The sequence below is a fragment of the Erinaceus europaeus genome, chromosome 2 (genome assembly GCF_950295315.1).
Source record: "Erinaceus europaeus chromosome 2, mEriEur2.1, whole genome shotgun sequence".
NCBI classification, from domain to species: Eukaryota; Metazoa; Chordata; class Mammalia; order Eulipotyphla; family Erinaceidae; genus Erinaceus; species Erinaceus europaeus.
Genome location: NC_080163.1, coordinates 29,383,513 through 29,455,601, shown reverse-complemented (window position 1 = coordinate 29,455,601; position 72,089 = coordinate 29,383,513).

Below are 72,089 nucleotides of genomic sequence, written 5' to 3'. Positions count from 1 at the left end.
TATGTATTCCCTTTTGTTGCCCTTGTTCTTTTATTGTTGTAGTTACTGATGTCTTTGTTGGATAGGACAGAGAGAAATGGAGAGAGGAGGGGAAGACAGAGAGGGGGAGAAAGAGAGACACCTGCAGACCTGCTTCACCGCCTGTGAAGTGACTCCCCTGCAGGTGGGGAGCTGGGGCTCAAACTAGGATCCATATTTCGGTCCTTGAGCTTTGCGTTACCTGCACTTAACCTGTTGAGCTACCGCCCGACTCCCATGGACTGACTTTTCTTTAGATCAAATGGGTAGCCTTCTACATTAATTCTTCTTGTTTCAACTCTTAAGTTTTCTTGTGCACATATGAAAGTGAAGCAACGGGCTGGACTCCATTAGTGGAAGAACTTTGCACATAGTTATTTTATACCACTGTTTTGTGTCATCAGATTCGCCAAACAGAAATAAGTAATTCTAAAAATGATTTTTTTTTGCTTTTAATCTACTAAAAGGGAATTAAAGTGAAGTTAGTAAGACTTAATTTTATTGAAAGTGAAACATTTTCCTCTGTTGTAGATGAGACTAAAAGATTCAATAACAAAGTTCAACATTGAAGAAAAGTTTGTTTTTGCTTTGATAATCTGAACATAAATGTTAGTGATGCAGAGTTAAAGTAACATATAATTACCAAATTAAGAAATTTATGGAACAGGAGTGAACTTGAAATTGGCTGTGGTAATAACATAATTCATAATGATATCCATAGAAGATATGCATTACTATGTATATGTATAACAGCTATGTGTAATTATGTGTGTCATCTGGGACTTCACTCTGAGATGACATTTTTTTTTAAGAGAGGGAAGAGATAGAGATAGAAAGAGAGAGAGAGAATACCAGCACCAATATTTCCTTTGATGCAGTGGGTTGGGGGAGGGATTGAACCTGTATTGAGCAAATGGCAGAGCAGTGCACTATCCAAGTTATAGGGAAATTGTGAGGACCTGGTTGAGCTTGGCAGGACTAGACCTGAGGGGCAAGTCCATCTTGTCAGTCTCTCTCTCTCCACTGAGAGGTCGAGAAAGGAGGGACATGAGACCCCCCCCCCCAAGGTTTGCCTCATCTTATCAGACTCCCTGCCTCACAAAGCACCCTGCATTCCTGATACTATGGCCTGCTCCCTTATTATCTACATAATCATTGTTTTGCCTGAAAGGTCTCCTCCCTAATTCCCCACAGGGTATGTACCAGTTAAAACCCTCGCAACAGTTGCTAAGGAAGTTCCTACCTTTCCCAGTCCCTTTTGCCTTTCACTGCCCCTTTCCTAACTATGTATGGTATTGTCAAGCCATTTCCATTTCCTACTTGCCACTTCCAGGTCCGACTTTTAAAAGCCTTGGCTCTCTGATCAATAAAGAATTGAATCTCCTTGCCACTACCAGCTCTGTTTCTGGGTCATCTCTCTAGCCTCACTGAGTGAGTAGTAGCCCAGGCTGGTTCCAGCTGCATTCTCTCCAACCCAGATAGTACGTGCCCGAGAAGAGGCACCCCCATGCTAGCTTGACACAAGTGAGCTATTTTGCCAGTCCTCAAGTACATTCTTACTCATAGCAGCACTCTTTGGAATAGTCAATGACTGAAAATATCCACATGTTGGTATAATGGCAAAATACATTTTTCTATGTCTACTTAATTGGAATATTATATAGCAACAAGAATAACCAAAAAATGACTACAGGTAGTAAGATGATGTCTCTTATATAAGCATAATGCTTATGTGTAGTATATTTAATATTAATATGTATTATATATAATGCTTATATAAGTATATATGTTCTGGAGACAGAGAAATAATTTATACAGTAGAGTGCACACTCTTCCATGTATCAGGACCAGAGTTGGCTACCACAAGGGGAGTATCATGCAAAGGGTAAGATTCATGAGTAGTGAAACAGTGCTGCAGTGTCTCTCCTCTCTAACTCTTTCTCACTCTATTCCATCCACAACCTGAAAATCAAAAGAAACTAGTCCACTGGGTGCAGTGGAATTGTGCATGTGTGAAGTCCCAGAGACAGCTGGGTGGAGATTATATATAGTTTAATTAGATTCCACTTCTAGGAAGTTTGAATACAGGTAAAGTTGACTTAAGTCATTATATGTTAGAATAGGGTTACGGTGGTAATAGAGACTGGGTAGAGGAGGAAGGAAAATAATTACTGGAACAGTATATGGAGTAGTATGGGATGCCAGCACTGCTCTAGTTCTAGCTCCAGATGATTGTTACAAATGTGTTTAGTTTGTGAAAATTTATTCAGGGGTGCTTTCACAATATGTGCACATTTACGTATGTATTTATGCCATATTTAATTTAAGAAAAAAGCAGTAATGATCACAAAATAGTGTCTGCAGACAAATATCACAAAGGGAAAAGGATTAAGTTGCTGTTATATGTAGAGCTTAACCTCCAGTTTTGAAAATATATCTTCTTCAAGATTGAAGCTATGGCTCTGATGGTACTAAGTACTTTAAATTAAGTACTACAATTAACTTAGCATTATTACTACTACTACTATTTTTTTTTCTGGTGGAGCTGGGGCATTGCCCATATCTGATTTCATGGCTCAATCTACTTTTACATTCGGAGAAAGACGTAGAGAAGAAGAGCTACCATAGTACTGGTTTCCTCCAATGCTGTAGGACCTACCATGTTGTCTGCATGTTTGTCAGTTCAAACTCTTTGCTAAACAAGTACAGTCTTCAAAAAATAGCTTCTTCAGTCAGTAGGATATTATTTACTCTTTGTAGTGATTACAGATAACATGTCAAGGTCATATATCTCCCCATTATATTGATTTTATAATTTTTAAAATTTATTTATAAAAGGAGACATTAAGAAAACCATAGGATAAGAGGGGTTCAACTCCACACAATTCCCACCACTAGAACGCTGTATCCCATCCCCTGCCCCGATAGATTTCCTGTTCTTTATCCCTCTGGGAGCATGGACCCAAGGTCATTGTGGGGTGCAGAAGGAGGAAGGTCTGGCTTCTGTAATTGCTTCCCTGCTGAACATGGGAGTTGACTGGTTGACCCATACTCCTAGCCTGCCTCGCTCTTTCCCTAGTGGGGTGGGGCTCTGGGGAAGCAGAGCTCCAGGACACATTGGTGGGATCATCTGCAGGGAAGTCTGGTAGGTTTATATTGCTTTTTAAAATAGGGCAGAATTTTTTTTTTCAGATAAAACAGAAATAAGAAATTCTCTTCTTTTGGCAACTGTGTTGACTTTCCTGACTCATAAATTAAACATCTGTGACATCTCTGCTCCTAGCTTTCTCGACTATTTTACCCCTTGATGATGGGTTATGCTTTATTTCTTTTTGTTATTATTTGGACTTCACTATTCTGGGCTGACTTATTTTTAGAGAAAGAGAGAGACACAGAGAGACAGAGATAGAGGGGGACATATAGTATAGAGCCAAAACTTCCTCTAATGAGGTGGGCGCCGGGCTGAACCAATGTCCTGTGCAAGGCAAAGTAAGTGCACTACTGACTCATTGTGTAAACACAGGATAGATGGAGGTAAATAATGTTTATTTTCTGGAAACAAAAACACACCTTCTCTCAGGCCCTTTATGTGTTGCGTTAGGACAATATAGTCTCTAGTGAACTGATTTTGGATTTTGTTGTTACTTTACTTATAATCAGTGCATCATAGGCTTCACAGTCCATTAGTGACCAATGCTGCAGTTTCCTACTCAGTGTGTTGCTTTAGAGTCTTCCAAGACTTTCAGTCCTTCCCTTAGAAGTTAAGAAGTCCGTTGTGCCTAGCCCTCAGTGCTGGCTAGGTTTGTCTTTGCAGTTCTGCTTTCTGCCAGTGCTCAACTGCCATGATCTGTCTTATACTCACACAGGATTCCAAGTGATGAAAAATTTCTTCTGTTTCTCTTCCAGACTTAAGCAAACCTTATATCTCTGTGTAACAGAGATCTTGCTCCTTCTTTACTTCCAATCTTTCTCATGTTCATTTAATTCAGGCTTGTGAAAAAACAGTTAAATAGGTGTGGGTTCTGGGTTTGGTGTTCCCAGATACCCTAAGTTGTTATATTAACTCATTTTCAAGAAATTGTTAAAATTTTAACTTTTTTTCCTTATAGAAATGGCAAGTTTCTCCTCTTGCTGCCCTGTTGGAGGAGTAATAATTTGTCACTGTGTCTCTTAGAGGTTCTTGTTACTTTTAGATGGTACTTTACCTGTGTACTAAGCAATCTTACCTCTCCAAATTGGTTCAGGTTATATTATTACTCTTCTTATTTTCACTGTTGAATGAGAGTAAGATTCACTTGTGACTTTTAAAAATTTTTATTTATAAAATGGAAATATTGACAAGACTACAGGATAAGAATGGTGCATTTCCACACAGTTTCCACCCCCAGAACTCCATATCCAATCCCCTCCTTTGATAGCTTCCCTATTATTTATCACTCTGGGAGTATGGACCCAGGATCATTGTGGGTTATAGAAGATGGAAGGTCTGGCTTCTGTAATTGCTTCCCTGCTGAACATGGGTGTCAGCAGGTTGCTCCATACACCCAGCCTCTCTCTCTTTTCCTAGTATGCCGGGCTAGCTTCACGGGTGGGAAACAGAGACTCACGGCTGAGCTATGCGCAGTATCTCTTTATTCATGTGGACGCAGCACAATCTAAGCCAAGCTATCTAAACTAAACTAAACTATAATCACAATCCTGTCCTTATATATATACTTGCCAAGTAGGGTGTAAACAGGATGTGATGTAGAGAGGGTGGAGCGAAAAGTGACTGCTGCAGGGTGTACTACGAAAGGGGGTGGAGCAAAAAGACATCATGAACCAGTGCGGATTAAACCAATGCCCTGCAGGCAGGGTAGTGCTTAGTTAATAGTGGTTATGGAAATAGAATACAGTGTTAAACAGGGGGGATTAAACCAATGAAACAGAAGGGGTCTTAGAAGCAGACCAACACTAGTGGGGCAGGGATGTGGGGAGTGGGGCAGGGATGTGGGGAGGTGGGGCCCAGGACACATGGTGGGGTTGTCTGCTCAGGGAAGTCAGGTTGGCATCGTGGCATCATCTGGAACCTGTGCCTTTTTACGTCAGGTGATATTAAACTTTGATCTGTAGGCGGAATCCTGCTCATCACCTGCTTCTGTAAACAGACTTATTGGAATACAGTGATGCCCATTTTGTTTATATTTTTTCTCCAGTTACAAATTGAGTTGTTGTGACAGAGGCCATATGGTTTGTGAACCAAAAATATTTACTTTGTTTTTTAACACGAAAAATTGGCTAACTCTTGTTCACATCTTGAGCAGAAGCAGAATTCCTCAAGATATTCTTAAATAAAGTTTGTTGTATACTGTACAAAATTCCTATTTGAATGAGATTTATTTTGCTTTTTTTTTTTTTTTGGTATTCTACTTTTCTGATTGTTTTAAATTACCTGTGCATGTATTGTGTTTCATTAACCAGATTTTTAGATTTGACTATCTGGAAAATGTTAGGACTTGTGTTACAAAAAATGGTATGCTTGCTTGTGAAAATGATAAAGTGGATTTAACTTGGAGTTGTTTTTCCAGTGACATTATTTGGTTTGCCCTTGGCCATTTCTCTTTAGTATCCTAGAGACTATGGTCTTATTTAAAAAGTAGAGACTAATATATAGGTTGTGAAGAAGGAAAAGCTAATATAAATTGCTTACAGTTCATAATCTACATGACTTTATTATTTCTGTAATTTCTTTAGCTGACTTATTGGCCTATCTGTGAATATGAATCTGTAACTATTTTAAGCATCATTACCAGGGAGATGAGAAACATAGTGATCGATATTTTCTTGAGCTTTAGTTTGCTAATTATAAACTCTTACAGAAATGAACAAATCTCTAGGGAAAAGTACAAGAGTAAGTTAATTTTGACTTTTTAAACACTTAGTTTAATATTATATATTCCCTTTAAAATGAATTATTCACGTAATTAAGGAAATAATATGTAATTTTGTATTTTATTTTAGCCACATAACAGTACACCATACATATTTTCCATGTAATCAAAATGTAATGTCTTCTTTATATTTCATTTTTTGATTTAAACAATTTGATTAAAGTCATACCCCTCTTATTTTTGACATTTTGGCTTTTCTAATTTTCAGTTACAAATAATGATTCCACAATAGAACATTTTGCATTATTTATTACAAAATGTTCAATAGTTCTTTTGGGATTTGAATCCCAAACCAAAAGATATTTTACTTGAATTCCTTTTAAAGTTGAGCTATAATTGATAAGTATTAGTTTTAAGTATCCAACATCATAACGGTACTAAAATATATTGCTACAAGATCACCACATGCAGTTAACACACACATAACAAAGTTTCAGATTTCTTTTCTGTGATGAGAACTTTGAAGATTACCCCCTTTCTACTTTCAAATATATAATACACTATTATTAATGGTACTCATAATGTTCTGTATCATATCTAAGACATATGCGTTGGAACTCTAAGTTTGTATCTTTAGGTCCCCTCCACTTTTTTCACCCTTCTCCTCAACAACTGTTGTGTTAATACAGTCTACACAAAGACTTAAAAAACTTTCTCTTTCTCACACTTTGTTACTAACACATAGAAATGGTGCCTAAGGCTGGGAGTATGGATTGACCTGTCAACACCCATGTTCAGCAGGAAATCAATTACAGAAGCCAGGCCTTCCACCTTCTGCATCCCACAATGACCTTGGGTCCATACTCCCAGAGGGATAAAGAATAGGAAAGCTGTGTGGAGTTGTACCCCTCTTATCATATGATTTTGTCAATGTTTCCTTTTTATAAATAAAAAAAAGAAAAGAAATGAGGCCTAGTAATTTGTATGTGGACTACTCTAGGTAGAAAAAATTAGGAGCCAAGCAGCTACTTGGCTGTCTTGGGGTTATAACCGACTTCTGTTCTTGTCTCAGCTTTAGCATGATAGCCTAACATTTACTGCCTGTCACCTTTGTCCCCCTCCTCCCAAGTCCAGAAGGTTTATGGCTGGCCCTATGGAAAATCATATATTTGTTCCAAGGCCATAAGGAAAAAGAAACTGTGATCTTGTTCTGTGGAATGTCCCTAACCCTTTTCAAATAAATGTATGATCATATTTTCCAGCAATTGGTTTTATATTCAACCTCAGAAACTTGTGCTGAATTCTCAGTGAAGTTCTACTGCCAGCAGTTTGCATGAGACCGAATGCTGATTTAGCTCACAGGATGCATTGAGCCACATTGCCATGGTAACCAGCAGACAAACCTGAGAGAAGCAGGGCTGCAGTGGAACTGTAGCCCTTACCAAACAACAAATCAAAGGGAAGTGTCTCAGGAGACATTACTAATTACCACACATGTGTCCTTGAAGCCAAACCACAGTGCAAGGGAAATGGCAGCATGTAGCACTGGCATGTTTAGGTCACAAAATCATGGAAGTTTTCCTCTGTTCCTTTAGGAATTCCCTGGAGTCTCCTGCTGCTTTAAGGTACATTGAAATAGATTCTTAGGTTGACCTTTTCCTCAGAGTTATCACCAAACCCTTAGTAGTGATAACTGTAATGCTCTATAGCTTAAGGTATTTTTATGGGCAGCAAGGCAATTTTAAAAAGTCTCACTTCTGTTGGGGCTGATAGCTAATAGCATCTGAGATGTTCTTCGACATCCTGAAGATTGACTCTATTTATTCCCTCTTTATTATTTTTTTGCACCCTCTTTAATATAAGCCAAATTATTTCAGTAATTCTTAATGCAAGTGGAGTATAGGCTGATATGTTTATATGCAAATATATGCAAATCGCCTTACAGTATCAGTAAGACAGTCAAGGTTTCTAGAGAAACAACTGGTAACATCTATATTTCTCCATGAAGAAAGTGCTCAAGGTTACAAAACTACCTCTAAAGATGTATAAATTTCTTGTGATATAGTTGTAGAAATCCTTTTCCTACTTTCAAATACGTTGAGCTCAAGGCTATCCAGCCCTTGAGATAGAGAGACGGAGGTGATAAATGAAGACACAGCATCACTTGAATAAAATTTAAGTTACCTTTGTTAAGAGAGAAGCTTCAACTTTCTCTTTGCAGTCAGCCCAATCTGCAGAGGTGTCTGCATTAGCAGTGGCCTTTTATGTATCCATTCTACATTAATTCGTATTTCTGAATGGCATATGCTGGAAGCTGGCCTGAATCACCTTTGTTTTATTAAAGGTGCATTTAAGGTCAACTACCACTAACTGCATTGTTAAATATTGATTTAGCCATTTGAATTAATGTAATTTTCAGAGCTTTCCCTACTTAATGTACACCAGCACCCCATGACCCAGTCAGACAGAAGATCAATATGTGAGTTCGCAGGTGTTGAAGCAGGTTGACCGCCTTCTGTGCTTGCTTGTTTTCCGGTGGAAGTCAAAAGTGTCTAGGATAATGGGTCATTGACGTATCTACTTAATTTCTGCAAAACTTCTAAGTGCTTTCATTTATGGCAGAATGCTTATGACCTCCTGAGTGATCAGTGTTTCTCTGCTTTCTGAATGATATGTTTGCCTTGTTGAGGAAGAAATGGTATCAGGAAAGTAAAAACAAAACAAAAACTTGCAATATTGTACTAGCAAGGACAGAACTACATAGATTCATAACATTTTGTAACTGGAAACAAGCCTTAGAATCAACTCACTCAGCCTTCTTCTTATTTTTTAATGCTAAAATGGTTAGTTTAAGTGAGTTTTCTAATCACTACTGTCAGAGCCAGAAGGCTGGGCTTCCAAATACGTCTTTCATCGTGATATTGATCTCTGATACATATGACTTATCTTTTTGTAAACTAAGGCTAAGTAAAGGAGTTTTGTCACTATGTTCATTTAAACTACCACTGCAGTGGGCCAAAGAGAGCATTAAATTAAAATGGAATAGCTTATGTTGGTAGAGATTAAAGGAGATGATCTCCCTAAAAGAGCCATAGAGAGGTTGTCTCGTTAGGAAAATTTCATCCTGACCTTCTAATCACAAGATAGCACCAACTGCCTTCACCTCTTATAGCTTAGTATATAGGTAGAAGACAGAATTTTGATTTTATTATTATGATCTGTAGTTGCGTGTTCTTTTCCTGCCTGTTCTCCAGTTAAACCTAGAGTTGCTAGGAGGCATCTTTAGTGTCATGTAAGCAAAGTCAGTCCAAGAATGCAACAAACATTAGAGGAAACAGGACCAAGAGATGGAGAAAGAGGGATGCACAACTCTGGTGACATGAAGTGTCTGGATATAGCCAAGTTTGAAGCTAGTGATGCTTCTGAGAATTTAGGTTATATAAACCAATACATTATCATATTTAAGGTTTTTAAATGTGACTAAGAACATCAGATTTCTGGCTCTTAAATTGAGCTGCTTATTTGTACAGTACCTAGACCTTAGCAGAAATAGTATCAAGATTCCAAGCCATAAAGACCAGTTTAGTACGAAATGCCTTAACAGCATTTACATTTTTGAAAAATTTATTTCTATGTTTTGATACAAAGAAGTAGTAGGTGGGTAGATAGATTAGATAGATAGATAGATAAGTAGGTTAGATAGATAGGTAGATAGATACATACATACATATAAGATAGATAGATAGATAGATAGATGATAGATAGAGATAGATAGATAGATAGATAGATAGATAGATAGATAGATAGATAGATAGTCAAGAGAACCTCTCTAGGACTTTGTGGTACCAGGAACTGAAGGGGGGAAGAGTGAGGGCTCATGCATACAAGTACTGTACTCTACCACTGAGCTTTTTTCCCTGTCTGCTTTCACAGCATTTTAACTGTCATAAAAGCCAAGTAATGGATATCCAGCGAAGGTCTGCTCCTCTCTCTCTCTGCCTCTCATCTTCTCTATCTCTCTCTCTTCATCTCTCTTTCTATTTTACCAGAGTACTGATGAGCTCATGCTTATGGTGGTGGTGTGGGGGTGGTGGGGGGAATTGAACCTGCGACTTCAGAGCCTGAGGCATGAGTCTCTTTGAATAACCATCTACCCTTGACCCAAATATCTGTTTCTAAAACTCTTCTTTCTTCAGTTTGTATCTAGTCAAACATATATCTACTGTATAAAAGTAAATTGAGGGGCTGGATGGTGGTGCACCTGGTTGAGCACACACATCACAGTGCACAAGGACCTGGGTTCAAGACCCTGGTCCCCACCTGCAGGAGGAAATCTTTGAGAGTGGTAAAGCAGGGCTGCAGGTGTCTCTCTCTCTCTCTCCCTCTTTATCTCCCCCTTCACTATTGATGTCTGACTGTCTCTATCAACTAAAAATAACAAAAAAACTTATAATCTCACAAAAATTAAAAAAAAGGCAAACACAAAAATAAAAGTAAATTGATATTTTCAATTTTAAAGTTCTTACACACTATATATGCTTTTTGGTGTTTAACAATACCTTCATGATTGTAGATTATCTTTTATACTTAAAAAAAGCTACTGTTAGCAATGTCGGTTTTTGGCCCAGCCTTTTCACTTTAGAAAAAACTACTCTACTCCCAAACTGAAATTGATTCCTCATTAACAAAGGGAAGCCTGGAGATTAAAATTATAGACTTTGCGTAGTGGAAGCGTAACCTCAGAGGCAGGTTCAAGTCTCTCAATTTCAGAAAGGTTCTGAACACCAAGGTTCAGAGTGTTCAGAAGACATGGTCCCACATCTATAGCTAATTTAGCTGTGAAGGTGACAGTACCATCCACATTTCCCACCATACATACATTTCCCTGATCTGTCTTTCCAGTCCAACAGGCTTACTAGTATTCCTTCTATTTGGCAGCATACTGAGAGCTACTTTCTGTTGCTGGGTTGTATAGGATCAAGACTTCATGATGTTTAGATGTTATAGAATAGGAACACTGTTTACAGACACCCATAGAAGTAATTTTGTTTATGGCCACATTTCCTAACTGTGAGCAAAGGTATAGTGGCTTTAAAGTCTCTGTAGAGTATAGGGATGTAATTAGAAAATAGAAGCTTAAACCAGGCAAGAGAATTAAATTAACTGGAACAAATACAATAAACAGAACCAAACCTTTTGTCTCAGCATCTGGTTACATAATGAAGCATAGGGATCAATGACAAAATCTGCCTAGCTTTCTGGTGACATTTCTGCTAAAGGTAGTATTGGTAGCAGATTTAAGCATTCACCATACCTTTGGGTGGTTTTTATTCACATCACATAGACTTTCTGACAAACACTCTGTAGTTATGTGCAATTAAGTGAACACACTCATTGGCTTAAAGAAAGTATCAGATATATAAAAAAACTAGATATTGATAATTTTGTCTCTTTTTATGTATTGGCTGCAGTGTACACAGAGGAAAAGTCTATAAGAACTAAAGCATCTGGATGTGAAGTTCATAATGCAGAAATTACTTTTTTCTTAAACAAAGGCAGATGCTTTGAGTAGATGGATATCTCTTTTTCTGTATTCTAGGCATTTACTTTCATTTTTGAAAACCTTTTAAGTGCTACATGAGGCACCTGGCTCCAGAGTGAAAGGAGATTAAAAACACCTTGGGGAATCTTAATTTCCTTTAAACCCACCATCACCTCCAAAGAGTTACTCTGCAATGAAAGATGGAACCTTATCTACCTTATGAATAATCTGCTTTCTTTTCTCCTCTTTTACTGCCCCAGAGTTCCAGGGCTTACTGATAGATAGCTGGTGATTAAAAATTCTCAACGTGCCCATGTGCCTTGTGCCCTCTCCTTTGTCATTCTGCAGTTGGATATCAGAGCTGTAGCATCTATGTTCTTTGAAGACTAAGCAGGTTGGACATGCAATTTAGATGAAAAACAATTACTCTGTGTTAGCTTGCTTTTGGCAAGAGTGTATTAAGGCTCATCTCACTGATGGGAAACAAAAGCTGCACTTCATCTTCATGAATTTCAAATGAGAGAGAGTAAAAAAGAAGGAATCAGTGAGTTTTCTGGCAGGAGCTTTTCTACATAACCTTTCTCTGACGAGTTGGTTCTTTTCCTGATAGAATACCCTGAGTATTGGCTGAGATAATAATGCATTTTTCTCCCATGCACAGATGGTGTGAATGATCATGTGGCTCTACTGGTGGGGAGGCTTTGAAACACAAAAGAGGACTAAACAGCTAACGTATGCTGTGGTATTTTCCTGAACTCTGAAAGGAAGCAAATTAATGGACACTAGCACTGATACCATTTGTTATGAATACAGTTGATTTTTTTAAATTTTCCCTTTTGTTGCCCTTGTTTTTTTTATTGTTGTAGTTATTGCTGTTGTTATTAATGTCGTTGTCTTTGGATAGGACAGAGAGAAATGGAGAGTGGAGGGGAAGACAGAGTTGGGGAGAGAAAGATAGACACCTGCAGATCTGCTTCACAGCCTGTGAAGCGACTCCCCTGCAAGTGGAGAGCCGGGGGCTGGAACTGGGATCCTTATGAGGGTCCTTGTGCTTTGTGCCACCTGGGCTTAGCCCACTGTGCTACTGCCCAACTCCCATACAGTTGAATTTTGAGGAAACAAAAGGTATACTTGCAAACCAGCTATACTTTGAATTCGACTGTACTTTAGGAAACACCACTTTCTCTTCATAGGTTTAAAAATCTTTGTTCAGAGAACTGCATTGGATTATCAATTTATAATGTGTTGGACAGTATTTGCGATGTCAGAATGAACTCGTGACCTTGTTCATGTGAAGGAAATAATATGAGTTAATGGAGGCTGTTTGCTTGCCAACAATATCATCTAGTTAAAAACACCAAAGAGGGATGGCAAAATAGTCACTTGAATGGTGTGCTGCTTTGCCATGTATCAGACCCATGTTTGAGCCTGGCCCCCATGGTACTGAAAGTGTTGTGTTTTTTTCACTCTGCTTCTGCCTCTGTTCTCTCTCTCTCTCTCCCTCTCTCTCTCTCTCTCTCTCTCTCTCTCCCTCTCTCTCTCTCTCTCTCTCTCTATATATATATATATATATATATGTAGAGATACTAACATGATGCCAACTGGACTTTCCTGGGCAGACAGCCCCACCAATGTGTCCTGGAGCTCTGCTTCCCCAGAGCCACGCCCCACTAGGGAAAGAGAGAGGCAGGCTGGAGTATGGATAGACCTGCTAACGCCCATGTTCAGCAGGGAAGCAATTACAGAAGCCAGACCTTCCACCTTCTGCATCCCACAATGAACTTGGGTCCATACTCCCAGAGGGATAAAGAATAGGAAAGCTGTCAGGGGAGGGGATGGGATACGGAATTCTGGTAGTGGGAATTGTGTGGACTTGTACACCTCTTATCCTATGGTTCTTGTCAGTGTTTCCTTCTTATAAATAAAAATTAAAAAAAGTCAAAAGCAGTACTTAAAGGGAATACAAGTCACCCCAAATCCAGAGCACATTGTGTGTGTTTTTAGGGATATGTATTAAGGAGAATCAGTGATTTATTTATTTATTTATTATATGATCTCTTTGCAATCACCTAGGGTCCATGCTTGGAAGTTTATACTCTTGGTTTAATTGCATTAAAAACATTTAGATGTTTTTGAACAAAGAGTTCTGCACTTTCACATTGCATCAGACCCTCCATATTCTATAGATGATCTTAAGAAGGAAAGAGAGTTATCGTGGAGGATAGGAGGTGAAGGGGCATATAGGGTGGGCACTGCAGCGGCATGGTGTCAGAATTTTCTGAGCACAGCTTTATTAGTATAAATAATGGAGTCCAGATTTATTAGTATAAATAATGGAGTCCAGCTTTATTAGTATAAATAATGGAGTCAAGTTCTCTGAATGGCAAGTTCAGTGAATGATCTTCAAGAGGGAGTTCCAAGTGAAGTATAAGCTTGATCCAGATGAGTTACATCTTTCTTCCTATGATCATGTCACATTTTTAGAGCAAAAATCTATACGGTACCTGTGGTTAATATTACCTGAAAGATGGCAAACTAATATGGTCTACTGGCTCATATTAACATATTGATACTTCTTTTTTTCCTTTTTGTAGAAAGCAAAGTCTACATTTCAGTTTAGGCTATGGACAAATTTTTATTTCTTTATATTGAAACTAAACTGAAGTTTAAAAAAATATTTTATTTTAATTTTTAAAGAGATTCAGAGAGAGAGAGAGAGACACACATACACACACAGAGAAACACCAGAGCACTGCTCAGCTCTGGCTTATGGTGGTGTGGGGGATTGAACCTGGGACTTAGGAGCCTCAGGCATGAGAGTCTGTATGCATAACCATTATGCTATTCTCCCCTGCCCTAAACTGAAGCTTTTACTTATAGTCTATGTTCATTTTTTTTTTTTTTTTTTGCCTCCTGGGCTATCCATGGGGCTTGGTGCCTGAACTAGGAATCCACTGCACCTGGAGGCCATTTTTTCTATTTTTTGTTGCCCTTGTTGTTGGTGGTTAGGACAGAGAGAAATCAAGAGAGGAGGGGAAGACAGAAAAGGGCAGAGAAGGATAAGCACCCGCAGACATGCTTTACTGCTTGTGAAGCAACCCCATTGTAGGTGGGGAGCCTGAAACTTGAACCTGTATATTTATGCCAGACCTGCACTTAGTGCTATGTGCGCTTAACCTGCTGCACTACTGCCCGGGCCCCTATGGTCAACTTTTAACTCCTAAATAGGCTGGTGTTGGAGGATTGGTAAAATGTTAAAATTTAGTATAATTAGCCAATTTAAACATATCATACATATGGTGAAAAATGACTATGGACTAAAGGAGATATACCTTACAGCATTTTTGAAAAGCAACAGAGCAGAAATGAAAGCTTAACAGTGAATCCATAGGCTGGGTTCTTGTCCTGGTGCTGAAAATAATTATATATAAATATATATATATATGCATATATATAATATTTTTGTATTTGTTTTTATTGCCACCAGGATTATCACTGGGGCTCAGTGCTGGCACTACATCTTTTCTTTCTTTCTACTTTATATACATTATCTATATATTATTGTATAGAGACAGAAATTGAAAGTGAAGGGGGAGATAGGGAGAGAGACAGAGACATCTGCAGCCCTGCTTCACCGCTCATGAAGCTTTCTTCCTGCAGGTGGGGACCATGGACTTGAACCTGGGTCCTTGAACACTGTAATATGAGTGCTTAACTAGGTATGTCACTGCCTGGCCCCTTTACTTTATATTTTTATTTGACAGAACAGAGTGAAATTGAGAGGGGGAGGGGAAGATAGAGATGGAGAGAGAAAGAAAGACGCCTGCAGCCTGGCTTCATTATTTATTTATATTTATTTTCCCTTTTATTGCCCCTGTTGTTTTTCATTGTTGTTGTAGTTATTATTGTTGTTGTTGTTGTTACTGATGTTGTTATAGTTGGATAGGACAGAGAGAAGTGGAGAGAGGAGGGCAAGACAGAAAGGGGGAGAGAAAGATAGACACCTGCAGACTTGCTTCACCTCCTGTGAAGCGACTCCCCTGCAGGTGAGAAGCCAGAGGCTCCAACTGGGATCATTATGCCAGTCCTTGCACTTTGTGCTACCTGCGCTACCGCCCGATTCCCCCTGGTTTCATTTTTTATGAAGCTTCCCCCTTCAGTGTGGGTTGAGGGTGTGAACCCAGGTCCTTGTACACAGTGACATGTGTGCTCTACTTGTTGTGTCATCACCCGGCTCCTAAGAGCTACATGATTCAAGGAACATCATTTATGTGAATTAAGACTCAGTTTCCTCAACAGCAAAATGGAGAAATGAATATTACCTTTTTGGGAGAAGTAAAAGTATCATTATTTTCAAATGATAGAATAATATATGAAAAGCCAAAACTCCAGTAAAAAGTTACTAGAAATAGTAGATGAATACAGTAAAGTGGCTGGCTACAAAATAAATTTACACAATCAGTTGCAATTTTACACAAAAATAATTAACTAGCAGAAAGAGATATTAGGAAAAATATCTCTAATTTAGTCACATCAAAAGAAAAAATATTAACTACCTTGGAATAAATTTAACCAAAGAAGTGAAAAATGTGTATAGTAAAAACTCTAACACATTGTTGAAAGAAAAAAGAGATGAAGATATAGAAATATATTGTATGCTATGGATTGGAAGAATTAACACCGTTAAAGTGACTATATTATCTAAAATGATATACTGATTAAGTACAATCCCTATCAAAATCCTTCTTTAAAATCATATATATATATATATATATATATACATATATCTGTCTACACATATATACATATTTTCCTAGTGATTTCACTACTCCAAGGACACTTTTTCTTTAAGAGGGAGAAAGGCAGAGAGAGAGAAGGGGGGGCAACATCAAAGAAGCTTCCCCCATGCCATGAAATCTTCCATTTGATACTTGGGCTTGAACCTAAGTTTCACACATGGCATGGTATGCATTTATCTTATGAGCTCTCTGACTTCCCAAATCATGAAATTTATTTGGAGCTGCAAAAGATTTAACAGTAAACATATTCCTATGGAAAAAAACACATAAAAATTGAGGTATCATACTTCATTACTTCAAACTACAGTGGAAGGTCAATTATTTAAAACAGCATGGTATTTCAATAAAACTGACACAACAATTTGAGAGCCTAGAAACACACTTGCAAACACACACTCTCTCTCTCTCTCTCTCTCTCTCTCTCTCTATTTGCAACAGGAACCAGGAACATAAAATGGAGAATAGGCTCTTCAACAAATGGGCAAATGGTTAGTCACATGACAAAAAGGAAACCTGTTGACTATCTCACACTAAACACAAAAAACAGAGACTTGGGAGTTAATACCTAGAACCATAAAATACACAAAAGAAAACATAGGCAGTGCATTCCATGAATTCAGTCTTGAAGATATTTTTGGGAACTTGACTAAAACAGCAAGGGAAACACCACCAAAATAAATGAGAGACATCAAGCCAAAAATCCATATAGTGAAAGAAAATTTCATTCAAATGAAAAGATATCCTACTGAATGGAAAAATATAACACACAGTATGCCTGTGACAAAGGTTTAATATTCAAAATAAATAAAGAACTCATGAAATTCACAACAAAGCTCAGACAATACAATTAGAAATGGGCAAAACACCTAAAGTTTTCTACTAAGAAGACATGCATATGGTTAAAAGGTATATTAAAAGATGTTTATAATCTCTTATTCTTAGATATGTGAAAATTGAAACAATGAGATAGCACCTCACATCTGTGAGAACAACTAGCAGCAAAAGATTAAGTGTTGGAGTATGGAGAGAAGGGAACATTGGTACATTATTGGTAGGAATATAAATTAATATAGAGTGGAGCCCTAGTCAGGGAATCTTTGGATCCCTATACCTCTAATGGACCCCTCTCTCTTCACCATTACTGGTCACTTCCATCAGGAAGTTATTATTATGACAAGTTACTTGGTAATTTGGTTTACTTTGAAAATACTATGGTTAGGATTGACTGTAACATACAAGACCTTGCCATGATTTATGTCATTTAGTGCTGTTTATCAATAACTGTATCTGATGTAGCTCTACAACCAGTTGCTTCTGGTCTCCCTGGTCTAAAATTATAGGTGATATACTATTTCAAAGAAAAAGTCATTATTAGAAATGTATTAACAATTTACCCTACTGATAAAATTTCATCAGGTTACCAATTTGAAACCTTAAGTGCTTAGATTGAAGAAGAAATATATACTCAGGACTGGGACCACTTAGAATATACCTAAAATAGACTTCCTAGCCTTTTCCAAAATGGAGATCTGAAATCTCATCTGCTATATTCTTTTTTTAATTTCTTTTAAAAAATATTTATTTTCCCTTTTGTTGCTCTCATTGGTTTTTATTTTTGTAGTTATTATTATTGTTGTTATTGATGTAGCCATTGTTAGGACAGAGAGAAATGGAGATAGGAGGGGAAGACAGGGAGGGGGAGAGAAAGATAGACACCTGCAGACCTGCTTCAAGGCCTGTGAAGTGACTCCCCTGCAGGTGGGGAGCTGGTGGCTTGAACCGGGATCCTCATGCTGGTCCTTGTGCTTCGCGCCACAGGTGCATAACCCACTGCTATATTCTTACCTTTAGGTTTCTGATTATTAAACAATTTGTTCTGCTTTGTATCTTAATGCTTTTTCAGACACCAAGTTGCAGATGTTACCATGACGCCAACCTGACTTCCCTGGGCAGATGACCTCACCAATGTGTCCTGGAACCCCACCTCTCCAGAGATCTACCCAACTAGGGAAAGACAGAAACAGGCTGGGAGTATGGATGATCTGCCAATGCCCATTTCCAGTGGAGAAACAATTAGAGAAGCCAGACTGCCTACCTTCTGCACCCTAATAACCCTGGTTCCATACTCCCAGCCCTCTGAATAGGAAAGAATAGGAAAGCTTCCAGTGGAGGGGATGGCATACGGAGTTCTGGTGGTGGGAATTGTGTGGAATTGTACCCCTCTTATCCTATGGTCTTGTCAGTCACTATTAAACAAATAAATCAGTCAGTAAATAGAATAAATAAATAGGTTCCCATTTAGAGATTTTTTCCCTCTTTCTCAATAGTAAGTCTAGCATCTATAACTCTACTGCCACATCTCCCTTGGAAGTGGCCCTGTTTTATGGTTAACATCACAGCTGTGAGACTAAAATCTCTGGTATGCATCTGAGATTGGGGCATTCAGTGCAGGTTTTACAAGTACAGAGTGCTTATAAATTCTCTATGCAATTAAAGTATTTGAAAACTGGTAGGTAGAGAAGAAAACTGTAAATAACTAAATCTATTTTGCGGCATTTTTAGTATTATGCAGTTCAAACACCTAGACTGTAACCACTATGCTCAGTGATGTATTATTCACTTTGGTTTTCCAAGTCACTGGAAGCATTTCCCATTCAGTGCTGAGTGATTTTACGAACTGCTGCTGTAAGCACAATCCTAAATGTATTCAAAATGTGTGAATTTAGTGAGGAGGCAGGTTTATACACAGGTCCCCTAAAAAAGCATCTGAATGAAGCAGGTGTGATTGAAGGTAGCCAGAAATTTCTTTCAGGTTTATTGCTGTGTCTTTTTAAAAAGACATTGTGGATGAACCATTGAAAATAAAATCAAGCAGAATAAAATTTTAATAAGTTGAAAAACAGCAAACTTGTTACAGTTTAGGGGATCACTTCATAACATCCCCAAGTAATACCATATAAAATACATATTTTTACACAAAAATGAATAACTCATGCTTTCCTGAAGGCAGATATTTAATAAAATGAATAGTAATGTTAAAACAAATTTCCTGAGAGAGGCAGGCTGGGAGTATGGACCTGCCAACCCCCATGTTCAGCAGGGAAGCAATTACTGAAGCCAGACCTTCCACCTTCTGCACCACACAATGACTCTGGGTCCATACTCCCAGAGGAATAAAGAATAGGAAAGCTATTAAGGGAGCGAATGGGATACAGAGTTCTGGTGGTGGGAATTGTGTGGAAATGTACCCCTGTTATCCTATAGTCTTTTAAATATTTCCATTTTATAAATAAAATTAAAAAAAGAAAAAGTACAGAGAGGGGCTGGGTGGTGGCACTCCTGACTGAACACATGTCATAATGTGCAAGGACTGATTTTCAAGCCCCCGTCCCCATCTGCAAGAGGAAAGCTTTGAGAGTGGTGAAGTTGTATTGCAGGTATCTGTCTCTCTCTTTTTCTAGCACCACCCCCTTCCCTCTTGATTTCTGGCTGTCTCTATCCAATAACTAAATTTTAAAAAGATTAAAAATAACTTTCTTGGGAGTTGGGCAGTAGCACAGCGGGTTAAGCACACGTGGCACAAACCGCAAGGACTCCCTAAGGATCCGGGTCCCAGTCCCCAGCTCCCCACTTGTGTGTGTGTGGGGGGGAGTTGCTTCACTAGCTGTGAAGCAGGTCTGCAGGTGTCTCTCTGTCTCTCCCCATCTCTGTCTTCCCCTCCTTTCTCCATTTCTCCCTGTCCTATCCAACAACAATGACAACAATAACAACAACAATAAAACAACAAGAGCAACAAAAGGGAATCTATCAATAAATAAAAACTTTCCCACAATAAGCAGAACTTGGACTGGTGTTGGTGTATTGCTCCAAAGTAAAGTACTCTGTGGTGAGGGTTTAGGTCCTGGATCATGATGGTAGACGAGGACCTAGTGGGGATTGAACTGTTATGTGGAAAACTGGGAAATGTTATGCATGTACAAACTATTGTATTTTACTATCAACTGTAAACCATCAATCCTCCAGTAAAGAGATAAAAACAACAAAAAACTTTCCCTTGCTAAAATTTCAAATTTTATATGTATATCACTTTATCCACATATCTCAGTGTATTAAATATATGCACACATTTCACTGAAACATAGGTCACAATATGTTTTTTTTTTTTTTTTGCCTTTCAAGGCATATACATCATTTAAGTGAATCAAGGGATTAGTGTGTTAACTGTATTAATAGAAGGGAACGTCTATCACTTTCAGAACTATATCATCTCTTCTCTGTGATAGTTCTGTCTTTCCTGGAAATTGTTAGTTAAACTGTGGTAAAAGAATTCAAAGTAAATGAACTTTTGTTAGACTACATTTAATTTTAATGTGGTTGTTGGTTAGAATGGTAAGAGAGCTATGATTAGAATCATATCTTGCTTTCTATTATCTTCTTGAAGATTTTAGACTAATTTACACACCTTATTTTTGACAGGAACTTTAAATCAGTTGGAAAAAATTTCCTCATACTGCTTCCCAGCTTTAAAAATCAAGTGTAAATTGTATTAAGTGATCTGTATTAGGATGGGCACTGCTAACTAACATTTGGGATGGGGCAGATAAGATAGCTCACTTGCATAGTCATGTGTGCTACCAGCACAAGCCTGGGCCCTGCCCCATAGGAGGAAACTTTGGTCCTGTGATCTCTTTCTCTTTTCCTCTCTGCCTCTTTGTCTCTGATTCTGTCTGGAAAAAGAAATCAACCTGGAGTTGTGAAGCCTTGGTGATGATTTCTACCCCCTCCATAGACATTTTGGAGGAATATAATTTGAAGAAAGAGATTAGTCTCATAGGTAGAGGGTCTAATACTGAGCAGACTAATATTCTTAAATATATTTTAAATATAAATAAACATAATTGTAGCATTAGTAAAGGAATTCAGGGACCTGGGTATGTATGATATTAATGAGTGGTTTCCCAGGCTTAGGCTTTCCCTTTTTTCTCTATAGAGAGACAGGCAGAAGAACAATACAGCAAGAGAAATGAGTGACACCACAGCACTTTTCCATCCTCCATGGAGTTTCTCTGGTCTTTCCACACGCTACCAGGACATAAACCCAGGTGTATGCATTGGGTCAGTATATTCTAACCCCTGCTTTAGTTTTTTAGTCTGAAATGGTATTTGTCAATGTCAGAAGTAATATGCAAAATAAGTATTTCACTAGGTACAAATGTAAGTAAATATTAGAGTTTGAATTCATCGTAAGCATGAAATGTTGGGACTTCTGAGAGTATTCACTGGAAATCCAGAAACACAGTCTGGTTATGACACATTGCTCCTTTCAATAAAAAAAAACATACCTTGGTTGTTGTTAACTTTAAGCCCCAGGGTAGTCACAGTGAAGCTGACACCAGGTGAAATTCGATTAGTGTTTGTCATATCAGCTACATTGGTAACTTAAATATCCCATCCCAATATTTTGACAAAATGCAATTATTTTGCTTTTGACAGTTGGCATTTGTGTGTTTGAAAAGGTTATTGTTAAAAGTACCATCTTCAGAGAAATGTACTCAGATTTGTGTTTTAGAGGTATTTCACAGCTACACTTTTAAAAATAGGTTGGGAAATAGCTAGATACTGATTTATGGTTGACAGCTAGTTTCAGTGTATTCAGAATTTCTGCAAGGATACTTTGACTTGTTCCCTTGAGTCTTCACAGCTCATGAAAACTCCAAACAGCATTAAAGACAAGGAAAAAAAAATCTTTAACACAATATGTTCAAGTCTCAGTGGAGTTTCTTGTTCCAGTTTTTCCAAACTAGACTTGGTTTGGAAGAAAGTATTTTTCCAATTGTTTGCTTGAAAAATTATTGTAATTGTTTCAGTGTGTTCAGTGAGTAGTCAATGGCCCTCTCAATGCCTCATTTAGATATGAAAATGCGCAAATTGAAGTGCTACTCTGATGCATATGCCTGTATTTCTATGTCTTTATTTTTATTGTTGGTTGAAAATGTACATTCTGGGATCTAACTTCATGTCTTCCAAGTGGGTTCAGTAGGCAATATTAAACATTTCTAAACTTTGTTTTCATTTCCATTTCCTTTAGTTTGGATGCTAGTAGTATCTGTATCACAGGAGGCTCTTATGACAAAATATATTAATATATTTTAAAACATTTAAAAGAATTTAGCAGTATTAGGCTTATAGGGAATATATAATGAACACTAACTTCCATGTTATATATCTGTATTTGTATTAACCTATTTTGCGGTATAAATACACACACACACACACACACACACACACACACACACACACATATCCTTCATATATAGTATTGCTATGTTCATCACCGGTTAGATGAAATTTGCTCTGTTAACAAGTGTAATAAACAAGTTGAACAACGTATACAATATTAAACTATATATTATTAGATATATAGAGAAAACAGATGTAGCCAAATGCTCCACAAAGTTTGATCACCTCTTTTTTCTCTCTTTCTTTCTCTTTCAGTCTTTCTTTTTTTCTCTTAATTTTTTTGTTAGTGATATAGTAATGATTGACAAGATTATGGGATAAGAGGGATACAATTCCAATCTTTCTTCTTAGGTAAAGACAAAGTGAAGAAAAAGAGAGAGAGAGAAGGAGAGAATGCCAGGATAGCCTGAGGGTGCTTCTTCCCGAGCAAGTGCTCTTTGGGTTGGAGAGAACTTGACTGGAGCCAACCTAGGCTGCTGCGTGGGAGAGGGATCAGGAACTCATGCAGGGCTAGTGTCGCAGGAGAGAGACTCTAGAACTCTCGGAACCGGAAGGCAATCCCAAGTGTGTTTAATCAGAAGAGCAGCTCTATATATACTCGCCAAGTAGGGTGGAAACAGGATGTGATGTAGAGAGGGTGGAGCAAAAAGAGATTGGTGGAAATCAGGGTGTGACTGGGAGAGGGGGCAAAGCAAAAAGACAGTTTGAACCGGTGGGATTAAACTAGTGCCCTGCAGGCAGGGTGGTTCTTAGGTAACAGGTTATGTAAATAGACCGCAGGGTTAAATAGGGGGAAACTGGCATACTGCCCAACAAGAAAACAGTACTAAAGCTTCCATTTATGTGTGGGGGCCATGTTCAAACTTGGGTAGCACACATGGTAAAGTAGCATGCTATCCATGTGAGCTATTTTGCTGGTCCCCATTTCTTTAATTTTGTCATTCATTTTTTTTCAGATGATTTATGAGTCTAGTGAGTAATACAAGTTGCTGAAATAACCCATTTGGAGTCTTCCAGATGTGTCTGTGTAACTGATGATGTGTGGACATTTCCATGTGGTGATTCCATATGGATATCAGGGTGAGCAAATGACAGTAAAACCTTGACAGAATATCTTTGTTCTTTCCCTTATGTATGGGAAATCATTTTTTCCCAATTGATAACTTTTGCTTGTTCAGTGTCATTTGGAGATTTAATTAATAATTCTTTATCACTATTTCATCATATGCTAGTTATGGTTTTACCATTATTTCCCCAAGGTTATTGCAGTTCTTATTTATTTATTTTCCCTTTTGTTGCTCTTTTTATTATTGTAGTTATTATTGTTGTTGTTATTGATGTCATTGTTAGATAGGACAGAGAGAAATGGAGAGAGGAGGGAAAGACAGAGAGGGAGAGAGAGAGACACTTTCAGACCTGCTTCACCACTTATGAAGCGACTCCCCGGCAGTTGGGAAGCCGGGGGCTTGAACCGGGATCCTTACGCTGGTCCTTGTGCTTCGTGCCAAGTGGGCTTAGCCTGCTGTGCTACCTCCCAACTCCCTGGTTACTGTGTTTCTATTTGTCAGCACTTGTCTTGGAAAATATTGATAGACTCAGGATGAGTGAAGTGCACCAAGAAAAATCAGCACAGGAAAGTCTGGGAGCTTTGTCCTCATGTCTTCTATGCCTTTCTTTAATCTCTAGATTTTAAGACTAATTCATTTTAAGTTTTTGTCATCAGGACTCAGTGTCTGCATGACTACACTGCTCCTTGTGGACTTTTTTCTTCCTTTTAGTCAGATAGAGACAGGAAGTGAAGGGAGACACATTATAATGCCACTCCATATTTAACAGACATGCTATGCGTAGTGCTTCCTTGGGGTCCTGGGATTCCAGCCTTGGATCCTTGTGCATAGTAAAATGTGTACTCTAGTGGGCAAGTTATTACCCAGCCGTGGATCTTTGAATTATGTGCTTCAATTTTAGTTTCTTCTTTGTTTAACAAGGAGTGACATCTCTGTTTTATTGTTTTCATTCGAAAGATAGCTTTTCTTGACTACTACAGTGTGCCTGCTGATCTAATACTCCTTAATACTCCTCTCATCACACACACACACACACACACACACACACACACACACACACACACACACACACACACACACACACACTGTACCAGAGAATGTGTATGAAGGGCAAAGACAGTGCCTTTTATAGGACATGAAAGGTTCAGATCATCTGAGAGGTATTATCAAATGCACAGCAAATGTTATCTTCCATGTTCAAGGGACATTTGTCAGGAAAATTCATTACTCAGTGAGTCTACAGGTTGAATAATCTTGAATCTTTTCTCATGTTCTTCATTCCTTTTCCGTTCTCTGTGACAGTCAAAGTCATTTACTAGTTAGCAATATGTTCTTTTTGACTTACTACTTTTAAATCTCTAACAAATTTCCAATGTTCTTGAAGATTCTGTAATGAGACAAAAATGCTAATTTCCCCAACAATGCTTGAAAGGATAGTACCAACACCCATTCTAAGCAGATAGAAGAGTAAACTAAAGATAACGTTAAACTACTATAATAGCCATAACAGCTATCATTGTGAAGGGTCTGCTTTATTCTAGATACCATTACAAGTGTGTAGTACATTACAGTTATACAACAACATAACAGCCCTGCAAATTAGTTGTTATTGCTTCCACTTTACCGTAGTTATATAGACAGTGAAAATTCTTGCGCAATATGGCACAATACTAAAGAGAGACATACAGTCACCTGAAAACTAAATATTCTCTTTACTCCTGAAGAGAGGCTCAGCTTCTGTTATATTCCTGTGTATGCTGAAAGTCTGTTATGTTTTGTACTCAGGAGAAATTTCTTACTCATGATGATGCCAAAGCATGCACAAACACACCATGAGATAGCATGGCATTTTCTACTTCTCACTGATGTGGGTCATTTGTGAGTATGTAATCCAGGGGAAGTTGTGGAGTGAGTTGTCGGACAAGGCCAGTGGGGTTTCTTGTTTTCTTCACAATCTGTTCATTGGAGAGCCTGCCTGGTTTACTACTACCACTGCCACTATCACTACCACCATCGCTACCTCTACCTCTTCTCCCCCTCCTCCTCCTCCTCTTTCTTCTTCTCCTCCCCCTCCTCTTTTTCCTTTTTCTTTTTTTAACTTGTAAAGTATACATAATATTTATCATTATGACTGTATGTATACAGTTCTATGGCATAACATAAATTCAGATTGTTGTGTAGTTATCTAATTAATACTCAAATTTTTGTTTATTGTCCTTAATAAAAAGTCTGTATACCCATAAAACATTAACTCACTTTGCCCTCTACTTTCAGCCCCTGAAAACTTTCATTTTTACTTTCTGACTATGAATTTTCCTATTTTCAGTATCTTATACAAGTGGAACCAAATACCATTTGTCTTTCTGTATCTAGCTTATTGCACTAAGCATAATGTCTTCAAGAATTATCCATATTCTAGCATATACCAAAAATTTAATTCCTTTTAATGACTGAATACTCTATTCAACTTTATGTTGACATCACTTTCTATTTATTGTTTAATCTGCTGATGGTCCCTGGGTTGTAATTTAGAAGGACAGCATTGAATTATTTCCACTCTCAGTTCACAGGGATTCTAATGTCATACACAGCATACCTATGCGGTTTGTTTTTACTAATTTCTATGATGCTACAGTCATAAAAAAAGTATACGTGCTTCAATGCTTGTTTTGTTTTTTAGGTAGAGACAGAAAAGACAGAGAAGCAGAGAGTGTGTGAAAGAAACCATAGTATCAAATATTCCTTTTATGTAGAAATGTAGTGGGTAGAATCCAGGCTTGAATCTGAGCCACACACACTCAGAGTTTTGTTTTGAAGGATAGCTAATTGTTTACGGTATCTTGGTCACTTTGGACCATAATAGCAAAGTGATTTAGAATGATAGCTTATAAATGTTTACTTCTCATAGTCCTGGAGGCTGAAAGTCTGTGTCCAGGATGCTGACATGGTGGGGTTCTGGTATTCTTTCTGTTTGTTGATTGCTGATTCCTTACATGGTAAAGAAGTGAGAGATGGGGGTGAAGAAGGCAACATGCCCCTTTGTGTCTCTAAAAGCATTAATTCTCATTATTAGGATTATATTCCAAAAGGCCACTTCCTAGTACCATGACATGGAGGGTTAGGCTTCTTGTATGCAAAATTTTGGGAAGATACAAACATTTATCTCATAACCATAGGAGTTTTAACACCTATGGGATACAGAACACAAAGTATAGACTGGTAGTTTATACCAAATATTTATTGAGCCCCATGTTGACATGTAGTTGACAGGGGATGATACTCATTGTAGCTAGTAAGCATGCTCTGCCTTCTGGAGGAACTCATCATAGGTCCCCATGCACACACTTACATTCCTTCATATCTTCAAGCACTATTTCCATTGTATACGCTGTTATATGCTTCCCCCAGCAGGCAGGTAGCCACAAATTTATACATTAAAATTAATTATAGAGCGAACTTTGATGGGGAATATGAGACAGATATGATGTCTCTTATTTTAGAGCCTTTGAAGATAGATAGAATTCTCATAAAGAGTAGATATGATTTGTTTAGGCATAAAAGAGGAGGATGGCATCAGGACTTATTACAGCAAAATGGTTACTTGGACAAAGTTCACAATCAGGTCAATGAGCAGTGTGGTAAGAGTCAGGGAAGAAGAGAGATAGAGAAGTATAACAGGAGGAGAAGAATTGATGGTAGAAGGATTAGCATTCTAGGTTGAAGAGGTTGAACTTTACCCTACAAGAATGAGAAAACTTTAGTACAGATAAATGATGCCATTGATTCAAAATGTATAAACTAATAACCTGCATTTACTAAGGGGCACCTATGTGCTAGGAGCAGCATTGAGAGTAGAAAGCTGAAAGGATCACTCAAAATTAAACCCGGTAAAATTACTAATGTTTGAGAGACAGGAATAAAGGAGCTAGAAAAGAAGAGTGAAAATAAAGATAGAAGAGAAGTCAAGACTATGATCTCAACAGTTAGAAGTCAGATATATATATATATATGTATATATATATAAATTTAATGCTTATTTATAAGATCATAATATAGTGGGAGTATATTGAGCCCCAAGTTGATACATAATTGACAAGGAATTGTTCCTATAGAAGTTACTAAGCACACTGTTTGCCTTCTGCAGAAACTCACCACAGGCCCACATGCACACACTTGCATTCCCTCATATCTGTAAACACCATTTCCATTATATACATTGTTATGTGCCTCCTCACACAGGTAAGCATATATGTTTTGATCAACTGAGTAATTTATCTAAATTGACATTTTCCCCTTCTTGTAGGATATAATTTAACATCCTTAGCTTAAAATTCAAGTCCTTTTACTATCAATTATTCTCCTTTTCTCTGTTTCTCTTCTTCCCTGACTTCCACAACATTCTCTCCACTAAACTGTGCCCTCCTCAAATGGTAACCACCATAATTCTCCCAAAGTCATAGATATGGTGCCGGACAAGCTTTGCGGGCGGAGACAGACGACCCGGGACTCATGGTTGAGCTGTATGCAGTATCTCTTTATTCGTGCAGGATGCAGCGCAATTTAAGCTGAGCTAAACTAAACTGAAAACTCACAAACCTGTCCTTATATATACTGCCAAGTAGAGTATAAACAGGATGTGACATAGAGAGGGTGGAGAGAAAAGTAACTGGTGAAAATCAGGGTGTGACAAGGAGAGGGGGCGGAGCAGGTGAGAATTATACCACTGAACCACCAATGCCCTGGAGGGAGGGTGGTGCTTAGTTAGTGATTTATGTAAATAGACCGCAGCTTTGAGTGGGATCAAACCAATGCCATACAGGCATGCTGGTGCTTAGTTAAGCAGGATTAGAGACAGAAGCCGGGGGAGCTGGCATACTGCCCAACAATATGGGTTGATTTTATATATATATATATAATTTATGTGTTTTAATTCTCTCTATACCAAATATGAATGAAATCAACCCATAGTTGACCCCCAATTCCTTACTTAATTCACTAAGCATAATCTCTGTCCATTCCATACATTTAGTCCCAAAGGACACAATATTGTCTTTTTTAAACTGCTGAGTAGTATTTCACTGAATATATGAACCATGAATTTTAACTTTTTTACATTTATAAGACTAAAATTAGTTATTTTTATTCTGTTGTTAAAGGATCCCCACCCCAATCTAATCTAAGTATTTCTCATAGGATCCTCCCCCCTTGCTATTTAAAACTTTTAATTAGCAGAATTAAAAAGAATGCACCATTTAGGCCATTGGGTAAAGATGGCTGACACTATGTGAATGTTTATCCCAACTTTTATTCATTTCTTAGGACCCTTATGCACTTTCTTTTTTAGCTATACCTAGACCTATTACAACCTCTGTGTGCCTATCTTTTTCTCTCTTCCCTCTTAGACAAGAAAAATAGGACCTGAATTCCTCAAGTGCTCTCCAAATTCTCTTCTCTTTCAGTGATATGACAAAAACAAAGGTCCTGGTCATAGAAGTTCTGAGTTCTGGTAGAACTGGGGTCCATAGACTTCTGGTCAGCTTCTGATCACATTTCCCTTTCAAAATTCTTTCTGGAGTAAAGAATTTTGTTTTCTGTAACTGTTACTTCACTGGACATAGACATTGGACAGTTGAGCCATACTGCACGGGCCAGTTTCTGGGAGAGCTAAGTCAACAGTATTAAGAGTTGCTCTTAGATCCCCAAACTTCTGCTACTAGTTTGGACAAATGAACAGATATAACTGGTTTTGGTAGGCAGAGCTTCAGTGCAGTAGAACAAGGAAACTAGAAACTGAAAACAATGGGTTGAAGAGCAGAAGAAAATTGAGAAAGAACATGATGCTGCTGAATGAGACGATGCTTTCCAAATACATAATGGTGAAGGAAAAGACCTAAGTATAGGGGTAGCTAGAAAGGTGACTATTATTAAAATAAAGAGAAATCAGAGTATAGTTTACATTAGTGGGAAAGAACTGTATGTGATAAGAATCATCATCAATGGAACAATGTTGCTTTATAAATAGCAGTTTATTTAGATGGCACTGACATACAGACTGGACTGAAGTTCAAAAGTGATCTAGAGACTATCCGGGGGCTGTCAATGGCAGAAGGGAAGATGTCAGGGAACCGTAGCCTGGACAGAAATGGGCTAAAGGGATAGTTATCACTGCTAGTGAGGTTTCAGGGAAAGCATGAACAGTGCTTGGTATCTGATTAAAGACTGTAAAGTAAATAACACCCAAGAAGTTCTCCAATTTGACTTGAGTGATTGGTGTATTTAATTTATTGCAGCCAATTCCACACACTCGCTAAGACAGTCCAGACTCACTATAACGCTGCTGGTTTAGGACCTCTGACCGTAACTCTGAAGAAACACCAGACTTGCAGATTTTCTTTGAACTGTGTCCTTTTGTATTAGGACCAGTATGTGATCTTCAGAAATTAATTGTTCTGATAATTGTGCATGTCCTCTGTCATCTTTCTTCCCATGAGTGCACAGCCATTAAAAACAGCCTGACTCATTAGGGGGAGGGAAGAGATACAAAGGCCACAGCCACAGGGGCTAAATGACCTGTCTAGATAGGAGCCCTGAGCCACCATACAATGTACCTGTTCACATAATCATTTTGTTGTCAAAGCTGTTTTTTCCCCCCCTTTCCTCCTTTTACTCCTACTTCAAACTCATTTTTGGTACATTTCAGTGACCTTGTACATGAAATGAAATGGCTCTGTCACTCCTCAAGGGAAATGTGTTTAAGATGTGCTAGTTCATGAAAAAGAATCATCAGTCAAAGTTCCCAAGGGTTTAACCATCATCTGCTTTTCAAAGAGAAAAGCTGCTTCCTTCCACACACACAGAGTGCTCCCAGCTTCCTGTCCTTCTCCTCCTCCTCCTCCTCCATCTCTTTCCATAAACAAGGGTAGATTTTTTTTTTTTTTTTTTAACATTTAGGAGTCTTGTGGTGTGGAAGCACCATCTGTAGCTCACTAGCACTTTTTTCTTTTTCTTTTTTTTCCTCTTTGTATTTTTCTGCCAATTTACTGAGTTCTATGATGTTACAGTCATAAAAAAGACTTCCCTGGACAGGCAACCCCACCATTGTGTCCTGGAGTTCTGCTTCCCCAGAGCCCCACACTACTAGGGAAAGAGAGAGACAGGCTGGGAGTATGGATCGACCTATCAGTGCCCATGTTCTTCGGGGAAACAATTACAGAAGCCAGACCTTCCACCTTCTGCATCCCACAATGACCTTTGGTCCATACTCCCAGAAGGTTAAAGAATAGGAGAGCTATCAGGGGAGGGGATGGGATATGGAGTTTTGGTGGTGGGATTTGTGTGGAGTTGTACCCCTCTTATCCTATGGTTTTGTAAGTGTTTCCTTTTTTATAAATAAAAATAAAATAAAATAAATTTTAAAAAAGGGTGAAATGCTTCAAATGTGTATACAAACTGCAAACTCAACTGGTGCTTACAGTTTGGGTGTATGTTTGGGAAGTATTGATTTCTATAGTAAAATATTAATGTTGGATGTATCAGTAGTTTGATATCAATAATATTTGTTTTCCTTTTTTCATGATTATTTCTAATGGTGGAAGAGTAGGCTTTTTAATCTTTTTTATTGGGGGGATTAATGGTTTATAGTAAATAGTAAATACAGTTTTTGGTACATGTGTAAAATTTCTTAGTTTTCATCCCATAAAGAATTTTGGTCCATACTCCCAGAAGGAGAGAAATGTTAAGGGAAGATGACCAGAGTGCTCTGAACTCCAATTACATTAGGACCTGGAGACAGAAGAGAAAAAAAGAACGGACATTTGGAAGTTGTAATAAGTGTAGATGTGACATAGAAAGGAAGAGAAGATGGACCCACGAGGAAAAAAAAAGGGCAAATATATATATAGACAGATAGTTATAGAAATAGTGATTAACCCGTATCTGTGACCTTGGGAGGACTACCTCAGCTTCCAATGAAAGGAATGGGGATACAGCACTCTGGTGGTGGGAATGGTGTGGAATTATGCCCCTGTTATCTTAAAATTTTGTAAATAAATATTTACTAATAAAATTTTTAAAAAAGCAAAAAGAGAAGGTAGAATTTGATAATTTTGAGATATTTACAAGAAGCTTTCAAACATGTAGTTAGCTTTTCATGTTGACTTTAAGTGAAAGTTGTATTTGCTTTTTTATATCACTTTTTGAGTGCAAGACATTAGAAAATTAAAGAATTAACTCTTCATAAGATTCTCTCTTCCCTTTGAAATGTTATGGAGACAATAACACTATTGTTATTAATAATGCCCCCAAAGCATTATTGCCTTCTTCAAACAATAGTTTCTCTTCAATTAATTCTTTTCCTAAGAATAGACTATAAATGATTCAGCAACAATATATTTTAGTCAATATAAGCACAAATAAACCTATGAAAGTTGATAGCATTAAATTACAGTATATACACATAAACACAGTCCAAGAGTAATCATGACAAAATTAACACTATCTGAAGAGCACTAACTATAAGAAGACATATAAACATATTAATTTTACATTGGCAGTATGAAGGTAAAGGAGCTACTATGATTGACACTTGCTGTGTGATATCAGTAAAATTCATTATCTGTGGGATGTTTCCTATATTGTAGATTTACTATGAGTTGATTGTACATAGGCAGGCATGTGGGGGGGAAATGCAGCAGTAATTTAAAAAGGGAAATGACCTGGGGTGATATTGTTGGGAAATTGTGAGGATGTGGTTGAGCTTGGCAGGGCTTGACCTGAGGAGTGTGTCTATCCTGTCAGTCTTTCTCTCTTCTGAGAGTTTGAGCAAAGAGGGACAGGAGTAACCCCAAAGGTTTGCCTTGTCTTATCAGACTCCCTACCTCACAAACACCCTGCATTCCTGATTCTATGGACATTAGATAAAAAGAAAGGGGGAGATGTCAGGAAATTGTGAGGAGCCTAACAAAGCATTAAGCCAGCTCCCCCTGATCCACCTTGCATTCCTGATACTATGGCCTATCTATATAATCATTGTTTTCCCTGAAAGACCCCCGCCCATTTCATTCCTTTGATGTATCTTCTTTCTACCCTCAAGACCTTCCCTGCCTCCATGGTATTAATTAATCCTACCAGTTAAAATCCTCTCAACAGTTGCTAAGGAAATTCCTACCTTTCCAGCCCGCTTTTGCCTTTCTCCACCCCCTTCCTAGCCATTTACGTTTCCAACTTGCCATTTCCAGGTATACCGTTTAAAAGCATTGGCTCTCTGATCAATAAAGACATTGCATTGCTACTCTGCTACGAGTTCATGAGTCATGTTTCCCATGTCGCTGAGTGAGTAGCAGCCCAGGCTGGCTCCGGTTGCGTTCTCTCCAACCAAGAGAGTACACACCCGGGAAGAGGCACCCCCATGCTAGCCTGGCATGATATCTCAGCTGAAATTAAGAATGTTCCTGTGTTGGAGATCTGTACAGTTAAAAGGATTTAGCAGCCAGATTATCAAGGTAATGGCTGGAAGGCTTAATCATTGGCCATAACATTTCCTCTGCTCTAGTGATTTAAAATGGAGGGATGATACAACGAATCACAGTTCCTTGTATAATGTAGGTGCAGCTCCACAGAAACTAAACATTTCAAAAGCAAGCACTGTAGGTTGAAGTGCAGTGAGGTGCTCAGAGGTTTGAGGAGTTAGGGATTACATGTCAGGGGCAAATAATAATTATTGAAGGGGGCCTGTCAGTGTTGTACCAGTTGAACTCAAACCTTACCAAGTGCCGGGTACCCACATGCAGAGGGGAAGCTTCACAAGCAGGGCTGTGGGTGTCTCTCTTTTCACTTCCTCGCCCCCATCCCTCTTAATTTCTCTCTGTCCTATCAAATAAAAAGAAAAAAATAGAAAGGGAAAAAAAGGCCACTTGGATCAGTAGATTTATCATGCAGGCACTGAGGCTCAGCAAAACCATGATGTGAAAAAACAAAAGTAATTATTATTATTGTAAGTTTACTCTTTCAGTTGCAGGTAGGTATTGTCTATAGTACTCTGGGAGTATGAATGTTTTACTACAAATTTCAACAAACCAGAAATATGGGACCTTATTATTAAAGCTGTCACCTCGCTAGACAATTCTAAAAGCATATTGTTAGTCTCACCCGTATTGCAAAGTAAATTGCTTTTGTAACCTAGATATGGCATGGTGGAAAGGTATGAGCTTCAGACTAGGAGTTAGATGATGCCATTTCCAGACTTGGATGGACCTGCCACTTCATATTATCTAGATGGGGAAAAAGTAACTAGTTTCTCTATGCCTTAGTGATTTTGTCTATAAATTGAAAACACTCTTCTGATTCCTGTCCTTCTTGAGAGGATTCTGTGAGATCCAAAAGAGATTCTGTACTTAAGTTTTCTACTAGTAACACTAAACAAAAGATTTGCTACCATTCATTTCCCTTGACTTTTTTGTTGCTCTTTTCTGTGCTCTCTTATGCATTTTATGACACTGTGTCATTAACTTAACCCATCTTAATTTCTTTATTTTTTGAAGTATGCTTTATATGTTTTAAATTAAATAACAATTTTTCCCCACTAGGGTTTTCACTGAGACTTGTGCCTGCACTATGACTCATCATTACTAAAAGCCTTTCTTTCTTTTTTATATTTATTTATTTTCCATTTTTGTTGCCCTTGTTGTTTTCCATTGTTGTTGTAGTTGCTGTTGATGTCTTCATTGTTATATAGGACAGAGAGAAGTGGAGAGAGGAGGGGAAGACAGAAAGGGGTAGAGAAAGACACTTTCAGAACTGCTTCACCACCTGAGAAGCTGCTGGGGCTCACATGGAGTGGCTCCAACTGGGAGGTAAGCCTCTGACCCTCCCTCACCAGCTCTAGTGGCTGCGTGAATTCAGAAAGAGATGTCGGGGAACATTCTGGTATGAACATTCATTTATTTGGAGAAGAGTACAGGTCTTTATACTGAGTTGAGCGAAGAAAATTTTTCACATATGTCAAATTACAGGTTTATTAAAGGTCAGCTTGCATCTATGGTAGGTGGCTGGTATGACAAGAATTGATGAGATACATAATGTTCAAAACGATTAGTCTCCATGATGCAGGCGAGTTAATTATTCCAAGGTATTTGAGAGAAGCATAGGGGTTAAACCAGTAAGGTGAGGTAGAGAAGAAGAAAAACAAAGCTTGATGTGAATCACAGATATCAAAGGATACAAGGAAATAGAATTTGGGGGTTCACTGCCTAGTGTTGGCGGGATATATGATAAAGTGTGTTATCCTTTATGATCAAAAGGTGAAGTGGATGTGTAAACTTTGAGTGAACCCTAAAGCAGGCAACCATTTGGACTGATGCTAGCAGGGGAAACTAAGTGCGAAAGGCTTGTAGGTTTTCTGTCAGCTTGAGAGACTAACAAGGAGAAACTGAGTCTGGGAGACTTTTCCCTCTTGGCTCATCTGTAAGGAGAGAGGCTAACAAGTGGGGTGTCTTTCCAGCCCTCCATCCAAGGATGGCAGAGCTCCCCTAAGCTCTACCAAGCTTTCACATAGTCCCACAAGAAGTGACTCCCCTGAGGTGAGGAGCCAGGGGGCTCAAACCAGTATCCTTACCCTGGTCCTTGCGCTTTGCGCCATGTGTGCTTAACCTGCTGCACTATCGCCCGACTCCCACACCCTTTTTTTCTTTCTTCTTTCATGAGAGAGACAGAGATAAACAGAAATGGAAAGAGAAAGACAGACTCCTGCAGCACTGTTCCACGGCTCATGAAGCTGCACTCCTCCCCTACTCACTGCATATGGTGCTGGGGGCTTGAACCCTGGTAGATCTTGTGGGAAAGCAAACACCCTACCTAACTTGTTCTTTTTTTAATGATTTCATATTGATTTACAAAATTATGAAACAATAGGAGCATAATTCCACACCGTTCCCACCATTTCCTCCATTATAACTGCACTAGCCCTCCCAAGATCACGGACTATTATTTATATAACTATCTGCCTCTATTTATATATATTTGCTCATTTGGCCTCTCCTCCCCTCCAAGTCAAACTTATAGCCACTGCCACTTCCAAATGTGCTTCCTCTTTCCCTCTTCTCTCTCTGTGTCCTGATGGAATTGGAGTTCAGAGCTCTCTAGTCTTCTTCCCCTAACATTTCTCCCTTTCTAGGAATATGGGTGCAGAATATGGGGTGCAGGAGGTGGGAGTTATGGCTTCTGCAATGGCTTCTCCATTGGACATAGGTTTTAGTAAGTTGATCTATAACCCCAGCCTGTTTCTAACTTATAATTATGTGGTCATGTAATTAATGGTTAATAATTAAATTTGTGCTGATGGTGTGTAAGCTAAAGTGCTCCATGGGAGCTTTCAAGAACTTTACCTTAGAGAGAGTTGGTGTTCTGAATTTGATTTCTAATTGAATTCCAGATTGGTGCTGTGTCTCATCTCTTTAAAAAGAAAAAAAAAAGGCATTCTCATGTTTTCTAAATGGCTCATCCTGAGTTTTCCTAAGGTTTATACCTGAGATTAAACTGTACTAAAAGTGTCTTTCAGTCCTTACAATTCTGTTTGAAAATTTTCTTTCATGCTTCTTAGCTGCTTAGTGAACTCTGCTTAAAGTTCTTCTTTCAAGCTTTGTAGCTAATTATTCTTTTAAAAATTATCTATAAGAAGGAAACTGACAAAACCATAGGGTAAGAGGGGTACAACTCCATACAATTCCCACCACCAAAACTTCGTATCCCATCACCTCCCTTGATAGCTTTCCTATTCTTTAACCCTCATGGGAGTATGGACCCAGGGTCATTATGGGATGCAGAAGGTGGAAGGTCTGGCTTCTGTAATTGCTTCCTTGCTGAACCTGGGTATTGGCAGGTCAATCCATATTCCCAGGCTGTCTCTCTCTTTTTCTAGTGGGGGAGGGCTCTGAGGCATCTGGGTTTTATGACACATTGGTGAGGTCGTCTGCCCAGGGAAGTCTGGTTGGCATCATGGTATCTGGAACCTGGTGGCTGAAAAAAAGAGTCAACATAAAAAGCCAAACAAACTGATGACTAATCATGAACCTAAAGGCTAGACTATTGCAGATGAAGATTTGGAGTCTCCATTTTGAAGATAGCTAGTAGGCCTGTTTTAGTTATATTCCAAAGGGCCCATGACTGTACTAGTTTTTTCCTGAGCCTAACCTCTGATATGCAGGTGGAACCAAGTTATTGTCTGGGGAGATGATGTCATGGCTGGAAAAAGGGCTAGAAATCTGGATCAGGGAAGAGCATAGCTTCTTCTCAAATTCTGTTCTGAGTTCCTCTTTTGTGTGTCCCAACTCCAAAGTAAAATGTTCTTTCAATTCTTAACTTCTTGTAGAGTTCTCATAAATTTTATGATTGATTTATTTATTCATTCATGTTTTACAATTTTATTTATTTATTTTTACATAACAATAAATCCCACACTAGGTCCTCTGTCATCCTTTTTGGACCTGTATTCTCCCCCACCCCCACCCTAGAGTCTTTTACTTTGGTGGAATACACCAACTCCAGTTCAGGTTCTACTTGTGTTTTCTCTTGTGATCTTGTTTTTCAACTTCTGCCTGAGAGTTAGATCATCCCATATTCATCCTTCTGTTTCTGACTTATTTCACTTAACATTATTTCTTCAAGCTCCATCCAAGATGGGCTGAAAATGGTTAAGTCCATGTTGTTGTTTTTTTAAATTTCTTTATTGGGGGAATTAATGTTTTTCATTCAACAGTAAATGCAATAGTTTGTACATGCATATTTCCCATTTTTCCATATACCAATGCAACCATTACTAGGTCCTCTGTCATTCTTTTAGGAGCTGTATTCTCCCCCCAGCCCACTTTAGAGTCTTTTACTTTGGTGTAATACACCAACGCCAACTCCAGTTCAGTTTCTACTTGTGTTTTCTCTTCTGATCTTGTTTTTTAACTTCTGCCTGAGATTAAGATCATCCCTGTCGGGCTAGTGACATGAGAGAGAGAGAGAGAGAGAGAGAGAGAGAGAGAGTGACCCAGGAACCAAGCTCATGGTGGCAAGGCAATTCAAATCTTTATTCATCTGAGTGCACTATAGTCGGGTGGTAGCACACCTGATTAAACCACATGGTGCAAACCATAATAGCTGGAGTCAGCCTCCCAGTCTGAAAGCTGCTCCTCCAAGTCTGAAAATAGAAGAGCCAAGTCAGAAATGGAAGTGGCTTGACAATACCATACATGGTTAGGAAAGGGGCAGAGAAAGGTGAAAGGGGCCTGGGAAATGTAGGGACTTCCTTAACAACTATTGCTAGGGGTTTAACTGGTAGGATTAATAATACTCTGAATTTGATGATGCTGTTTTTGTGGTCTAACATATGGTATATCCTTGAGAATGACCTATATGGACTTGAGTAGAATGTGTATTCCAGTTTCTTGTGGTGAATGACGCTGAAAATGTCCAACATCTCTAGCTTATCAATTTCTTCATTTAGCTCCCTCATTTCTTTATTGATTTTCTGCTTGGATGTTCTGTCAAGTTTAGAGAATGGGATGTTGAAGTCCCCTATTAGTCCCCTAAGATTATTGTTATTATTGTTGCTGCTATTGTATTGCTGTAGCTCTTTCGGTAGATGTTTGATGTATACAGATGGCCTCTCATTGGGTGCATAGATGTTAATAATTGTTAAGTCCTCTTGATTGACTGATCTTCTGAACATTATTAATGTCCATGCTTAATTTTTAAAATTTTACTTGTTTTAAAGTCTATCATGTCAGATATGAGAATAGCTGCTCCTGCCCTTTTTTTGATCCATTGGCTTGTATAGTAGTTTTCCATCCCTTCACTCTGTGTCTGTGTTTGTCTTGTTGAGTTAGGTGGGATTTCTACAGACAAAATATGATTGTGTTGTATTTTATGGTCCATCTTCTTACTCTGTGCCTTTTAATAGGTGAATTCAAGCCATTGACATTTATTGATATTATATATTGAAGATATTTTAATACCAATATTCTAAAATTTTAGAGTGTTCTTATATGTGATTGTTTATAACAGACGTTTCTGAATTTCTTACAGGGTAGGCTTGGTGATAGTTGATTCCTTCAATTGTTGCTTGTCTGAGAAGGTTTTTATGCCTCCATCTAATTTGAATCAAAGTCTAGCAGGATACAGTAGTTTGGTTGAAAACCTTTCTCATTGATCACTCAATAGATATCTTCTGGCCTTGTGTTTGTGTGGAGAAATCTGCTTCTAATTTTAGGTTTTTCTCTCTAAGTGATTCTTTGTTTTTCTCTTGTATTGTTCAAAATTCTTTCTTTATCCTTATTCCTTTTCATTCTAAATATGATGTATCTGAGTGTCTTCAAGTCTGGGTTAATTCTGCATGGGGCCCTCTGGGCTTCTTGAACCTTTATGTCTTTTATAATGTTTAGAGTAGGGACATTCTCAGCTATTATGTCCTGTAGAATGCTTTATTCCCCTCCCTCTCTTTCTTCCTCTGGAAAGCCAATAATGCATATATTATTTCTTTTGAAGTCATCCCATATGTCTCTGTTGTTGTTTTCAGTATCTCTTAATCTCTTTTTGAGATATCTTACTTCTTTCTTAGTTTTCTCTCATTCAGCGTCGTTCTTGCTAATTCTCTTTTCTCCTTTATTTATTCTATTCTCTCTCCCTTCTGTTATTTTCTGTACCTCAGCTATTTTGTTACCCTGTTCTGATACTGTATTAGCTTGTTCATCTAGTTGTGCCCTTAGCTCACTATTTCAGCTTTCAGCTTTCCAATTTCCTCCAGATAGTGTTTTCTTTAAGAGCCTCATTTGCTTTTTCCCCATTTCTGATGATATTATTATCAAACTCTTTCATAACTCCTGTGACTAACGCCTCAGTTAATGTTTGGGTGTTAACCTCATTCTTTTGTGCTTCTACCTTTGGAGGCTTTTATTTGAGCTTTTGTGCTGATTAAATACTCAAGTGTTTCTTCTTGATTTAACCATTGTTTATAGTATGTTACTAGGTCCCTGTCTCAGTACTTTTCAAATTACTGATTACTCTTGCCTGGATTGACTTGTGTCTAATTAAGGTACTTAAAGAGTTCACAGTTATCAAAATTATCATTTGTTTCAATGTTATCCCAATCCCTGAGTTAAAACACACTGGTTGTTAAAGCCTCTTTTTTTTCTTTTTCTTCCCTGTATGCTATGGAAGCCTGAACGCTTTTTAACTATAAGTAGGCTTTTAGCTTAATCACTCACTCCTGACCAAGAAATAAATCAGGGTGTCAGAGAGATTACAATGGTTATGCAAAGACACTCCCACACCCTGAGGATCCAAATCCCTGGGCTCAATTCAGTTGCTCTGCTAACAACCATAGCCAAGCTGGCAGCACTACTTGGCCCTGCAATTTTCCAAACAAATGTCATTTATACTCTGTGGGGTCTGTGGCAATTATTCACCGTGTCTCCCAATTCATCAGGAGAACAATATGGAAAGGCTCCCAATATATAGCCCCACCTCTAGCCCACTGGGGTGTAGATCTTCCCCTGAGTTTCCTAGCCAGTTCTCTGACTCGCCCCATGTCAGCATGGGGCCTCCCAGCTGCTGCTTCAGCCTCAGAAGGGCAGTAGCAATGGAGACTCACAGTTTCACTTGGTGAGCCTTAGGAGAGTCCTCTCCTCAGCAGTCTTTTTATTGGTAAAACAGACTGGAGGTGGTGCCACAGTCAGCAAACTGTCAGATTGTTACCCACATCATGGGAATAGACATAGGCTTTACTCCCAGGTATCTCTCCTTACATTCCTTTCTGTGCAGGAGCCACATGTGTTTGCACTCACCAGTAATTTCATGGGTTTCCAAAGTAGTTCTAGTCCTGTCTTGTTTGCAGTCCCAGATTATCTTCTTTGATATTCCTAGTTGATTGGGGAGAAGAGAGGAGTGGAGAGAAACACAGCTGCTGCTATTGTCAACATGGCCTTTTTAAATTGCCAAATTCATAATATCCCCTGATCACCTCCTCTTTGACTTTTGCTGGAATAAGAGGTATAACAGAAAATGGCCAAAGTGCTCCATTACTATTTAGCATTATTCTGTTGGATTATGTGTTCTCAACACATGTGGGCACCCTTGGAACTAAGATATTTGGCATCTTTATGGAGAAAGAATAAGACATGGGAGTAAGTCAGCAGTGAAATTATTGATGAACAGGACAGAGACATGGAAACTGGATGAGATTCACAGATAAAAAGCACTCAGAAAAAATACACATGATTGTATATTGCCAAATAAACTTTAAGGATGTTAAGTTGTTGTTTTCTGTGATATGTAATTTCTTCTGTGTTATTCTCAGACACTTGGGAGAAATCTGTTAATTCCTTCAGATTTCTATTATTTGTGCATTGGGGAGAAAGGAAAAGTGAGCTGTTAATTAGATCTGAAAGGGGAAAGAATTTCCTATGGTTTAGGGACCAAAGTCTTGCTATTGAATTAGATATTACATAAAAATATAAACCAAGAAGAGTGGCCAGGACAGTTTAATAGATCATACTGCTTTTAAGAAACATTATAAAATAGTTAGAAATGAGCACAAAGGTTACTGGTGGATAAAGAGATTTGACATTCATAATAAAATGAATAGTCCCTGTTTAATGAGATACAAATACATTTTGTAGGTAAGTGACTGTAACTTGATGCCCTTCCTCAAGTTGATTATAAAACTGTCAATGAAAAAATTCATTTCAATATTGTGCATATGTGAGTCCTTTGAATACTTATTTGAATTTTTCAAATTATTTTTATTTTTATTTACTTATTGGATAGAGACAGCCAGAAATCAAGGGTAAGGGGGAAACAGAGGTGGACAAAGTCAGAGAGACACCTGCAGTTCTGCTTCACCACTTGCAAAACTTTCCCCCTGCTGGTGGGGACTGGGGGCTCAAACCTGGGTCCTTGTGCATTGTATCAAGTGTGTTCAACCAGGTGTGCCACCACCTGGCCCCCTTATTTAAATTTTTAATGTAATACCAAGGAATCAACTGAGACCCCTTAACCAGGCATGGAGTGGTTTAACAGTCTTCCCAGCACCATTTTCAAATTTCATTTTTAGAAACAGATAAAGATGAAGAGAAAAGAATGGAGAAGACTTTTATAGAGAGACAGGGGAGAAAAGACAGACTTCAAAGCACTATTCCACCACCCATGAAATTCTCCTGGTACTCTCATGTAGTGCTGGTGATCAAACTCAGAGCCTCATGAGTAATAAGATTTGCTCTACCCACTTAACTATCCACTCATTTGAAAAAATTGACATCTTATTGATTCTCTCACCAAGTAAAGAGTTAAATGAAATCTTAGTATGTATTAATTTTGTATGTGTATGAGAATCATGATTTTAACTTTTTTTAAAAAAAATTTTGCCTCCAGAGTTATTGCTGGGGCTCAGTGCCTGAACTACAAATCCACTGCTCCTGGAGGCTATGTTTCCCTTTTGTTGCCCTTGTTGGTTATCATTGTTGTTATTATTATTATTGTTGTTATTGCTATCACTGTTGGACAGTGATAAATCAGAACAGAGAGAAATAAGGAGGGGAGGGGAAGATGGAGAGGGAAAGAGAAAGATAGACACCTGCAGACCTGCTTTACCTCCTGTGAAACCACTCCCCCTGCAGGTGGGGAGCCAGAGGCTCAAACCAGGATCCTTACCTTGGTCCATGCCTGGATAGCCTGAGGGTGCTTCTTCCCGAGCTAGTGCTCTCTGGGTTGGAGAGAACTCAACTGGAGCCGATCTAGGCTACTGTGTGGGAGAGGGATCAGGAACTCATGCCGCACTAACTTCGCAGGAGATACACTCTGGAACTCTCAGAGCTGGAAAGCAATTTTCAAGTGTCTTCAATCAGAAGAGCAGCTGTTTTTATACTCTCCAAGTAGGGTGGAAACAGGATGTGATATAGAGAGGGTGGAGCAAAAAGTGATTGGTGGAAGATCAGGGTGTGACAAGGAGAGGATCAGGGTGTGACAAGGAGAGGGGGTGAAGCAGGTGAGAATTCTATCACTAAATCACCAATGCCCTGGAGGGAGTATGGTGCTTTATGTAAATGTAAAAGTGATTTATGTAAATAGACCAAAGATTTGAATGGGATTAAATCTATCCCTATATAGGCATATGGTTAAGCAGAAGCCAGGGGGAGCTGGCATACTATCCAACATCTCCCTCTTTCTTTTTAACTATTTGCCATAGTATCAGGAGTGTGGGGCACTTTGTGAGGCAGGGAGACTGATAAGAGGCATACTTTTGGGGTTCTACTGTCCCTCCTTGTTCAACCTCTCCATAGAGAGAGAGACTAACAGGATTGACACACCCCTCAGGCTCAAGCCCTTCCAAGCTCAACCATATCCTCACAATTCCCCAACATCTCCCTCTTACTTAATGGCCATATATAACTGGGTCAATGTCTGTAAAAGGCTTCATCTCTGTCAGGGGAATAGCAGTGTAGGGGCGAACAGAAACCTGTTGGGAAGAAAGCAGAATGATAGCATGTAAGTGTCTTCAAAAAGAACTAGCACAGGACAGGGAGGGATAAGTAAGAGTAGCAAGAGACAGAGTGAACCTGATGGGTGGAGGAGTGGGGGTCTGATAAGCCGAGGGGCTAGAGGGGTGATCTGGCATTGCAAAATCCCAAGTCAGCTGGCGGAAAGTTCTATGAACTGCTACAGTCATTCTTCAAGAAGTCCAGAAGTATAAAGGGAGTGTCCAGCAAGTTCTATAGAAGCATCAGTCCAATGTCAACGGCCAGGAAATAAATGCCACATGTCTATATTGATGGAGGAGGACAGCCACTGGAACTTTTCTTCTCTGTAGAGAATGACCTGGAACCGCCAAAACATGATGGGCGAAACAGAAACAGGAAGAGCAGACACCGATGGTTGAGAGAAAGGCAGTAAGAAAGTCTTGTCCTTTAGAGTCTGTGAATCAGGTTCTCCAGATCGTGTCAGGTCACATCATGGGTTTCGGGGGATGACTGTAATTGTGGGTGATGTCAGAGGTCAGGGGTCCAAGATGGATTTCTGGGGATTCTATATGAGCAGATGCTTCTTTATGCGAAGGCTTGTCATAGCTGTAGTCAATTACTTATGAAAAACTTTTGTAACAAATTAGAAGTTTACTACAATTGATAACTCAATGATTATAATTGGTTTAGGTATCTTTATAATTTCGTGTAAAGGCCATCTTATGTGACCTCATGTAGCAGTCTCTATATGGCAAAATTTTCATACCGAATTTAAGTCACATATATTGATTCTTAACTATTTTTACATTGGGTTTATAAGCAAACTCAGGTTACTAGAGTTAACACATTTTAGTGACAATTTTTTTTGGGTACATTTACAATATCAGATTGATGCCAAATTTGTTGTGGATTAATTTCCACAAGATAGCTTACAGGACATTTTTGGGGGCCCTCCCAAAATATTTTTGGGAGCCCTCCCTTGTATTTTAACTTAGGAGATGATGAATTGTCACATTGAATATTTAGAGTTTTACCTTAAACACTCAGTTACTTTAATGAATTGATTTTCCCTCTTCTCGTAAGAATGTAGCTTCGAAGTTACAATTTAACCGTTAAGTTAATGTTTATCAAACTTGAAACACGCATATTAAACATATAGTTTATAACACACAGGAGGAGAAAAACTTGTAAATAAGACATATCATTTCAAATGCGAATTTAGATCTACTGTCATAGTTGAACTATCTTTACTCACACAGTTTAAGACTAAACATTTCATATTTATATCAAGACTTAAAAAAGAAATCAAAAAGGGGAATGAACAATTTTTGGACTGTTTCTGGACGTCTCCAGAAACCATGGCTGCGTCCAGCCATTTTATATAAAGTCAGTTAACTTTCAGAGTACTCTGAGCACAATGGGTCATACAAAAATTTTGGTCACTCAACTCACTCAATTTTTTTTTTTTTTTACTCACTCACTCACAAAACGCAACTGGCCAGTCATAGCATAAGACATTCGGGGTGGGGGAAGAGTTCTGTGAATCATGTATGTATTTTTTGATTCTGCCATGCTGTATTATGGATCCTGGGGTGCATCCTGCAGCCAGTCCTCTTGCAGCCAGTCTTCTTGCAGTGTTTCTTGTTCTTCAGGGATATCAGCGCCATCATATGGGTATTGCCGGACATGGTGGGCAGGAACCCAAACAGGATTGGAGTAATTTTGTGGAAAAATGCATGTGAAACCCCTCCCCATAGTCAACAGGGGGTTAGGTCCTTTCCAAATTTTATCAAGTGGGTCTTTCCATTTGACTTTAATAGCTAGGAGGGTGGGTGGTGTTTGCCAATGAAGAATAATAGGAGGTTGGTCTGAGTTTTTGTAAATATTAAAGAGATTTAATGTAGTTAAGGCTTTTGCCAGCTGGATATTGGGGGGGTAAATTTCCCCTTTTTCTTTATTTAATTGAGCCTTAAGAGTTTGATGGGCCCTCTCAACAATGCCTTGTCCCTGTGAATTATACGGAATGCCTGTAGTATGAGTAATGTTCCAGAGGGAACAAAAATCTTTAAATTGTTTGCTGGTAAAAGCAGGTCTATTATCCGTTTTAAGTTGAAGATGTAAGCCCATTACAACAAAACAGGAGAGCATATGGCTTATAAGCTTTTTTGAGTTTTCTCCAGTCTGAGCTGTAGCCCACATAAACTTAGAGAAGGTATCAATTGAGATGAACACATATTTTTGTTTGCCAAAGTTGGGTATGTGGGTAACATCAATTTGCCAAAGAGCATTGGCTTTTAAACCTCGAGGATTAACCCCCAGAGTTTGAACAGCAGGTGTTTTGATTAGACCTGCACAGGAGGAACATGTAGCAAGAATACGTTTTAACTGTGGCAGAGGAATATCAGGAAATTGAGCTCGAAGACCTTTAAGATTAACATGGGTTAGGGAATGAAAGTCAGCAGGATTAGAGACAGAGGCTAGGAGAATTCCTGTGGAGGCAAGGTGGTCAGCTGCAGCATTCCCTTCGGACAGGGGACCAGGAAGAGGGCTGTGGGAATGTAGGTGCTGAACATAAAGTGGTTGGGTTCGAGAACAAAGCATAGAGGCAATTTGAATTAAAAGAGGAGCAAGTGGGTTGTCATCAATTCTTACATAAGATCGAGCAAGCCATGGAAGTAAGTTAACAGTATACACACTGTCAGAAAAAAGGTTGAAGGATTCTGGTACAAATTTTAATGCAAGGAAAACAGCATAAAGTTCTTTTTACTGAGGGGAATTATCAGGTTGTTCAGTAAAGAGAGGTTTGGGGTATTGCTGGTCTGGATAATATATAAGGGCAGCAGCTCCCTTTTTTCCACCATCAGTGAACACTGTAGGAGCAGAGGGGATGGGATCTCGAGAGAAAAGTTTAGGTACTAGTAGAGGCAACAGAGGTAAAGAAGCTATCAAATTATTAGAGGGAAAATGATTATCTAATTGTCCTGGAAAACCCATTAAACTTATGGCAAAACAAGAATGGTGGCGTATGAGCCATTCTGTATCTGTGAGAGAAAAGGGAAGAATGATTGAATCTGGTTCCCTTCTAAGACCTGAACTGATCTGTTTCTTCTTTGGCGAACCATAAATGCTAAGGCATCAATCTCGATGAGGAGTCTTGGAGCTCCTCCTACTGGCATATGAAGCCATTCGAGAACACCATGTTTCTGCCACAATGCCCCCACTACCGTGGGGCTGGAGTTAAAGATTAGAACATTTACTGGAGAGGAGGGGGAGAACCGAATGAGGTGCATGTCCTGGAGAGCCTGGTTAACTTTTTCCAGGGCCAAGGAGGCTTTGGGGGTTAACATACGCTTTGAGGAGGGCTGTTTGTTTCCTTTTAACAGATCGAACAGTGGTTGCAGGCAGCTCGTAGGCAGATGAAGATACTGCCTGAGCCAATTCAAATTTCCAAGAAAACTTTGTAAAGAAGCAAGAGTGAGATTAGAAGGAAAAGTAACACAAGGTTTAAAGGACGAATCTGCGTTAGGGAAATCTTTGAGCCTAAGAAAGATATTGGAGGAATTAGCTGTATTTTCTCAGGAGCTACATTAAGTCCACTTCTCTTTAAGGCAGGGATTAGAAAATCACGTAGGGTGGAGAGATCTGTATCTAATTCTCCCCATATTAACACGTCATCCATATATTGAAAAACCTTAAGGCCCTTATGAATATATGGAAAAAAGGCAGATTTAACAGCCTCTTGACAAATAGTAGGACTATTAGCCATGCCCTGGAGCAGTACCACCCATTCAAATCTATCGGCAGGGCTGGCATTATTAATAGAAGGAACAGAGAAAGCAAAACATTTACAATCTTGTGGGTGTAAGGGAATAGAGAAAAAACAATCCTGTATATCAATAGCTATGATTGGAATTCCTGTGGGAATTATGGAAGAAAGAGGCAAACCCCTTTGGGGGGAGCCCCAAACCTGCATGGTTTTATTAACTGCACGAAGATCTTGGAGGAGGCGCCATTTTCCTGAGCGCTTTTTAATCACAAAGACTGGAGTATTCCATGGGCTCCGAGAATGATGAATGTGTCCCAAAGATAACTGCTCTTGGACGAGTTCTTTTAAAATTTCTAGATTCTTCCTAGGCAAAGGCCACTGTTACAACCAGACAGGCTCATTAGAAAGCCAATCTAAGCGGGGAGTTCTGTTACAAACAGTGGCAGTTAGTATTGGGGATTCTGGTTGGGTCTAGCAGTCTCACAGGATTGAGTATGGTGTCCTGCAGAGGTGTCTGAGGATATCACTACATCTAAAGATTCCAGCAAGTCTCTTCCCAATAAATTGGTGCTTATATCAGCTATTAAAGGCTAAAGCATCCGGTAGTCCCTTCTGGATCTTCCCACACAAGGGAATCTTGTGTGCGGAATGCCTGAGTCAATCCTCCAACACCATGTAAGTGTGGTCCTGGGAGGAGTTCCCAACTCTGGGGAACCTCTGCTTGTCTTAATATTGTCTTATCTGCTCCCATGTCAATCAAACACTTAAAAGGAATATTACCAATCTTTACTGTCATAGTTGGGTGACCCCTTTCTAAAACAGGGGTGGTCCATAAAATCTCAGGCTCTGAATTTGAGCTGTTCTCTTGCTCCAGCCGGTTATTTCTATGCTGGAAGTTCCCACATACCGCGGGTTCCTCCTTCTGCTCACCCTCTGTTATTGTTACTTGGCATGGTGGGTGTAGCAACGGATTGGGTCCCAAGCTGGGCTTCTGTTTGTGGAAGAAGGGCACAGCACCAAGCGGGTGACCTGCTTCCTTTCCTCTTGGGGGCGGGGCTAAGGGAAGCCCCACACCTAGTTTAAATCCCTGTTTACACTTGGCAGAGGCGTGCCGTTCCTATGGAACCTTGACCAACAATCTCTCCTCCAGTGAAATCCTTTCTGGCATCTGGGACAAGGCATTCATGGTCTCTGATTCCCTGTCTGGAGGCGGGGTTGCCCTGACTGGAGGCGGTCTATTTTCTGGACATTGCTTATGCCAATGCCCTTGGCGACCACACTGAAAGCAAGCCCCTTTTTGCTTATGTAAGGTAGCTGCATAGGCTTGTAACATAGGTCCTTGAAAAGAGCTTGATCTGAGATCCTGTGTAGCTATAATCCAAGTATCTGGGTTTTCACTTTTAAGAGTGATACAGGCCTGTCGAAAATGTGGAAGCATTCCATCCCAGACTATGGATCGCAGGAGGAGAAAACGAGCGTCAGGATTATAAATCTTCCTTTCCAAACTCGACTGGACCCTGGCAATGAATTTAGCGAGGGATTCACCAGGTTCTTGTTGAAGGGAGAGAATGGGGGCTGAGGCCACTCCCATAGGTGGTGTTAATCGCTCCCATGCTTTTAATGCACACAGACGTACCTGATAAAAATACCCCTGTGGAAACTTGGCTTCCACCTGTTAAATCCCTGTTTCTAATTGGCCTGTTCCAAACAATGCATCAAAATTCCCCTCTGGCTGATTTTGAATATTTTTCCGCGATTGTTGTAAACATTCATCGCGAAAGAATGCCTCCCATTGCAGGAAGAGGGGCCCTGGGAGCGTAGCGCGAGTTACATCCCTCCAATCTTGGGGGGTATTAGGTTCTGAAGCAGGCCTTGTAAAATGGACCTGGTCCATGGGGCATGAATTCCGTCATCCTTGATAGCCTGGCAGAGTTCCTTCAGGTCTGTGGTGGAATATGGATACCAGGCCTGAGGTTTTTGTCTATTGGGGGCAACATTGACCGGAAATGTGTGGACTTGCTCTGATAAGTGTGTAGCGGTAGGAGGAGTCACCGAAGTGGAAGCTTCTGGACAAGCCGCCAAAGAAGTGGTTTTGGAGGCTACAGGAGAATTCAGACATTTGTCTGTCAAAACAGAGGTGGGCAAAGAAGCAGCTGTGGAGGCAGCAGGAGGTTCCAGACACATGTCTGCCAAAATGGGGGTGGCCAAAGAAGTGGCTGTGGAGTCCAATGGAGAATTCGGACACGTGTCTGCCAAAATAGGGGCCTCAGGGCAAGATGCCAAAATAGGGGCCTCCGGGGAAGATGCAGAGGAATTAGGGTGGGTCAGGATCATGACAGGCCTTTGCTTCTTCTTGTTTTTAAGGTGCTGGTTAAGTTATATGATAACTTCCTTTTTCTCTTGGATCTCAGCCTCTAGGTCCCTAAGCCTTTTGATAGGTTGCCCTATATATCCCTTAAAAGCTGCTATGATGATCAACAGGATATAAGGTGCAGCCCTGAGAAAAATGTCCCAGATATATAAGAATTGTATACTGGAAAAAGAATGCAGAATTTGGAAAATATTTTCCATGGTGGAGAGATCTCAGGAAAACAATAAGAAAGAAAAAAAATCACAGTGCCTTAACACAATATTGCAGATACCCAAAAGGTGTATACTTATCTAGGATGTCTTCTTGTACTTCTGCTGCTTACATGTCCCTATTTGGACGCCAGATGCTGGGATAGCCTGAGGGTGCTTCTTCCCGAGCTAGTGCTCTTTGGGTTGGAGAGAACTCAACTGGAGCCGATCTAGGCTGCTGCGTGGGAGAGGGATCAGGAACTCGTGCCACACTAACTTCGCAGGAGATACACTCTGGAACTCTCAGAGCTGGAAAGAAATTTCCAAGTGTCTTTAATAAGAAGAGCAGCTGTTTTTATACTCTCCAAGTAGGGTAGAAACAGGATGTGATATAGAGAGGGTGGAGTGAAAAGTGATTAGTGGAAGATCAGGGTGTGACAAGGAGAGGATCAGGGTGTGACAAGGAGAGGGGGTGGAGCAGGTGAGAATTCTACCACTAAACCACCAATGCCCTGGAGGGAGTGTGGTGCTTTATGTAAATGTAAAAGTGATTTATGTAAATAGACCAAAGCTTTGAATGGGATTAAATCTATCCCTATATAGGCATATGGTTAAGCAGAAGCCAGGGGGAGCTGGCATACTATCCAACAGGTCCATGTTCTTCTTGGCATGTGAGCTTAACCTGCTGGGTGACCGCCTGGTCCCTATTATCTTAACTTTTAAGAAAGCTAACTTTAAACATAAGTTTCTACAATGACTGCTTCAAATGACTAAATCACTAGCTTCTTTTTCTTTTTAGAATACATTTCTCTGCTTTGTGTGAGACACTGAATAATTTGTATCTCTTTTAATTTGTGTTCACTAGCTATATATTCATTTTGCCAGAACTCAGATAATGAGATTAAAAAAAGGAAACTGACAAATTTGTTTAATCATGGAGATTTACTCTTTGATTCATAAAGAATGCTCTTTCAGTCATATTAAGCTTTTCCTTATTTCCAGCTATTTGATTTAATGTTGTATTACCCAGAGGTAAAGATATTTGGAAAATATGATTTTCTTCCAGAGGAAAGTGAGAGGTCCAATTCTATGATCATTCTTGTTTAGGAATGTTAATTTCTTGTTAAGATGAATGGGCCTTTGTCAGCAGGGTTAGCATAATAGTCTTTCTTGTTTTTCATTTGTGAATTGTAAAGGAATTGATTCATCATGTACTCCACAGAAAATACTAGATTTCCCAAGTTGTATGTTCAGCTATTTCAAATATAACTTAAAAAATTAAAAATAGACCAGAAAATATGAACTGGGAATTTCATTCTGGAGAATATATCTCAAGAACACAAAGACACTTTTCTGAAAAGATACATGCAGACCTATGTTTATCAAAGAACCATTGATAGTAGTCAAGATTTTGTAACAAATGAATGGATAAAAAAACTATAGTATATATATTAAAAAATGGAATACTCAGCTATGAGAAGAGTTGTAACTTTGTCTTTGGATACAACATAAATGAAAAGGATCATATTAAATAAAATAATCTAGAAAAGACAAAGAGTAAATAATTTCACTTAAATATGGTATTTGGGGATCTGGGAGATGGCTTCCATATAAGAATGCACACCTTACATATGTATGAACCTGGGTTTCATCCTGTGGCTCCCACATGGAAGCATCTACACAGGTGAAACTTTGTGAGCATGGAGCATTATATTGGGATCTCTTATTCTCTTTCCATCTCTATCTTAAAAAAGAAAAAACAACAACTTCTAGTACTATGTTTAAAAGTAGTTGTGAAATATAACATCCTTATCTAGTACTAGATTTTAGTAGAAATGTTTTCAGCTTTTTTCCACCGACTATAATGCTAGTGTGAATGTGCCATAAGTGAACTTTATCATGTTGAGAAATTTTCTTGTAGTATCAGTTTTTTCATTCATTCATTCATTCATTCATTCATTTTTTTTTGCCTCCAGGGTTATCACTGGGGCTCAGTTCCTGCACTACAAATCCACTGCTCCTGAAGGCTATTTTTTTCCCCTTTTGTTGCCCTTGTTGTTTATCATTGTTGGTAATACTGTAGTTGTTGTTAGATAGGACAGAGAGAAATTGACAGAGGAGGGGAAATCAAAAAGGAGAGATATTATCAGTTTATTAAGGTTCTTTATCATAAATGGGTGTTGAATCTTGTCAAAAGTCTTTTCAGTTGATATGATCATGTGATTTTTATGTTCCTTTTAGTTGATATGTTATATTGCATAAGTTGATTTGTGGATGTTGAACCAATCCCACTTGGTCTTGGTGTTTTATCTCCTTTATATGTTGTTGGATTCAATTTGCCAAGGACCTTTGTGTCAATGTTCATCAGGGATATAGGTCCATTGTTTTTTTTTTTTTTTTGGTTGAGTCCTTTACTGCTTTAGGGATCAGAACAATATTGACTGTGTACAGTGTATTTTGGAGTACTTCCCCACTTCATATTTTAGAAGAGTTTGAGGAGGATGGATATTAGTTCTTTGAATATCCTATAGACTTCATAAGTATAGCCATATGGGTCTTGCTTTTATTCTTGAGAAGGCTTTTGACTAATGCTGCAATTTCAGTACTAGTGATTGGCTAGTTGAAGCTATCTATCTACTTGCTCTTGTGTGAAGTTTGGCAGGTCACATATGACACGACTCTACCAATGTGCCCATTTCATCTAGATTGTCCAATTTATTTGAGTAGAGAAGCTCATAATATTCTCATCAACAGTTGTTTAAATGAGAATGGTGAACAAGGATGCCTGCTTTTACTGCTACTATTCAATATAGTCCTGGAAGTCTTTGTGACTTCTACCAGGCAAATAAGAGCTATTAAAAGGATGCAAATTGGAAAGAAAGAAGGTTCAGATGACATGATGACATATATAGAGGGTCCTAAAGACTCTACCAAAATATTACTAGAAATCATCCATAAAGTCAGTAAAGTAGCAGGATACAAAGTCAACACACATAAATCTGTAGCATTTTTATAGAAAAATAATGAGTCAGAAGAAAGGGAATTGAAGAAAGTGTCTCCAATTCAAATTATGCAAAAAGATAAAATACTTTGGTGTGAATCTAACAAAGGAGGTGATGGACATTTATAATATTGTTAAAAGAAATAGAAACTGAGACAAAAAATGGAAGAAGATCCCTCTTTTCATAGATTGGAAGGCAAAAGAATATCAAAATTGCCATAATTCCAAAAGCAATATATAGAGTCAGTGCAAAAACCTATCAAAATTTCAATAATATCTTCGAAGGAAATTGAACAACTTCCCTAAAATTTCATGTAGAATCTCACACACACACACACACACACACACACACACACACACACGACCAGAATAGACAAAACCTTCCTCAAAGAGGAGGGCTAATACAAGTATAAACATTTAATTAAAATAAAAATAACCCAATTAAAAAGTGGACAGAATGGGAGTCTGGTGGTAGTGCAGCGCATTAAGTGCACATAGTAAAAAGTGGACAGAAGATCTGAATAACAGCTTTTTACAGAAAATATACAGATATGATAAAAAAGATATATAGGAAAAGCTTCATTCCACCTATCATTAGAGAAACACAATTTAAATCCACTATGAGATACCAGCTCATGTTAGTGAGAATGGCTCTCATCAGCAAAATCAGAAATGACAAGTGTTGGTGAGGATGTGAAGTAAAAAGGAACTGTTTCACTGTTGGTGGGAATGCAAACTGGTACAGTTCTTTTGGAAAACTATATGGATAGTCCTTAAATAAATATGGAAATACCTATGATCCTACAATATCATTTCCTGTCATATACATCTGAAGGACATAAAAATGCTAATTCAAACAGACATATATATTTTTATGTTCATAGCTGCTTTATTTAAAATTGCCAAGGAGTGGAAACAACAGACATGCCTATCAACAGATAACTAGAGGGCTAGAAGTACAGCATAATCTTCATGCAAATGACATCCAGGCTCTGAGTTTCCCAGGTTAAATATGCAGCACCACCATAAGCCAGAGGTGAGCAGTACTCTAGTAAAAGAAAAAAAAGATAACTGGATAAAGAAATTATGGGACATGTTTAATGGATTGCTACTCTGCAATTAAAAAAGATGACTGTGTCTTTTTAGGACAATATGGAACTGGAGGTGATTATGCTTAGTGAATTTAGGAAGATAGTGAAAGACAACTACTAGTGGTATTATTCATATGTGGAATGTAGGAAATTAAAACACGTGAACTTAAAAAATAATGACAAATCTGTTTCTTAAGACTTTGTAAGAACTGTGGTGGTTAAGAACTTTGTAAGAACTGTGGGCAGTGAGGAGAGGTTCACAGAACTTTGGTGGAGGATGTGGTATGGAACTATATTCCTGTAATCTTATAATCTTATAAACCATTGTTAAATCACTTAAAAGAATTATAGGAGACCTCCAGGAGGCATGGCCATAGAATAACAGGGATCAAATTGTCTTTCCTCACAGAACATCAAATAAATACAACAAGAGACCCAAATGAATTCATAATCTACAGCTGAGAGTTCTGCAGCCTCAGGTGGATGCTCATGTGTGGTTGGGGCAAAAAGAGGTGCAGGCTGAAGAACAGCAAAATCAATGCAGAGCTCCAGGGACTATGGCACTGAGCTGAGCCATTTTGGTGATTTTACTTTAAGCACAATAAGCAATGAAAGTTGTTCTGAGTTCCAGCATAAAAGAGCAAGGATCTTAATATCTCTCAGTCTTTGACTTAGGGGGTATTAATCTTCTGAATTTAATGTAAGGACACAACATAAAACAGAGCATTTGTGACCACAAGACAGACCAAGTCAACCACTCTCCCCACCCCATTCCACCTGCAATGGACCATACAAACAAGAAAAAGGTAGAGATAAAAATAGCACCACCTTCTGGCCATCTATAACCAGCACAGAGTAGCAGCAACTACATCTCTTGGCTCTCTTTTGTTAGACACAAGTCCATCTAGGTAAGAGTCATCAGTAACTTGAAAAATACTGAGAGAGGGACCTAATAACATACTATAAACAATGGTTAAACCAAGAAGAAACACTTGAGAATTTAATCAGGACAAAAGCCCAAATAAAAGCCCCCAAAAGTAGAAGCACAGAAGAATGAGGTTAACACCTGAACATTAACTGAGTCATTAGTCACAGGAGTGAAGACAGTTTGAAAATAATATCATCAGAAATGGCGAAACAGCAAATGAGACTCTGAAAGAAAACACTATCTGGAGGTAATTGGAGAGCTGAAAGCTGAAATAGTGAGCTAAGAGTACAACTAGCTGAATAAGCTAATACAGTATCAGAACAGGGTAACAAAATAGCTGAGCTACAGGAAACAACAGAGAGGAGAGAGAATGGAATAAATAAGGCAGAAAACAATTAGTAAGATTGAGGCTGAATGAGAGAAAACTAAGAAAGAAGTAAGATATCTCAAAAAGAGATTGAGATACTGAAAACAACAACAGAGACATATGGGATGACTTCAAAAGAAATAATATATGCATTATTGGCTTTCCAGAGGAAGAAAGAGAGGGAGGGGAACAAAGCATTCTACAGGACATAATAGTGGAGAACTTCCCTACTCTAAACCTCATAAAAGACATAAAGGTTCAAGAAGCCCAGAGGGCCCCATGCAGAATTAATCCAGACTTGAAGATGCTAAGAAACATCATATTTAGAATGAAGAAGAATAAGGATAAAGAAAGGACATAGTGCCCTGTAAGAAGTAGTAATTTGAAGACAGATCAGATATTGGAGTTGTGCTACATGACAGGAGTCCCAAATGCTACCAGAAACTGGGGAGAGACAAGACTGAGCATTATCTTTCCTTGTAACCATATTTAATACTTCTGATGACTATATATCTCTTGTTTTAATATCCAGTTTGTGGAATTTTGTCAAGGCAGTCCTAGCAAACTTTTCACACCAAATTCAAGTAGAAATAGATTAGATCCAAATTCTTTTGAATTAGATCTGACTTGGATCCAGAATTGTTCTTTATCATGCAACATTTTTGGAATATGGGACTGAGACACTGCACACTGTGCACATGTTGAAATAAGTGTTAATCACACCAAGATATTTTACTGGACATCTTAAATTTTTCATGTCATGATTTCATTTAGAAATCTTATGATGTTGTTGATAAGGAAGGGAATGCACACACAGTTATATCTTATAGCGCTGGATCTTAGGGCATTTATAAATTCCCTAGGGGATTTATGACAGAAAATTAAGAGTCCTGCTCTAGAATTATACTTGCAGAGTGCTACTTGTAAAAACAAAGTGAAAACATAGCTAAGGAGATACTGAACAAGTGGCCTAATCAAATTTCCACTTAGCAAAATAGTGGATATTTGAAACTGGTGGATAGAGAGATCACCTTGTGTCTTTTATGTTTAAACACAGGAGTTTTGACTGTTCCTTAATTTACATATTTGCCACATAACACTGTGGGAAGTGAGTAGGAACTAACTATAATTACAGTCGGCATTTTATCATGTTCTGGGCACAGAGGTAGGTGTTTTACATTCATTATTTCTAACTGTACATCTGTAGGGGATTTTAGTATCATTAGGGCCTATTAGCCTTGTCCTCCTCATCCACAGGACCTCAAATTCTGACTTTTGTTGCTATTTACAAATGGGATTATATTTACAGGCACAACAACATATTAAGAAAGCATAATAATATGCTCATTATGTGATTTTACATGTTTGGCATGTTGATAGGCCATTCTGTCTGTAGAACAACTTAAACTCTGCTGAAAATTCATACAAGTAGTCCAATTATAAAAATAGATGATGTATACCCCCAATAAAAAAAGATGACGTAAGTATTGATACATATATAAGTTGCATATACTAGTTGTTACTGATAAAATATCTGTATAAATATAAAATTTCAAGATTTTCCACCATTGTTTGAAATTTTATTTTTCATATTGCTCTCTTTTATAATATTTTATTACATCAAGATTGCATTGTATATACTTAGAAGCTCAGAAACCAGCAGTGGCCTGAAACTTTCTTGACTTATGAGAGCCTAAACCATCATGTTTCAAGGTATCTTAATGAAGTGAGAAATGAAAAGAGATAGGGGCTAAGCAGTGGGGCTAGACAGTGGGGCACCTGGCTACGTGCATACAGTACAATACACAAGGATGTGTGTTTAAGCCCTTGGTCCCCACCTGCAGGAGGAAAGTTTCACAAGTGGTAAAGTAGAGCTGCAGATGTCTCTTGGTCTCTTTACCTCTCTATCTCGCTCTCCCATCTCAATTTCTCTGTCTCTATACAATAATAAACAAAACTATTTTTAAAAAAAATGAAAGGTGACTCCTCACCAGGTCATCTCAGTAACACTACTTCAGGACTGCATGAGGCCTGGACTGACTGATTTTTAACAGCTTCTCAGATGATTTTGATGCATCACTAAGTTTTAAAATTACTGGATAAAGAAGAAGAGATGGAAGGCTCCACAGGAAAGGTTTCTAGGTTTCATTGGGTCCTTGCTTTTGAGAGACAATGATATATACACCTGTGAATTCCTCTTACAAGGATTTCACTTATTTTTTAAAAATATTTTATTTATTGATTCATGAGAAATGATAGTAGAGAGAGAGAGAAAGAGAGAGAGAGAGAGGGAGAGAACCAGATATCACTCTGGTACATGTGCTGCCGGGGATTGAACTTAGGACTTCACGCTTGAGAGTCCACTGCCTTTTCCACTGTGCCACCTTCTTGACCACAGATTTCAGTTTTGGAGATCATCAAAATAGGGAACACAAAGTGGTGTCAACAAGTATTTGAAATATTCAACTGATCACCACTCAGAGAAGCAGTGATGCTCAGATGATTCAAGTGGAAAATAAAACTAATTTCCCAACTAGGTATTCCTGTACCTGAGCAAATCATTGATTGTGGCTCAAGCTTACTTAGCACAAAGGAAAAGGGAACACCATGGTGACAATGCTTCTTTCATTGTTCTAAGAGGGAAAAAAATGTGTATACATGATCAAAGCAACTGGAAAGTACTAAAGTAGAAAACAACAGTCTGCCTAACTGGGCAAAGGGAGCTAAAAAGTGAGCTGAAAGTTCATGTTGAGGCTATGGAGCCCACCCTCAGATGAACAGGTCATGTTAAATTGCTGTGTTCCATGTCACAGCTATTCCAAAGTGGTTATCTATAGTCACTAAACAATCTTCTTGTGTGTGTCACCATTTTTATCTTTTAATATTCACTACATTTTTTTTACTGGGGAATGAATGGTTTATGGTAAATACAGGTGTTGGTACATGTGTAACATTTTCAGCTTCCTGCAAAACACTCTCACCCCCATCCTAGGTCCTCCTTCACCATCATGTACCTGAAAGATCCCACTGTTAGGTAATTGTGCAGATGTGGTCGAACATTGGCAGGGCCCAAAAAACATTATATTTCCATGCAAGTTTTATTTACAGATATCCACTATACGTTATCCCCTCAGGGTATTGTGAGCTTAGTTAAAACCATTGCAATAGTTGCTAGGACGCTTCCACCTTCCCAGCATGCCTTTTGCCTCTCTCCACCCCCTTTTTCTAGCCAATCCTATCCTGACTTGCCACTTCTGGAATTTCTCCCATTAAATTTCTCCTGCTTCCACTTTCTTCCTCTCTTGCTTTTTCCCTCTCTTCAGCAACCCAGAGAAGGGGTGCTAGGCATAGTGGGAGGCGGACATTTTGCTAGCTCCATGTGGCCTAAACCACCCTGCTCTCGCCCATTTCTGGGGTGGTCACATGAATAAAGATTTGTGTTCCCGCTCTGCTCAGGTCTCTTCTCTCACCCAGCAATGCAACCCGACAATCCCACCTCTTGAGGGTTCTTTCCTTAGGTGCAATACACTGAACCCACTCCATGTTTTACTTTGTTTTTCTCCTTTGTGTTCTTATTTCTCAACTTCTGTCAATGAGCGAGACCCTCTGGCTTATCTCACTGTACAATCTTGACTGTTCTTCTGGAGTAAACAGAGTTGGGGAAAGGCTTAATGTCTTTGTCCCTGCTTTAAGGACAACAGTAGCATGAGAAAGTCGAACACAACAAAAGCGAATGTCAATTAAGCCTGAAAGCTTGAACTACATAAGAAACAGTCAGTAATTAAAATGTAAATTTTAGGGGGTCAAGAGGTAGCTTACTCCATTAGGTTGTATACTTTGCCATGCACAACGACACAGGTTCAAGTTTCTGTGTTCATCACAGTCAAGGGGAAGATTCAAGAGTAGCCGTGCAGTGCAGTGCAGTGGTGTATCTCCTCCATGCCTGTCTTTCACCCTTTATCTAAACAAACAAAAAACCAAAAAGGTCCAGTGACAGTAATGCAGTAGTGGAAATGCATAGTCCCAGAAAGGGCTGGTGAGAATGTTCACCTGGTTAAATGAGCTGTTTTGCAATGTATGTAAACAAGGTTGGAGCTGGCCTCCACCGCATTGAAGAAGCTTCAGTGTTGTGGTTGCTTTCACTCTATCTCTGTCTCACTCTGCCTGTCTGTTTATATTGAAGGAAAAAATTAATAATACATTTCTGAAACTCCAGAGAAAGATTCTGGCAGAAAAAAATAAAATAAAATTCCTTCAGTTTATTTCAATTAGATAATTTTGGGTTTTTGGGAAAAAAAGGAATATTCTAGGTTCATGTACTAGGAGAAGAACTGCAATAAAGAGAAAGGATTTTTTTTGGAGGGGCTTATCTATATATGGTAAACTATTCTTTGATGAGGTGATTTTCTTGACCCTTACTCCTGGACTTCACTCCTCTCCCCCATTTTTCTTCTTTTCTATTTCCTCACTATTTGACACTCTAAACTCTGTTTTCCTATTGAATATATTATCCATCTGAAATATCTTACTATAAAGTTTGGTGTGTGAGATTTAAAATTTGTTTACATAAGGACAAAGGTAATCTTGTTTTTTTTTTTTTACAATTTAAATTTCTTTTCTACTCCACAGATACCAGTAATATTAATGCTTTTGTTTTATATAATGACTTTTTTTCACATTCGCTGTCTTCACTTAACAGGTATCCCATTTCTGTTTAATATACACATTTAAAATGTACCCATTATGAAAAGATGCAAAAACGTACTTCTGGGGGGTTGGGTGATAGTGCAATGGGTTAAGCGCACACAGCGCGAAGTGCAAGGACTGGCTCAGGGATCCCAGTTTGAGACCCCCGGCCCCCCACCTGCAGGGGGGATCACTTCACAGGCGGTGAAGCAGGTCTGCAGGTTGTCTGTCTTTCTCTCCCCCTCTTCGTCTTCTCCTCCTCTCTCGATTTCTTTCTTTCCTATCCAACAACAATGACAGCAACAACAACAACAACAATAACACCAACAACAATGATAAACAACAAGGGAAACAAAGGGGAAAAATAGCCTCCAGGAGCAGTGGTTTTGTAGTGCAGGCACTGAGCCCCAGTGATAAGCCTGGAGGCAAAAAACCAAAACCAACCAACCAAAGAAAACCAAATGTACTTCTGATTTGCTAGAGATTCTTCTTTGCTCTAAACCACAGATCCTACTAGATTCTTTTTTTTATTTCCTTTTTTTTTTTTTTTTCCCAGATAGAGATTGAGGGACAGAGAGAAGAGGTAAGACACCACAGAGCTGATCTATCACTCATTTAAGTTTTTCTTTTGCAAAGTGCTCCATATGATGGTTGAGGCTTGAACTCAAGTCCTCAAGTACGGCAAAGTGTGGACTCTATGGGGTGAGCTGCCCCCTACCCTCTATTGCACTCTTTCACTTCTACTTTTATACATCTTTTAATATTAAGAAATAAATCTCCAATACCAGTTTTAAAGCATACTACACATTATATGGCTGTAGGCTATAAATTATTCAATTGATTCCTTGCTATGGACTTTAAAATTTTTTTTAAAGATTTATTTATTTTTATGAGATAGAATGAGATTACTGCTAAGCTCTGGCATATGTGATACTAGCGATCTCATGTGTGGTAAAGTGAGTACTCTACTGGGTGAACTATGAGCTGACCCCATTTATTTATTTATTTTTAATGCACTGCTGGGGATTGAACCCCCAGGGCCTTCTGCATATGTGGCATCTCTAAGTCATCACTCTGACCTAATTTTTATTTGAGAACACACACCCACCCACACACACACGCACACACACACACACACACACACACACACACACAGAGAGAGAGTGGACAAAGTGCCACTCCACTTTCCTTGGAGTGCCTTTAGTACTGTCCATGGGCCCAGGGCCTCCCATATTATAAAGCATTTGTTTTACCTTGTTTTATTCACTGAGTCATCACCTCTAGGGCTGATTAATTTACTTCTCAGAGAGAGAGAGATGAAACACACCAGAGCATCACTATAGCACATGTGGTCCTGGGAATAAAACCTGGACCTCTTGCAAGCAAATTCACTGAGGATCTACTATGACCCATCTGCATTGTCATCCATCTTAGATGTTTGGATCCTGCATACACTTAAATAATATTATTCATTCTTAATTTGTTGACCTTTTTAGGTAGGCTATAAATATTAAGATTCAACAAACATTTTTACTATATGTAAATATTTTGCTTTATCTTGCAAACAGAAGACCCAAGGTATAATTTTTTAAATCAGAATTCATGGTTTTGCGTCTCAGTATCACGTCATTGGTTAAAAATGCTTTCTATGTATGCATATATATGAACATATATGTGTATACATGTATATCACAGACTGTCAAACTGTGGTCCGGGAGGTGGTGTAGTGGATAAACATTGGACTCTTAAGCATGAGGTCCCGAGTTCTATCTGGCAGCACATGTACCAGAGTGATGCCTGGTTCACTCTCTCTCTCTCCTCCTATCTTTCTTATTAATAAATAAAAAAAATATTTAAAAGAAAAGACAGTCAAACATGCACATTCTTAGTTTTGGACGCTCTTTACCCCTCTCAAACATGTGCATTCTTAGTTTTGGACGCCCTTTACCCCTCTCAAACATGTGCATTCTTAGTTTTGGACGCCCTTTACCCCTCTCAAACATGCATATTCTTAGTTTTGGACGCCCTTTACCCCTCTCAAACATGTGCATTCTTAGTTTTGGACGCCCTTTACCCCTCTCAAACATGTGCATTCTTAGTTTTGGACACCCTTTACCCCTCTCAAACATGCACATTCTTAGTTTTGGATGCCCTTTACCCCTCTCAAACATGTGCATTCAGAGACACGTGTTCTAATGCTTGCATCCTCCAGTTTAAAATCAGAATAGTCACAGATTATGTAAGATCTCTTAGCATAGTTCACAGCAAACCTTTACCTGTTCCTCTGTGCGGCAGGTAGAGAAAAAGAGAAAGAGGATCTGCAGGTAGTGAGATTATTTGCTTCTAGCAGCTGAGAGCTCAGTCATCCCCTCCCTCTAACCCCGGAAATAGTTTTTCTGTAACGTAATCAAGACTGAGTCTCTTCAAGTGACTGCCCCCCCCTTTATTGTAGAAAGACCTTTCCTACAGAGATTATCAGGACTTTGACATATCCTTTTTTAAGTAAGGAAAATTTTCCTGGTGTGCGATTTTAATGTACTTATATTTGATGTATATAGTAATCAACTTTCAAAAATCTTTTCTTCGAAAGCCCAAGAACACAATTCCTCAGCTACTAAATTGAGTTGCAGTGGTGCTTTCAAAGCATCGAAAAGTTCCTCTCCTCTCGTTGGCTCTGTTTCTTTGCCTGAGAATTAAATTGATATATGACAGTTCACAGGCCAAAAATCATACACTTTTTATTCAATATTTTACGTGCACACAAGAAAAATAAAAACTGAAGAAGTAGGTAAACTCCAGGGGCTAAGTATTATTTTTTTTTAAAGAAAGAAATCATAAATTTGTAGGGAAGTGATAAGATAATGGTTATTTGGACTAGAATCAGTAAACTGTGGGAAAGTGTACAAGACATAAATATGGAGGAAGTAATGGAAGATTAAAGTTAGTTTAGTAGGTTTGGATAGAAGTGTTTTGGTGCTGCTCTCTGGTGATAAGAATGTTCTCCTGACACAGGAAAGGCACTTTTCTTATGGGAAATTTCATTCCCTCATTTTAGGTAGAAGATGGAAGTTAGAGGGGTCCAGGCAGGGGCGCAACAGTTAAATATACATAGTACTATGTGCAAGGACTTATACAAGGACCTGGGTTTGAGCACCTGCAGGGGGGATGCTTCATGAGTGGCAAAGCAGGTCTGCAAGTGACTTTCTTTCTCTATCTCCTTCTCCCCTCTCAATTTCTCTTTGTCCCGTCAGATAAAATAGAAAGAAAAAGGAAAAAATATGGAGGTCAGAGACACCTCTCTACGAATGCTGTTTCTCAATTCCCTTCAATTCAAAATTATCAACTTCACAAAAAAATAATTTGAGGGTGACATTTTCTGAATCTCTTCACATGCTTCCACTACTAATTGTTGCCTCACCTCTTATAAGCCACTCAAATAAACACCCACTGCAATTCAATTCATGCCTAGCAATAATTTAAACAATTTCTCCAAAATAATTAATTTTCAATTAAGAGAGCTAACAAAACAACTTCTTAAAACTAATTGCCCAGAAAATTCTTTTACTAGGGAAAATGTGGTAGTTTGAAGAGATTTCTGCTATAAAGTAGGATTTCAAAGCACTGTGCTCAAGTTTAACAAGTGAGTGAGGCATACTTATTCTTAAAAACGTTATGGTCTGGAGCACAAATAATTATGACACCAAGAAAATGCAAATAAAGGCTTATGAGAGGACAAAGAGAACGAGATTCCTTCACTTGGGAAATCAGAAAAACCTCTTTGGAAAAGGCATTTACTTTGTGATCTGGGAGATGGCACAGTGGATAAAGCACTGGACTCTCAAGCCTGAGGTCCCACGTTCAATCTCTGGCAGCATATGCACCACAGTGATATCTGGTTCTTTCTCTTTCTCTCTTTTTTTCCCTTTTTATTTGTAAAATAGAAAATATTGACAAAACCATAAAATAAGAGGGGTGAAATTCCATACATTTCCCACACCAGAGTTCTATATCCCATTCCCTCCATTGGAAACTTTCCTATTCTTTATCTTTCTGGGAGCATGGACCCAGAGTCATTATTGGGTGCAGAAGGTGGGAGGTCTGGTTTCTGTAAATGCTTCTCTGATGGACATGGGCATTGACAGGTTGATCCATACTCCCAGCCTGTTCCTTATCTTTCCCTGCTGGGGCAGGGCTCTGGAGAGGTGGGGTTCCAGGATACACTGGTGAAGTTGTCTGTCTGGGAGAGTCAGGTTAACATCATGGTAGCATCTACAACTTAAGTGTTTGGAATATGTATTCCTTTGCTTCTTCCTTTCTTGTGGGACTCAGTTTAGTAGTTCTTGTAAGGTGGGGTTGATTTTGGCAAATTCCTTTAGTTCTTCAATATTTGAGAAAACCTTTATTTCTCCCTCATATTTAAAGGACAATTTTACAGAATACAATATTTGTGGCTGGAATCCCTTTCCTTTAGAACTTTGAATATGTCATTCCACTCCCTCCTTGCCTTTAGAGTTTGTAAAGAGAAATTTGATGAAAGTCTTACAGCTCTGCCTTTGTATTTAACTTCTTTCCTTTCCCTAGCAGCCAGCAATTTTTTTTCCTTGTCATTGACTTTTCATAGTTCTACAATAATGTGCCTTGGCATTGGTCTTTTTGTATTTATAAATCTGGATGATTGTTCTGCCTCTTGGATGAGAATGTTCTGATGATTTCCTAAGTGAGGCAACTTCTCAGATAAAATTGCTCTGACCATGGACTCTGGGTCTTTGGCCTTTGTCCTCCTCTTCAGATAAACCTATCACTCTTATATTCAATCTTCTGATGGAGTCTGCAATTTCACAGAGAGTTGCTTCAATCTTTCTAAACCACTCCTCGCCCTCATGTTTGAATTGAAAGAGTGGGGTGGCTGTATATTCTAGACTGGAGATTATTTCTTCTGAATGTGTGGATCTACTTGCTACACCTTCTACTGGGGAATGGGTTGAAGTTAGGGTGTCTTCTACTACCTCAATTTCTGACTGAAGTTCTTTCAAGAACTTAGTGATCTCCGTTGTAAGTTCAGCTCTCACACATTTTAATTCCGTAGTAACATGCTCTTTTAATTCTTGTTTAATTTTTTGGGGAGCCTTTATAATGAGCTCTGTGTAGTCTATCTCTGAGAGTCTCTATAAATCTGTAATTCCTTGGATTTCCTCTGTTTCATTTCTGTCTGACTGATATGGCATAGTTGGCTATTTAGTTCTGTTTCTCTGCTTGCACATTTTTTTGTGCTGGCTATTGGTGGCCAGCAGGTGGTGCTATTGTGACCTCTAGGTTTCTCTTGCTTGTATGATCTGTAGCATGTGGGAGGGGTATGTGTGTGTGTGGGTGCTTGCTTTGGGCTGTCTTGTGGTCACAAATGCCCTCTTTTATGTTGTGTCCTTGCCTTGAATTCAAAAGGCTAAAGGCCCTCTGAGTAAAAGACAGAGATATTGAGCCCCTGTCTTTTTTCTTCCAACACTAGGAACAATGTTACTTTCTTCCTGTGCTTAAAGTGAAATTGCCCAAATGGTGTGTGTGTGTGTGTGTGTGGGGGGGGGTGTCAGCAAAGTAAAGACACACCATAGCACTGCTCCATCACTCATGAAGTTTCCTCTTCCCTGTGGTGCTCTCATGGCTCAAGTTGGACACTTCCTTGTGCATAGCAAACTGTACAATATACTGGGTGAACTATCTCTTAGGACACCCCACCCCAATCCATATAAAATTTAATGATAAAGGGTAAAAATATAAAGGAGAAAATTGATATCATAGCAGGGTTTATTTATTTATTCATTCAATAACTCTTTTTTTTTCATTTCACTATATGCTGTACCTGATGCCATATGACATAAAAGAATTAGCAAAACCGATACCTGACAGCATCTCTGCCTCATGAAGTCTGGAAAGTGGACAACAGATATTCATCAAATAACCACAAGGTTGTTTTTGTTTGCTTGCTTATTTGTTTGTTGAAACCTTGTTCTTGTGTAATATCACCTCTCTGGAATATATATATATATATATTTCTCTCCCTCTCTCCGTAGAAATATATATATATATATATATATATTCCAGAGAGGTGATATTACACAGGAATAAGGTTTCATATATATATATGGAGAGAGAGAGAGAGAAGGAAGAGATGTCGCATCATGGTGTCTCTATTCCATGGAACTCCTGTATGGGCCTGGAGTTCAAATCAAAGCCTGCATACATTAGCATGACATGTGTCCTCTATAGTGAAGTATCTCTCCAGTCCACTTCCAATTACTGCAATACAAACACTGGACAAGTTATATATATATATATATATGAAAAATATAAGTGACAATGAGATTACTAGTCTACTCTGGGGGAGTGTGGAGTGGTGCCAAGACACTCATGAAGAATCGAACTGAAACCTGAAAAGAAAAGTTGTGGGGCTGTGTATGTGTGTCTGAAGGGTGTGTGTGTGTGTGTATGTACTCGCACATGCGCGCAGGCGCACCATACACATAAGAGGAAACAGTACAATGTAAATGGAATATGAATTGGAGGTTTGCAAGGGTTGGAGGTGTGTGGAGACATGCATGACTTAATACAGGAGCCAAACATATGTTTAGCATTAAAGGGGAACACTTTTCAAAAGTGTAAAGAGTAAATTATAAAGGCTGGTTATGGATGTGAGTGGTAAGGATTAGAAAGTAAGTGCAATAGAAATATATTCACATATATTTTTACTTTATGCAGATTATAAGCCAGTGATTATTAATTAAAAATCTATTTTATATTACCACAAAAACCTGAAATACGTATTTCCTGGGGACTAATATTCAGATATGTAATTTTCAGTAGATGTGCCTTGTCTTAGAGAGGAAATATACTTCTAGAGTATTGTGGCTAATTCACAGTTTTGTAAATTGATTAATTTTAAACACAGCAGGGTATATGCTTCTTAAAGGAAACCTATGGTGCATCGTTTTATAAAGCACAGAATCTTCTTGGAAAACAAATATGTTTATAAATCTCTATTTTAGTGAAAGAAGATAGTGGTGAGAAACATATATTCATGTATTTATACTTAGAATTCAACAATTAGTGAATAAGGTCTTTGAAAACATGGGCAGCTTCTCTCCAAATTCTTCGGTATGTAAATATTTCAGCAGGAAGGCTTAATCTTTTTGCCATTCTTATTTTTAGAAATCTCACCAATGTAAACAACCTCTGGTTCCATTTTAATTGGAGATCACAATTTCTTGAGAATTCTAAGGAGGTATTTTTAGAAGGATGGCGCAGGTGTCTGTATTTTCAAAGATATGCTCTTTTATTTCTTCATGTTCTTCCTGAGTAATTGCTTAGATGAAATATGATGTCATTGCAGAGAGAATCAGCATTGATCTTTTTGATTACTTATTCTCAGAGAGTTGATATAATAGCATTATGACATAACTCTCAGATGTTGTAGGATTGTGTTGTTGGACTTTCCAGAGTAAAACTTTGCAGACATTAACTAATTGATTATGTTTATTTTTTTCTTCTTTTAGTTGACTTCTAGGTCTACTTAGTATAGAATTTATCTAAAAAAGAACCTTTACTTTTCCAATTGCTTATCTTCTTCTGAGGCTCATAGATTTCCAGGAAAGTTCTTATGTTTCAGTCTGTGGTTTAGTAAGATATATATGCATGTTTGATGCATGACAAAATACAAAATATACCTAGCCTTTATTCATCCTGCATTACAAATACATTCTAGATGCTTTCAGATACAGTGAATTATATTAATAACGCATTATTATAAAAATGTCAGGAGTATTTTCTGTCGCTTGAAAAGATTATTTATCTGTTGAAAATACAGGGCTTATTTTAAATCTTGACAATATGAAGAAAAATGTAGCATTTAGTGATATACTGGTTTTTAAGCAATATTTTGATATTAGTCCAAAATAATAGCTATAAATATGACACAGAAAAAAATGTGTAAATAGCACACTGGATCTTAAATAGCTCATTTCCCCCATTTGATTGTTAAGATAAAATATAGTAAAAGGCGAAAGATTTATGCCATCTGAAGAGATGAACCCACCAATGTGTCCTGGAGCTCTGATTCCCCAGAACCCCACCCCACATCCCATCCCCTCAGTTGGAAGCTTTACTATTCTTTTTTTTTTTAATTTTTATGTATAAAAAAGAAACACTGACAAAAACCATAGGATAAGGGGGTTACAACTCCACACAATTTCCACCATCAGAACTCTGTATTCCATCCCCTCCCTTGATAGCTTTGAAAAGGGACACTCTGCCTGAATGTGACATTTACTTTATTTAATATTAGAGTTAAGAAGCTAAGGTTCGGGAGTTGGACAGTAGTGCAGCGGGTTAAGCACATGGCACAAAGCACAACAACCCACGGAAGGACCCCAGTTTGAGCCCCAGCTCCCCACCTGCAGGGAGTTGCTTCATAAGTGGTGAAGCAGGTCTGCAGGTGTCTATCTTTCTCTCCCCCTCTCTGTCTTCCCCTCCTCTCTCTATTTCTCTCTGTCCTATCCAAAAACAACGACATCAATAATAACTACAACAATAAAACAACAAGGGCAACAAAAGGGAATAAATAAATAAATATTTTTAAAAAAGGAAGCTAAGGGTCAGAACAAAAAGGATCACACAAAGATAAGCGCATAAAAAGCAAGAATAAATAGAAAAGGTGGAGAGGAGTGGGAGATAAAGAGGGCAAAGAGAGAAACAGATATAAGGACAGAGGGAGATAAAGGATGTATGTAGGAAATAGAAGACTGGGAGTCTCGCGGTAGCCCAGTGGCTTAAGCGCACATGGCACAAAACGCGAGGAAGGTTTTAAGGATCCCAGTTCCAGCCCACGGCTCCCCACCTGCAGGGGAGTCGCTTTACAGGCGGTGAAGCGGGTCTGTAGGTGTCTCTCTTTCTCTCCCTCTCTGTCTTCCCCTCCTCTCTCCATTTCTCTCTCTCCTAACAACAATGACATCAATAACAACAATAATAACTACAACAATAAAAACAAGGGCAACAAAAAGGAAAATAAATAAATATTAAAAAATTAAAAGAAATAGAAGACTACATCAGCATTTAACTGGTGTTCTTGAAAGATCCAAATTCTTTGACAGCACTGTTATAGCTATTATAGGAAGATATAACTTCCCAGAGATGTGATAAATAAAGTTTGATTTCTAGGTCTTTTGAAATAAATAACACCTGGAAGAGTGGCATGAGGAATATGGAACCTGTGTCTGCTGTGTAGACAAAATTCTAACTTGTATGGTACCTTGCAATACAGTATTTAATAATCATTACCCCATCTTCATGGCATCCCTGACAGGTAATCAGTGCCATTCCCAATTTAAAGATGAAACACTAGGAGTGTTTTTAAGACTTGATGAGCGAGTTCCAGAGCCACAAACAGTGGCTTAAATGCCTAGGCTGTCACTTTTATATTTAAGTTCCTTGACTAATGCTTTTGAACCAGTGATTCTTGAACTGGCATTGGTCTCCACAGTGCTTTCTGCCACCTTGGTTGTGCTTGGCATTTTGTTGGAATTAATACATTGTCTTGGCAGCTGGAGGATTTCCACTATCTTTGAAGGTCATGAGTGCTATCATCTTTCATTTGCTGCAAATGTAGATGGCTAACTACATAACTCAGAATTCTGTAGTTTCTGGTCCGTGATTCTGTTTCTTAGTATCTTAGTATCTAGTTTCTTAGACTTTTAGTATCTCATCCTGAGTATGTTTACGTGTAAGTATGTATGTCTAAGAATGTTTTTGCATTCTTATCTGTGCATGAATATGCTTGTATGTGTATGAACATATGTGTATTTGGGTGGAAGTATGTCTACATGTTTATCTTGCTGTTTTGCTCCATTACTAACTACTTTCAAAGGAAGAACCAATTTTTCCCATTGTAGCAACCTTGAGAATAATAAGAGAGAAAAGTATTTTTTCTGGGAATAATATTACTATGCCTCCTGATATTTTTGCCAAGTTGCTTTCTACTCATAATGAGAAGTTCTGATTAAGTGAATTAAATTTTTTGCAGTTGTTTTCCCTTGTATTTCTCTCAGTTTTCTACTAAATTATCATTTTTCTCTGATTTACTGTGCAAACTGTAATTGTTTTGTTATGTGAGGGACAGAGAGAAAGAGAGAGAAGTTCGTTTTATCTTTTTATCACCTAGTGTCTTGGTGAATGATTTATAACACTTCTAATTATCATAATTTTCTTCTGCTTAGTTTTTAATGATAATTTCCCTTGTCATTTCTTGCAATGTAAGCCATAGAAATCATGGTTAGAGGGAGTCGGGCGGTAGCACAGTGGGTTAAGCGCACGTGGCGCAAAGCCTAAGGACCAGAATAAGGATCTCGATTCGAGCCCCCAGCTCCCCACCTGCAGGGGAGTCTCTTCACAAGCAGTGAAGCAGGACTACAGGTGTCTATCTTTCTCTCCCGCTCTCTGTCTTCCCCTCCTCTCTCCATTTCTCTCTGTCCTATCCAGCAACGATGAAGTCAAGAACTACAACAATAAAACAAGGGCAACAAAAGGGAATAAATAAATAATGTTAAAAAAAAGAAATCATGGTTAGAGAAGAGAGACAGTAACAAGTCAGAATATAGTTCTTAAAATGAACTGATAAGGAAATTTCATGGGATGCATTGGATCGACCTTCTCGTGGTGCATCCCGTGAGTACCCATTTATTGGGGAAACTGACGATCCTTCCTAGCCGACTGAATCCACATGGATCCCAGTCACTTTCAAAGCCAGCAACAAGCAGACATCAGGCTCAACCTGACGCTGTTGACTGGCTACAGAAGAAGGGCAAATGCTAGAAGAAGAAGGAAATTTCATGTTTTTTTTTTTTTTTTTAAAGCAGTAACTAAATACGAGTAGTTGAAGTGAAGAAAAGATGGACAAGTGATATTGGCACAGCAAGTGCAGGAAAGATGTACTTAATTGAAATATAATACTATCTGTGTGGTCTGGTTGTTCATTCTACCACTCCTCATTTTTGTTATCCTTTCACATGGTTTATTCTCCTCCTCTTCCTCCTCTTCTGCTTTTCCTCTTCCTCCTTCTTCACATGGCTATGGACCCCCCATTTTTTTCTTATTTCAGTGATAATAGTTCTCTGTAATTTTTTTTTTTTAGTTCTTAACGAAAAAGCATGTTCATATGTTTATAATCTGAAAGATAATGTATAAGCCCCATGCTGCCTTCCTCTGTCTGACGGGGGTATTATCTGTTTTACTATTCTTCACATAATGGAAAAAAAAAATCCTATGGGGGCACTTGGGGAAGTATGAAAGAGGCAGATGAGAGTTACACTATAGAATGAATAAGGGGATGAAGGAACAGTTGAGCAAGAAGCTTCTTGTTGAAAATAATAAGATGATATGTTTCTAAGGAAATCATACACTTTGGAGACAGTGTCTAACTTTATCCCTCTTAGATTTCAAGCTTCATAGCTTTGATTACAAGTTGAAATAAGTTCTGCTGCTCTCACCACATTCTGAGCTAGATCAATTTCAGAGCATTGCTTAGGAGAAAAGGCAGGGAAAAGTCTTCTGTATTCTTTTTTGCTAATTTTCCCAAGGTGAGAACAATTTATACTTGCCCATTTCAACCAAAATAAAGATGCATTTTTCAAATGTTTTACCTGAAAGTGAACAGAAAGCATCCAAAAATTTACAAGAGTATAGAACTATGTACGGTTATAATTTCCTGATTCCTACTCTGTCTAGTCTATAGGTGAAATTTGGCAATCTGTGTCTTACCTGAATCAGTCTATGTTTTAACATCTTTCACACCATAAATCCTATTTAGAATCTCTTGCCAGGACCAGTGGAAATGGTTGCTTTAACCACAGTAAAAAGTTTTGATAAAATAAACTTTTTTTTTTAGTTATTTTCCACTATGCCCAATATTCTGGTGGTATTCAGTACTTACTTTCAGTATTATTTTACAAGTTCTAATCACTTTGCTCATTCTTTCTTTCTTTTTACTATTTTTATGGGGGAAGGGTTAATGGTTTATAGTGCAATCACGATACACATGGGAATTTCTCACCTTCCTGTGAAAGCTCTCTCTACACAACACTCTGCTCACAACCTGGGTCCTTTTATATCATCAGTGGACCCCAAGTTTCTCTTCAACCATACCCTTTCTGTCCTTCCACAGAGCCCTTTGCTTTGATGCAATAAACAGTAACTACCCTACCCCACGCTGCACTTTATGTTCTCCCTCCCTGTCCTTATTTATTAAGTTCCACCTGTAAATGAGATCATTTGTGCACTCTGTCTCTGTCTCTCTTTTGTCACCTGGGTAATTATGGGGCTTGATGCTTGCACAACAACTCTACCATTCCCAGTGATCTGTTTTTATAGAGACAGAGAGAAACAGAGAGGAAGAGAGGGGTTAGAAAGAAAGATACCTGAAGCTCTGTTTCATCATTAGTGAGGTGTGCCCCTGTAGGTAGGGACCAGGGACTTGAACCAGATCCTTATACATGGTAATGCGTGTGCTCTACTGTATATGTCACTGCCCAGCCCTCATGATTTTTTTTTTCTAGCTAGAAACTTCTTACTGGTTTTCTCCTAAGGTATTAGTAAGTAGATTAGTTGCTTCTGGGTCTGAAAGA